Genomic DNA, 72,089 nt, shown 5'->3' with positions numbered 1-72,089 from the left:
GGTATATGGAAATCAGGGAAAGATTGAGTGGTTATTCGTAAAGGATGTAGAGTTCATGGAGTAGAAATTTTCTTGGTTGCTTAGAGGTGTGAATTACTTCTTAGGGTGTTGGTGTGCAAATGGGGCACAGGTCGTGTGGTCCGTTTGGATGGTGCGACTGAGATTTGAGTAGAGTGGATGACTCTTGAGAATGGTTCTAATGAATTCAAGATTTATATGTGGCAATTGAGAATTTTTGTGGGTTTGTATATGGGTAGAATCGGAGGGTTACATTGGATGGAGTCGGGACTCTCGATATTTCTTATGGCTTCTACATTTCAGTATTAGGAAGGTGAAAGACTATCTTGAAATTCGCAGGAGGTCTCTTTAGAGTGAGTATCTCGGTACTGGTATTTTGGGGTGCTTAAGAGAGCATTCGGTGGCTTATGAGCTTTAGGGCAGTGAGGTTTTATGTTAGGGTCTCGGGTGGTGAGTCTTGGTTGATGATTGTGGTATTATGGCAAGGAGAAGTATCAATTTGAAGGTAAATCAGAATAAACTTGGAGAAATAGGACAGTTTGGTAGTATGTTGGATCGGCATGGTAATGGATATGATCGGTTCTTTGGGTGCTTTATGGTGTGGTGGGCTTCTATAGGTGTTTCGTGGCAATGCCCTTGGGTTTTTTGTAACCTGCGTAGCTGGGTTGAGTTAGAGTGATTCAGACCTAACTGTTGGTTTTTTTCAAATGGGATTTGAAGAGTTCTTGATGGTTTCTACCTCGATTAGAGATGTATATTTCCTACTAGTGTGGGGATCATGTGATGTATAATGATTTTCTTCTAGAGGGGATCAAGTGGAAAGTTCTTGGCTAATTAAGTATGCAGTTGCTTCTGACTCGGAGTGGATTGCGAAGTTCTCGTTTTTTTCGTATGATGCCATAGTATATGTGGTGTGTTGCGTAGGATTGAGATTTGCATGTGTAAGGTCACGGTTCAGTTTCAAAGGGGAAGGTCATGAGTCCTTAGGCAGCATGGACAGTTTCAGATGACTAGGTAAATGTCATTACTATTTGGTATGGCTTGACGAGAGTATACATTTCAGAAAGGGAGATGTGTTTTGATTTATGGATACTTCATCGGTATTGTAGCGCTCTCCTAGTTGATCGACTACTAATGTTCAAATTTTGCTTTGTGGCACAGAAGAATTATAGAAGTATTCCTTGTGGGATGATCGCGTATTGGAGAAGTGTTAGGCATTCAGGCGATGGGATTGAGATCAGATATGGTGATATGTGTGTTCTATGGATTTGGAGATTGGGAGTTCTCATGAGTAGATAGTTTCATAGTTATGGACTGTGAAATGTAGCCAAGGTTAGTCAGAAGATAGTATGTGCTGTGATTCATTTATTGTGGACTTTCAGAGGGTTATTTATCTATTGTGGGTGACCAGAATTGATTTGGGTTTCATTGGTAGGCTCAATATGCATGTGTGTTCCGCACCAGGTTGGATTTTTTGACTCCGGGCTGCTATTGTTGAGGGATGTGCCATTTAGTTGTTGTTGAACTTATTCGTGTTCTAAAATGATCTGTGAGTTACTCTGCTATGTACAACGAGTTGTGATTACTTGGTTATACGCACATATGGTGTGGTACTATTTGAGCTTTATAACGAAATTTGAGCGAGATGAGTATTTGGAGTATTGCATGATTGACTATGCGTTGGCTATATTCTTTCCATATTATGGTATTGTGTTATTTGCTCTCTGTGGTTACAGTAATGCACTTTGGGTACTTGATGTCGAATTTCGCGTGGTTATTGATTTTGAGCAAGGCAGCTCAAGGTATATAATAGGACCGACATTTGAATGGGGTCAGGCATTACAGCGAAGTTATGTTGAGATATAATCCTTTGTGTTGGATTCGTGTGTTTTGGTTCTAAGGTGTGTGCTAGGATCTTAGCACGGTATTGTGATGGTACTTGTTAAGCTGGCGGGACAGTTCTCTCGTTTGAGGCATTTTCAGGATTGAGTATATTGGAATGTTGCTATTTGGTGCACGGGTTGCTCAAGTTGTGACTTAAGCTGTATTGATGCATCATGTCACTAGAGTGATTATGTTAGATGGGATGAGGTCACCGTACCTAGAATGGGGGATATCGAATTTGATTGTGGTATATTTGGAATGATATTGATGTTGATCGGCTTAGAAATTTGCTATAGTTCTTATTGAAGGATATGGAGTTCCACAACTTATTGATCTGGCGTATGGTTATGAGCTCCTGTGTGTTTCTTTCATCATTGGCAGTGTATGAAGGTGTTAGAATGAGGCATTGTTTGATAAGAGGTTTATTACCGCTATTGGGTTGTTCTGAACAACTACTGTGATTATCAATTATCTCTATGAGTGTTTGAGTTATGTGGTATATCATGTGATTTCATCTTGAGTTATGGTTGTAGTTGGATACAGCTTGTTCAGACTTATATAGTGTGTAGATGCGAGATTCGGATCTTATAGAAAATTTCGGATGTGGAAATTGGATTCTAAGGCTTATGGGCTAGGTTGGATTAAGAAATTTCAGTCATGATTGTGTTATCAGACCTATATGGGATAAGGTGGCTTGGTATCACCCCCGGGTATGTTCATGATAAGGTTACTCGACATTTGATGGCTTTTGGAACAACTCCGGGGACGTTCGAGGACGACCATATGTTTAAGTAGGGGATGATGTAACGACCCGACCGGACGTTTTAAGCATTTACTCTTCGCTCGGTTGTTTGAGGGCATGAGTAGCTCCGTGTGATGTATTATGACTTATGTGAATCATAGGTTTTAGTTTTCAAGTTATTCGGAATTAATTTAGAAGAATGATTCACAGCTAGGAGTTTCAAATTGGAAAGGTTTGACCAAGTTTGAGTTTTTAGTATTTGACCTTGGATTGAATTTCTGATGGTTCTGTTAGCTCCGTTGGATGATTTTGGAATTCGGTTCGCATCCAGATTGTGATTTGGAGGTCCGTAGTGGAATTTGGCTTGAAATGGCGAAAGTTGGAATTTTGACCGGGAGTAAAATTTTTTGATATTGTGGTCGGATTCTAATTTCGGAAGTTGGAGCAGGTCCGTAATGTCAAATGTGACTTACATGAAAAATTTGAGGTCAATCGGGCGTGATTTGATAGGTTTCGGCATCGGTTGTGGAAGTTGAAGCTTCAAAGTTCAATGATTTCAAATTGAGGTATGATTTTCGATGTTGTTATGTGTGTTTTGAGGCCTCGCATAGGTCCGTGTTATGTTATGGACTTGTTGGTATATCTGGTCGGGGTCCCTAGTGGCTCGAGTGAGTTTCAAACGAGGTTCGGATCATTTTCATTTCATGTTGCATTGCTGAAGATTTATGGTTCTGTTATGACCGCACCTGCGGCTAGTTTGCGCAACTATGTTGGCCGCAGATGTGAGCCAAGCGTCGTAGAAGTGAATTTTCATTGATAGTGAAGGTCCTCGGGTGTGGAGATATTTGCACATAAATGCGACTGCAAATGCGCTCATGGCCATCGCAGAAGAGGCTTGTCTCGCAAATGCGAGCCCTTTTTCGCAAAAGCGAAGGTCGCAGATGTAAGGCCCCATGGAAATTTCTACTCAAAAACCCGAATCTTGTATTTCCAAGTTAGGGTCATGTGTCAGAAATTCATAAACGGTTCGATCCCTTTGGATTTGTGTGTGTATTAAAAAGTTAAGGAACTATGTTTTCTAGAAAAGTGCGTTTCTGCGGTGGCGGAAGTGAAAGAGAAGCAATTCAACGATCCATTGTTAGCACAACTGATAGAGGGGATTCATAAACACAAGACCACAACTTTTTCCTTTGGCATGGATGATGGTACCCTACGGTACCAAGGCCGCCTATGTGTTCCGGATATATGGTCTTCGGGAAAGGATCATGGCAGAATCTCACACTTCCAGGTATTCCGTGCACCTAGGATCTACCAAAATGTATCATGATCTCAAGGAAGTTTATTGGTGGAACAACATGAAAAATGATGTGGCGGACTTTGTGGCAAAATGTACGAACTCTCAGCAAGGAAAGGCCGAACATCAAAGGCCCGGTGGATTGGCCCAAAGCATAGAAATTCCAATGTGGAAATGGGAGATGATTAACATGGATTTTGTGGGAGGGTTACCGCGTACTCCGCGCAAGTTTGACTCAATTTGGGTAATCATGGATCGACTCACGAAATCAACGCACTTCTTGCCAGTTAAATCTAATAACATAGCGGAACAGTATGCTCAGTTGTATATCACAGAAATAATTAGATTGCATGGCACTCCAGTCTCAATCATTTCAGATCGAGGGGCTCAGTTCACAACCAACTTTTGGAAGAAATTTCAGCAAGGTTTGGGTATGCAAGTAAATCTTAGCACAACTTTTCATCCTCAAACCGACGGACAAGCAGAGCGGACTATTCAGAAACTTGAGGACATGTTGCGTGCTTGTACTCTTGATTTCAAAGGTAGCTGGGATGACCATTTGCCACTCATAGAATTTGCTTATAACAACAGCTTCCATGCTAGTATCCAAATGGCACCATTCGAGGCATTGTATGGTAGGAGATGTAGGTCTCCCATTGGGTGGTTCGAGGTTGGAGAAACAGAATTGATAGGGCCGGACCTTGTGCATCAGGCCATGGAGAAAGTTAAAATAATTAAGGAGAGGTTAAAAACTGCTCACAGTTGCCACAAGTCGTATTCGGACGTTCGTCGTAGAGATTTGGAGTTCAAAAAAGATGATTGGGTATTTTTGAAGGTTTCCTCCATGAAGGGTATCATGCGGTTTGGAAAGAAAGGGAAATTGAGTTCGAGGTATATCGGACCATACATAATCATTCAGAGGATTGGTTAGGTGGCATACAAGCTCGAGCTACCACCCGAGATGTCATTGGTACACCCAGTTTCCATGTGTCTATGTTGAAGAAGGTAGTGGGAGATCCGTCTACTATTGTGCCAGTTAAAACTATCGAGGTTAATGAAGAACTGTCATATGAAGAAGTTCCAGTTGCCATTCTTGATAGACAAGTCCGAAAATTGAGAAATAAGGAAATTGCCTCCGTAAAAGTGTTATGGCGGAACCAGCAAGTTGAGGAAGCCACTTGGGAAGCCGAGGAAGAAATGCGAAAGAAGTATCCACATCTGTTTGTATAGCAATGTAATAGTTTTTTTTACATTTGATTCCTATGAACTCTTATCTTTTGATTTGATCTATGTAAAACTGTTCTGTCTTGGTTATATGTTGCCTATGCGGTCGTGGCTAGTGTTAAACAAGTTATGTTATGTCTATGGAACATGTATATGGTGTTAAGATATGTTTTTGGGGCCCTCTGAAAGGTGGATAGGCCTAGTTATAAAGGAAACTCTGGCAAAATTTTTGGAAAATGTAGGGAGTTAGCCAAATTTGGGGGACTATTAGTATGTTCCATGTTGTGACAAGCAGAGGATTGCATAAAGATCGCTAATAAGTGAACCTTGATCCTCATTCGAGGACGAATGATCTTAAGTGGGGGAGGATGTAGGGCCCCGTGAAAATTTCTACTCAAAAACCCGAATCTCATAGTGCCAAGTTAGGATCATGTGTTAGAAATTCATAAACCCTTTGGATTGATCTATGCATTTAAAAGTTAAGGAACTGTGTTTTGCAGAAAAGTGCATTTCTGTGGTCCATTATGCGGTTGCATAATAGATATGCGGACCACATAGTCACCGCAGAGCCAGACAGTTTGATGGTTAATTTGAGGTCAACCATGCGGCCAATTATGATATTGCATAATCAATATGCGGGCCACATAGTCATCGCATAATCCCCTTGGAATTTTTGTGAGAAGAAGTTCTGTGGTGCATTATGCGACCGCAGAACAGGTATGCAGACCGCATTTATATTGCATACCCAGATAGTTTGTTCAGGTTTTAGGACCATTTTTGCGGTCTGTTTCGTGGGCCGCATGTCCATTATGCGATCGCAGATTTCGTCGGGGCTCCTATTTTCTAACTTTTAAAACCCGACCCCATCCCATTAAAAACACCCCATTAGACCCCTTTAAAGCTATTTTACTGCAAAAAGAGTGAGAGAGGAAGTTCTAGAGAGAGAGGGTGATCTTCAACAATTCCCCACTCAATCCTTGCCTAAGCCCTTGAAGATTATCAAGAAAAGCTGCTAGGCCTTCACCCCAAGAGGTAAGAACTTGAGCCCTAATCTATAATTTCGAAATTTCTATTAAAATAATTGATTAACAAGTGGGTTCATGGGTATAAGGATTAATTATCTTGCATGCATGAGTGATAATGGGGTATGGGAAGATTGTGAGTTAAAAGGATAGCAATTGGAGTATAAGGTGATGAAAATCTCTCATAAAAGGGTCCTAAAATCACAATGCACACTTAGTGCTTGATAACATACTTAAATGAGCTAGAATCTTAAGCATGTCTCTAATTCTTGGTTCAATTTTTAATTTTTATAAAATAGATTGAAGTTGCTAAGAGTCTCGGAATTTTTGTAAGAATTTAAGGAAAGCTCTATTGAGGTATGTATTGCTAAAACCCCCTCTTATTAGAAATTGAGCTCCGTTGGTATGTGTATGTGCAAATGTGTAAGACTGAAAACTTGATTGATGTATTGATTGTTATTTTACATGAATTGGTTTTGGAATTGTATATTTAAGCATGAAAGGTGTGCCTCAATGTGTGCAAAGTACTATCAAAGATATTTGAAGATATGCAAAGAATATGAACCATGTGTTGAAATTGCCTAGACTTCACATCAAGATTTAAAACTGAGATTGTCATGCTAATCATGTGAAATCTTACCTACGCTTATAACTTGAATTGCTTTTGTATGTGCCTATGATAATAAATCGCAAGGTTGACATTGGAAGTGGAAATGATGTGATAATTGTAGCGCTAAGTGCCAATGAATTGATATAATATATTTGAAATAAAGATTCAAATGAGATGATTTATGAGAAAGGAACAATGCCTAGGTAAGGCGGCCTAGCCGATCGGGCCGTGATCGGATACCATGCCGCACACATGGTGGTAATGTGTTGATATTGAATTCCAGAAAAAGGAGAATGAGATTGTGATTGAGGTATATGTCTTAAATGAGGCAACCTAGCCGATCGGGTCATTATCGAACTCCGCTCAAGATAGCGGTGGTATGTGGATAATGATGAACAGTATGAAATGCCCCAAACTAAAGCTATGGAAATGATGTGAAATTTATATGATTCTTTTGTATGATGATGTGGTGCTCGGTTAAAGCTTTTGATTGTCTCTTATGATTTCCTTGTTCTGTATGATAGTTCTTTCTAATAAGATGGTGTTTAGTTATACATACTAGTACTATTCCATGGTACTAACGCCCCTTTTACCGGGGGCGCTACATTTTTAAATGAATGTAGGTGGCTCCATAGTAGACAGTGCTGACCACGCGTAGCAGAGTATCCTCCTCTCATAGTCTTGGTGAACCCCTTTCTCCTTCAAGGGGTTATATTGCACATCTTTTTTGTGGACTTCCACTTTTGAGGTATAGCCGGAGCCTTATTGTCGGCGTTATCATAATTAACTTTTGTATCCTTAGAGGCTCCGTAGATGTTTGTTTGGGTTATGTACGGGTGTTGGACGGTTCTATGCACTATGTTGTAATTCTAACTCTTGTTTCTCTAAATAGTAACTGTATGGAAATCTTGGAACTTAACTACAGTTTAAGGTTGTGATATAAAATGAACTAATAATGTTGAATGTACAGCCTTTCCTATTGTCTAAATAAACGGAAGCATGGTTTCCTTAATCATATAGAGCTGGGTAGAAAGTGTTTGATAAGGCTTGCTCAGTTGGGTTCACTCGATTGTGTGCCAGTTGCACCTCCCGAGGTTGGGGCATGACAGCAGATGCGACCAATTATCCACAGATCGAAAGTGCAGGGCAAAGTTATAAAAAATCGAGGGTTTTGTTCTTTCTTCATATTTTGAGATGTGGGACTCGGATTGAGGACATTTTGGAGCAAATTTCATCACAAGGGTTGGGGCAAGTGTTCTCTACTCAGTTTTTATTATATTTCATAAATCCATCTTCATTTTTAGCAATTGGTTGTTGAATTGAAAGAGGAAAATGGGGGTTTTGGCCTAAAGTTTCATGATATAAATTTTTGAGTTTTGAACACCGATTTGGTGTCGGATTTGAGTGAAACTAGTATGGTTGGACTCGTAATTGAATAGGTTGTCAGATTTGGTGAGTTTTGTCGAGTTTCGAGGTGTGGGCCCGGGTGTAATTTTGGCCGAATTTGGGATTTAATGTAAAATTCGATCTTTATCATTTGTAATTGCTTCCTTGGGCTTTATCTGATGTATTTGAGTTGCTTTTGGCTACTTTTGAGCCGTTCGAAGGTCGCTACGTGCGTGATGGCATCCTTGGAGCGTCACTTGGCTTGCCCGGTGTTGGAATTGGCTTGTTTATGATAAGTAACTCTTCTAAACTTAGTGTTGTGGGTATGAAACCTCGAATTACATGCTATGTGATTGATAATGAGGTGACGCACATGCTAGGTGATGGGTGTGTGGTCGTGCACCCTGTGAATGGTGGCTTCGTTGCCTTCATGTCACTATGTAGTGGCCCTACTTTATTGATATCTATGTTTCCATCATGTGATTAATTAATTGAGCTGTCAATCATGCTAGATATCATGTTTAGGCTTTATGTTGATATTGTCAGGACCCATAGTGGTTGTTTCTTGCTATCACCTTACTAATTTAATTGAAATTTCGTACTCAGTCATATTCATGCATTCATATCATATCTCAGTCTCAGTTGTTATTTATTGACACATCATATCATTGTTGTTGGGCTAGTTTCATGATATTGAGAGCCTGAGAGACTGGAGATATTGATGACTGACTGAGGCCGAGGGCCTGATTGTGAGGATATATATGGGATCGGGCTGCATGCCGCAACATGTTTCGTTGACTTATGCCATGATTGGCTTGTTATAGCGCTTGAACTGAAGGAGCCCTTCCGGAGTCTGCACATACCTCCAGTGAGCGCCGGTACCTACTGAATGTGAGTACCGAGTGATTGGGAGGATTGAGTGACTGTGAGGACTGAGCGGTTGTGAGGACTAAGTGACTATGAGGACTGAGTGACTGGGAGAACTGAGTGAAATGATACTCTGAGAGTATGCATATGGTTTTATTAATGAGTCGCATCACATTTGACATGCACATGACATACATGCATAGAGATACATTTTCCTCATGATGTATGGTATCACGTCATTCATGACTTTTTACACACATTGATATGTGGTTATAGAGAGGTATTTCACATATGCTATCTGGAAAGAAAATGGAACATCATATTTACGGTTGAAAGGATTTTTGGGAAAAGTTACAATTTTCAAACTTACTCATATTTTTTACCATTTCGGTAAAAGATTTGGGCTTTCATTAGTATACTTGAGAAGCGGAACTATTTTCAGAAAAGCTATGAAAAGGCTGAGCACTTTATCGCTGAGCTATTTCTTTATTTATTTGCTTTACAATGTTATGAACTACCATTGGTTATTGGTGTTGGACCCGATCTGTGTTCCAGCTCGTCACTGCTTCAACCTTAGTTTAGGTTTGTTAAATATTGAGCACATGGAGCCGGTTATACTCATATTACACTTCCTGCACATTGCGTGCAGATTTCGGATGTCGATGTTGCTGTGTTTGACGGAAGTTGGATTGGAAGATGTACCTGTGTCCCGATTATAGCTGCCTTTTGTTCATGGTAGCCTTAGATTATATAACTCTATTTATGTACTTTTTAAACATAAGATGTATTTATTTCCTATCAGTTTTGAAATCTCTAGTTTTAGAATCTCATGATTTGTACTACCAGTCCTTGGGAAATGTATAAGATTTAGATAATTCCTTTGTTTAGTTGTTTTATTAAGTTAAATGGAAATGGTTAATTTTTAATTGGCTTACCTAGAGGGTTGGGTTAGGTACAATCATGACTAGTGGATTTTGGGTCGTGACAGGTACCGAGACGTCTGTACTTATCTTCGGGAGGCTATGGAATTGTTAGGAAAATTCCACTTCATTTGATTCCTTGTCGAGCGAAATTATTGACTTTTAAATTCTAAACTTCTGTCTTCTATTCTCTCATAGATGGTGTGGACATGTGCTACGGGAGATGACCAGGCACTCGCGCCCCCTACTAGAGATGCCCGAGGCTGGGGATGGGGTAGAGGTCGAGGACGTACGTGTGGTGCAGCTAGAGCACCCCCGCGAGCTGCTACAGAGGAGCCACCAGTGCTCCAGACGGAGCACAGGCACCTGATACGCCTACTACTACTACTCCAGCTCTTCAGGAGACCATTGCAAAGTTCCTGAGCATGTACAACACTCTAGCTTAGGCAGGGTTGATTCCCCTTGCTGCAGCCATATCTTAGAGCAACGGGTTCAGGTTGATCAGATTCCAGAGGTTATATCGGTACCACTTGTAGCCCTAGTTCAGCCCGAGGGTAGGGCAGCAGCTTCAGAGGAGGAACAGCATAGGCTTGAGAGGTATAAGAAGTATGACCATCATACATTAAGTGGTCTAGCATCAGAGGATGCTCAGGGATTTTTGGAGGAGTGCCATCATATCCTCGGCACTATGGGCATAGTAGAGTTGAGTGGGGTTTCTTTCACCGCCTTTCAGCTCCGAAGAGCAGTCTATCAATAGTGGCGTGCTTATGATTTAGACAGTCCATATGAGGCATCTTCCCTTATATGGACATAGTTATCGGACATGTTATTGAGAGAGTATGTCCCTTAGAGCCTTACGGACGCATGACATGCGAAGTTTGAGCAGTTGCACCAGGGTGATATGACTATTTCAAAGTATGCAGTCTGTTTCAGTGACTTGGCTAGACATGCACCGGCCTTGGTTTCTACAGTTCGAGAGAGGGTCCGTCGGTTTATTGAGGGGCTCATTCCCAGTATCAGGACTAGCATGGCCCGGGAGTTAGAGATGGATATCGTGTATCAACAGGTGGTGAGTATTGCTAGGAAAGTGGAGGGCATGTTTGCTCAGGATAGGGAAGAGAGAGAGGCCAAGAGGTCTCGAGAGTTGGGCCATTATTTTGGTGCTCATGCCCCAGCTGCAGTTCGTCATGGTAGGGGTTATGTGAGTCACCCCGTTCATTCAGCTCTTCTAGCCGCCAGTGGTATTCTAGCTCCTCCTAGACCTTAGGAGCCTTATTATGCACCTCCAGTATCTAGTGTGCCTCCTGCACGAAGTGCTATCAACGGTTAGTCCAGCCGACCTGGCCCGAGCCATTTATAGCCACCACGCCCTCCTAGATCTTATTTTTAGTGTGGCTACACTCATCATATGGTGAGGGATTTCCCCAGATTTAAGAGGGGTGCACCTTCGCAGACTTCTCAGCCACAACGTGCTCTATAAGGTTCCCAGGCTATGATTACGACACCATTTCGAGGTGGAGGTCAGGGAGGTAGAGGTCACCCTAGAGAGGGAGGCCAGGCCCGATACTATGCTCTTCCGGCTCGTACAGAGGTAGTTGCTTCTGATTCTGTCATTACAGGTATTGCTCCAGTCTATCATAGAGATGTGTCGGTATTACTTCGGTCCAGGCTCCACTTATTCATAAGTGTCCTCTTATTTTGCCCCGCATTTTGGTGTATCTCGGGATTCTTTGAGTTCCCCTATTTATGTGTCTACTCCTCTGGGAGATTCTCTTATTGTGGACCACGTGTATCGATCGTGTTTAATTACTCTTAGTGGTTTTGAGACCAGAGTCGATTTATTATTGCTCAGTATGGTAGATTTTGATGTTATCTTGGGCATAGACTGGTTGTAGCCCCATTATGCTATTCTTGATTGTCATATCAAAACCATGACTCTAGCTATGCCAGGTTTACCGCGATTAGAGTGGAGGGGTACCTTAGATTACACTCTCAGCAGAGTTGTTTCATTTCCTAAAGCTCAACGAATGGTTGAGAAGGGTTGTGATGCGTATTTAGATTATGTGAGAGATGTTAGTATTGATACCCCTATAGTTGAGCCTGTCCCAGTAGTGAGAGATTTCCCTGATGTGTTTCCAGCTGATCTTTCGGGCATGCCACCCGATAGAGATATTGAATTTGGCATTGATTTGTTGTGGGGCACTCAGCCTATCTCTATTCCCCCTTACCATATGGCCCTTCCTGAGTTGAAGGAGTTGAAGGAACAGTTATAGGAACTTGATAAGGGTTTTGTTTGGCCAGCGTGTCACCTTGGGGTGCTCCTGTCTTGTTTGTGAGGAAAAAGGATGGTTGCATGTGTATGTGTATTGATTATCATCAGTTGAACAAAGTTACAGTGAAGAACCGGTATCCTTTGCCTTGTATTTATGACTTATTTGATCAGCTACAGGGTGCTCGATTGTTTTCCAAGATTGATTTGCATTCAGGTTATTATCAATTGAAGATTCGGGAGCCAGATATCCCGAATACTACTTTCAGGACTCGGTATGGTCATTACAAGTTCCTCATTATGTCATTTGGGCTGACCAACGCCCCAACAACATTTGATGCATAATGTATTTCGGCCTATTCTTGATTCGTTTGTCATTGTATTTATTGATGATATTATGGTGTACTCCCGGAGTGGGGAAGGTCAGAGAAACATCTGAGGACTGTACTTCAGACTTGAGAGAGAAGAAATTATATGCAAAGTTCTCAAAATGTGAGTTCTGGTTGGATTCAGTGGCATTTTTGGGTCACGTAGTATTGAGTGAAGAGATTAAAGTGGATCCGAAGAAGGTGGAACCAGTGCAAAGTTGGCGCATGCCATCCTCAGCTATAGAGATCCGGAGCTTTCTTGGTCTCGCAGGCTATAACTATTGATTTGTTGAGGGATTTTCATTTATTGCAGCACCCATGACTAGGCTGACCTGGAAAGGTGCTCCATTCAGGTGGACAAAAGAGTGTGAGGAGATATTTTAGAAGCTCAAGCAGCTCTGACAACAGTCCCAGTATTGGTATTGCCTTCAGGTTCAGGGTCTTATACAGTTTATTGTGATGCGTCACGAGTTGGCCTCAGTGCAGTGTTGATATAGGACCGTATGGTGATTGCCTACGCATCCAGACAACTGAAGGTGCATGAAAAGAACTATCCTATCCACAACCTTGAGCTAGCAGTAATTGTTCATGCCTTGAAGATTTGGAGGCACTAGTTGTACGATGTCCCTTGTGAGATCTATACTGATCACAGGAGTTTGCAGCATGTATTCAAGCTGAAGGATCTTAATTTGCATCAGAGGAGGTGGTTAGAGCTGCTTAAGGATTATGATATCACTATTTTGTACCACTCGGGGAAGGTCAATGTGGTGGTCGATGCTTTGAGTAGCTGGGCAGAGAGTTTGGGGAGTTTATCTTATCTACCAACAGTAGAGAGGCCCATGGCATTAGATGTTCAGGCCTTAGCCAACCAGTTTGTGAGATTGGATATTTCTGAGCCTAGTCGAATATTGGCTTGTGTGGTCTCTCGGTCTTCTCTTTATGATTGTATCAGGGAACGTTAGTATGATGACCCCTATCTGTTTGTCCTTAAGGACACGGTCCAGCACTGTGATGCTAAGGAGGTCACCATTGGGAATGATGGTGCATTGAGGATGTAGGGCAGGCTATGTGTGCCTAATGTAGATGGTTTGCATGAGTTGATTCTTCAGGAGGCTCATAGCTCGTGGTACTCTATTCATCCGGGTGTCACAAAGATGTACCAGGACTTGAGGCAGCATTATTGGTGGCGTAGGATGAAGAAGGACATAGTGAAGTATGTTTTTCGGTGCCTAAACTGTCAGCAAGTGAAATACGAACATCAACGGGCGGGTGGATTGCTTCAGAAGTTAGAGATTTCTGAGTGGAAGTGGGAGAGGATCACTATGGATTTCGTTGTTGGACTCCCATGGACTCAGCAAAAGTTTGATGCAGTTTGGGTATTTTAGATCATGTTTTAATGATGCAAATAATATATATGTGCAGGAAATCAAGTTCAAGAAGTAAAGAAGACTGCTGGAATGGTTCATGATGTACAAGGAAAGAAATCAATCAGCATGTGATCAGCAAATCTGGATTGGTCTCATAAATCTGGGCGCAATCTAATCAATGAATCAATAACAATGATTAGCCGAGCTGGAAAAAATCAAATAAGCCTTAGACAAAGGCACAAATCATGGGCAGAATCACGGAAGACTAAAGGATACGAGGAGATCTGGTAAGCGACCTCATTTGGAAGATACAACAATCAAGGAGAAATCAAGTGAATCAATCCTCTGCTGAAGAAAAAGAATCAAGAGAAGCAACAACTCATTCCTTATTCTTGGAAAGAATCAATTCTTTCTAAGGATCAAATCTCTTGGGTTGTCAAGCCTCTACCATCCATCAAAGTATTTATACACCCTTGTAAAACCTAGCTTAGACATACTTTGATCAAACCATATCACTCTTTTTTTTACTGTAAACAAGCATTGTAGTTCACTAAGATCTATTGTGTAACAAGTCAGGGATAGAAAGAGAGCACACAACTGGTGAGGCATTGTATCAAAAACGAGTGCTAGAGAAACTGAGCGATATACACCACATCTGTACTCGGAGGAAACTCATTTACTAAAGAGAACTCCCTTGCAACCCAAGGGGACTGGATTAGGATTCACATTAAATCCGAACCAGTATAAAAATCCCGGTGTTTTTAATTTCTGCAATTATTTTTTGCATTTTACCTTCCGTTACCATATCTACTAAATTATCATATTCAGTCGACTACTCAAGTTATAAGTCAACTTATAAGCAATTAATTTTAAGTATTTACATGTACTTTCAATTGGTATCAGAGCAAGGCTCACATTTTACCTTTTGCTTAACAGTTTGTGAGAAAAGATCATGGCAAATCAAATTATCATAGGAGCTCTCTTTCAGGAAGGAACTTCACAAGTTAGACCACCATACTTCAATGGACAACATTTCTCTCACTGGAAAGTACGAATGGAAATCTTTTCTAAAGCATACGATGTCAAAGTCTGGAGAGTCATTAAAAAGGGAAACTATCCCCTACCTGCTAGCACTCCACCACTTGCTGATCCTGATGATATAGATTCATACTCAAAGGAGCAACTGGAAGCGGTACAAGTGAATAACAAGGCAAGAAATCTGCTTCACAATGCTATAAGTGGTGAAGAATACGAGAAAATATCGAGTTGTGATACAGCCAAAGAGATGTGGGATAAACTTGAGGTCACTTATGAAGGAACCAGCAAAGTAAAGGAAACTCACATCAACATGCTAGTTCATGACTACGAACTCTTCTCAAGGAAAGAAGGAGAATCCATTAAAGAAATGTTTGCCAGGTTTAGTAAAATAATTAGTGACTTAAAGGTATTTGGCAAGCCCTACACCAGTGGTGATCAAGTCAGAAAAATTCTCAGAAGTCTGCCAATCACTTGGCAGACCAAAGTAGTCACACTGAAATCTCAAGACCTAAACAAATTGTCCTATGATGAACTGCGAGGAGAACTCATTGCTTTCGAAAGGACGCATTTGAAAAAGACAAATCAAGAGGAGAAAAAGAAAATAGTTGCATTCAAAATCTCTACTGAAATGGCTGAAAATGAAATTGATGATCCTGAAGCTCTACAAGAAGAGATTGCTATGATGTCTAGAAATATGGATGGGCTGATGAGAAGATACAGAAACATAAAGAAAGGAAGATTCCCACCAAGATGATCCAGCCAATACAATGAACAGGATAAGAACGATGGAAAATGCTACGAATGTGGAAAATTTGGGCATATTCAAGCTGAATGCCAAGAACTGAAAAGGAAGATCTCTGGAGGCTTCAACAAGAACAAATCCTTTAGAAGCTGGAGCGATGAGGACGACTCAGACCACGAAGAAATAGAAAATCTTTGTTTCATGACAATTCTGGAAAATGAAATAAACAAAACCTCAGGATGTTGGACAGATGAAGATGATTCAGATGACGAGAACTGTTTCATGGCACGGGGTGAAACTAGTGAGGTAAGTCTTATGACTGCGAAAGATGTAATGAATTGCAGGATATTCTTGATTCCATCTTAAAAGAGTCTCAAAGAATGATGAATGAACTTAAGAGACTCACTATGGAGGTTAAAGACTAGAAACTCAAACATGAAGTATGTGAAATCGAAAAAAAGTACTTCAAGAAGAGTTTGAGGAGTTGCAAATGCAGCTTAATAGCTTGGGCAAATCCACTAGTCATAGTTCTGTTAGGTCAAACCAGACGACTTACAATTAAACTGGAAAGGAACCAATCAAAACCAAGTCGATTAGTCGGTCAGACTAGATGACTTACAAGTCAACTGGGAAAGAACCAGCTAAATCTAAGTCGGCTAGTTCTAACACTTATGAAAACAGGTCTGAGCTAAATGTCATTACTGTAATAAAAGTGGGCATAAATATTCTGGTTGTTGCTTTCGTAAATCAAATGTGTCAGGATGGGTTTGGAAACCAAAAAATGCTGAACCTAGCAACACTAACCCACTAGGACCCAGGCAAGCTTGGGTACCAAAAAGAAAGTGATCATCTTGCCTTGCAGGAACACCACAGAGTATGCCGCAAAGGAAAATGGTATCTAGATAGTGCATGTTCCAGTCATATGACAGGTGACAAAAACCTGTTCAAGGAAGTTACAAAGATCGATGGAGGAAGTGTAAAATTCGGAGACGATTCAAGGGGCAAAATAGTTGGCGCTAGAACAATTCCTTTCAATAACAATTGTGACATTACTGAAGTATATCTCGTTGATGGCCTAAACTACAATCTCTTGAGCATAAGTCAACTCTGTGACTCAGGATATGAGGTAAAGTTTAAGAGAACAGGGTGTGCTATTGAAGACGAATCAGGTAAGATAATTCTTCCTGGAAAAAGGTATGGAAATATTTATATACTTGATGGTTTTGAAAAGATAGATGGCCACATTTGCTTATCCTCTATGTCTGATGATCCATGGTTATGAAATAGAAGACTTGGCCATGCTAGCATGCATTTGATTGAAAAACTATCCAAACATGATTTAGTTATTGATTTGCCTAAACTGAATTTCTCTAAAACTCATATTTGTGATGCATCTCAAATGGGTAAGCAAACCAGAATTCCTTCAAAAATAAAGATATAGTATTTACTTCAAAACCTTTGCAATTGCTTCATATGGATTTATTTGGGCCTACTAGAACTGCTAGCATATGAGGTAAGAGGTATGCTTTTCTTATTGTTGATGACTTTTCACGTTTCACTTAGGTAATCTTCTTGACTTATAAGGATGAAGCCTTAAGAAATTTTAAAGTTTTCTACAAAAAGGTTGAAAGATAAAAGGGATATCTGATCTCAAAAAATTCAGAGTGACCATGGAGGAGAATTTGAAAGCAGAGCTTTTGAAGACTTCTGCAATGATCAAGGATACACTTACAATTTTTCTGCACCACGCTCACCACAGCAAAATGGGGTTGTGGAAAGGAAGAACATAACTCTCCAAGACATGGCAAGAACCATGCTACAAGAACATTCATTACCAAACCATTTCTGGGCAGAAGGCATAAATACTGCTTATCACATCCTCAACCGTTGCCTCGTAAGGCCAATTCTAAAGAAGACCGCTTATGAACTCTGGAAAGGAAAACGTCCAAATATCAGTTACTTCCATCCCTTTGGAAGCAAGTGTTTTATTTACAATAATGGTAAAGATAATCTTAGAAAGTTTGACCCAAGAAGTGACGAAGGTATTTTTCTTGGTTACTCATTAAATAGTAGATCTTTTAGAGTCTACAATAAACGTACTTTATGTGTAGAAGAATCTGTACATGTTATATTCGATGAAAATAATCCCTTGGTCAAGAAAGGAACTACTGCAGGAGATGAAGATCAAACTCAAGAAGCTCAGGACAAAGGAAAATCACAGGAGTTGACTAGCATATTTAGGGTGATCGAGTCAACTGGAGAAAATAGCAGCAATACTCCAGACCCATAAGTCAAGTCGACTACAAATATAATTCGACCAAATGAATGGAAAAGCGAACCCAAATATCCTCAGAAATTTATTATAGGGGATCCAAACGAAGGAATGATAACTAGGGCTACCCTAAAAAAGAAAGCAAATATTGCATTTATTTCTCAAATTGATCCAAAAAAGGTAGAGGAAGCACTGAAGGATTCAAGCTGGGTGCAAGCCATGCTGGAGGAATTAGATCAGTTCAGCAAGAATCAAGTGTGGAAACTAATACCTAAACCTGATAATGTACTTGTGATCAGAACAAAATGGGTATTTAGAAACAAACTAAACGAGGATGGAAAGGTCATAAGAAATAAAGCGAGACTGATTGCTCAGGGCTATTCACAGCAAGAAGGAGTCGACTATGATGAGACTTTCGCCCCAGTAGCTTGTTTGGAGTCTATAGGAATTCTTCTGGCATACACATCCTTTAAAGGATTCAGGCTATTTCAAATGGATGTTAAAAGCGCCTTTTTGAATGGATTTATCGAGGAAGAAGTTTTTGTAAAGCAGCCTCCAGGCTTTGAGGATTCAAAATTTCCATACCATGTATACAAGCTTACCAAAGCACTGTATGGGTTGAAACAAACTCCACGTGCCTGGTATGATAGGCTGAGTACTTTTCTTATTGATCATGGCTTTACCAGAGGTGAAATAGACACTACTTTGTTTATTAAACGATCATCAGAAGGTAATCTCATTATTCAAATTTATGTTGATGATATTATATTTGGTAGTGCTAACCCTCTTATGTGCAAGGAATTTTCAAATCTTATGCAAAGCGAGTTTGAAATGAGCATGATGGGTGAACTCACGTTCTTCCTTGGGCTACAAATCCAACAAACCGAAGAAGGAATTTTTATTTGTCAGACCAAATATACAAAAGAGCTGATTCAAAAATTTGGTATTAACAATGCAAAATCAATTGGCACTCCTATGAGCCCCGCTACAAATCTAGACAAAGATGAAACCGGCACGCTAGTTGATGAAACCAAATACAGGGTTATGACTGGATCACCGCTATATCTGACAGCAAGTCGACCAGATATTATGTTCAGCGTATGTAAATGTGCCAGGTTTCAGTCAGCTCCCAAGGATCATATTTGACTGCTGTAAAGAGAATCATTTGATATCTCATTGGAACTGTATCTCATGGATTGTGGTATCCTCACTCTAACTCTTTTAAATTAGAAGGTTTTTCAGATGCTGATCTTGCAGGTGATAAAGAAGATAGAAAGAGCACTAGCGGCACTTGTCAAATACTAGGAAAGGCATTAATATCCTGGAACAGTAAAAAGCAAGCATCAGTCGACTTTTCCACTACTGAAGCTGAATACATTGCTATTGGATAGTGTTGTGCACAACTACTATGGATGTCTCATCAATTGGGTGACTATGAGCTTTCGTTTAAACCTATACAAATTTTTTGTGATAATTCTAGTGTTATTTGTCTTTCAAAAAATCTTGTGCATCATTCTAGAGCAAAGCATATAGATATTAAACATCATTTTATTAGAGATCATGTTCTTAAGGGAGATATAGAAATAGCCTTTGTTGGCACCTCTGCTCAATTAGCTAATATCTTTACTAAGCCTTTGTTAGAAGAAAGATTTTGTACTTTGAGAAAATTACTTGGCATTATTTGGTTTTCTAATAACTCTTAGGACCTATGTGCTCAATTACTTTTAAAGTGATATAATTGTCCTTTTCCCACGCATTTATTATGCCTCCGATTTTTTTCCCTATTTTTTCACTTCGTTCACATCAGTTCGCAGTTCGAAAATGGAAAGCCAATCATCACGTCTTCTCAACTAACAACTTTTCCTTTTCTGTATTCAACCGTCAAAACCCTCTTCTTAAGTTAGAAAACCCTTTCAGTCACTCTTATCTCCATATTCTCTCCAAAACCTCGAGCAAATCCCCTCTTCTACAATGGTGAAACACTCCAAGAATCCCTCTGCCTCCACCAGAAAAAGTACCCGCTCTAAGGTGAAACCCCCTTCTGCGCCTCCTGAGCAAGTAGACCTAGGGTCTGATCACTCTGAAGGCTTTGCCTCATCTCAGGGTGATTTCTCAGAACACTCCCAACTTCTAGGAGAAAAAGCCTTGGGCAAACAACCCATGGAAGATCCTCCCATTTCATCCACCCCAAAGAAATCAAAGGTTGATTTCTCTGCCTCACTCGAGTCGGACCTAAATTTCTGGGATACCCCAAATAGGGATCTTTTCATTACTCTTAAGGACAAGCCCATCGCCCATGGAAGGGTCGTGGATCTTGATAATATGGAAGACCTCAACTGTAAGGTTAAAGAACTCTTTGTTTATCAAGGGTGGGAAAAATTCCTCTCTATTCCTCCGCCTAAGGTATATGAACCCCTGGTCAAAAAATTTTATACAAATCTTCGCTCTAGTAAACCATATAAGCTAGAATATCTAGTGCTAGGTAAGCACATTGTTCTTGATTGTGCCTTGTTTGACTCTCTTTTCCAATATCGTTGCTCTGGTTTCCCTACTCTTTTTAAAAATGTGTGGCCTGAGGATTTTGAAATTTCTTTTTACCAAGCAAAACAGTGCATTGTTGAGTGTCCCTCTGAAATTCTTCCAAACCAATTGGGCCCTAGTGATATAAGTTTTGAAATTCGGGTTCTGGCCCATATTGTGGCAACCACCCTGCTTCCTCGTACTGGTTCCTTTTCAACTTTCTCTCAAAGGGATACATTCTTTGTCTACTGCCTCATCACCAAACTCAAACTCAAGCTTTCCTCCTGGGTCATCAATTTCATGATAGAAAGTGCTGAAGACCCCACTAGTTTACCCTATGGCATGGCAATCACTCATATTCTGGAAGCCCATCAAATTTCTCTATCCAACTATCCCTTCATTACTGTCTCCAAGTCCTATAATTCTAGAGCTTTTGCTACTATGGGCTATGTGAGTATCAAGGGCTCCTGGGTTAAGAAACGTGAGACTGAAGCAAAACAGGCCCCTATGGAAACCAAACCTTCATCAGCTGTTCCTCCTACTACTCTTGTCAGTTCTGAGCTTAGTGAGAAGCTTAGCTCTATTGACTCCAAACTCTCTGACATCAAGAATCTTCTTTCCGCCACTCTGTCCACTATGAGTGATATTCATGCTATTTCAAAGGAAACAGGGTCTGACGTGTCAAAAGTCAGAGTTGCTATTCTCAAAGTAAGGGAGAATGTTGTCAAAGCCTTCAAGGAGGTTCATGACAGGCTGGATGGTCTAAGTGTTGCTGCAAATACTAGCTTCGAACAGTTAAAGGAAGCCATCTGCAACACTCTTAATTATTTTCTCTGCCACTAGTGTGGATGTTTTTCAAAACTATGTTTTTTTGACATCTTGTTTTGGTGGTATTGTGGGTTGCGGTTTAAGCCCTTGGATAATTCTATTTTTTTTGCTACTGTGGGCTGTTTCACCAGCCGCTAGATAATCTCTTTACCTTTTCTGCTTTACTATTATCTATGTTTCCAATCCCTCTTTGCTGATGACAAAAAAGGGGAGAAAAAGCCTATGTTATTTTGCTTATGTTATGTGTATGTGTATAGGTACAAGTCGACTATGCATCTATCTGTGTATGTGTACAGGTCGACTGCACACATTTTATATGTGTATAGCTAGCATATATTGTATACTGTACAGGTACAAGTTGGTACAAGTCGACTGCACACATTGAGGGGGAGAGTCATGGACAGGTCAAGTCGATTGCATACATTGAGGGAGAGTCAAGTCAACTAGTAAAACACAGGGAAGTCGACTGGTGTTTACTTCTTTACCTTATTATATTATTTTGCCATCATCAAAAAGGGGGAGATTGTTAGATCATGTTTTAATGATGCAAATAATATACATATGCATGAAATCAAGTTCAAGAAGTAAAGAAGACTGCTGGAATGGTTCATGATGTAGAAGGAAAGAAATCAATCAGCATGTGATCAGCAAATCTGGATTGGTCTCATAAATCTAGGCGCAATCTAATCAACAAATCAATCAGCGATAACAATGATTAGCTGAGCTGGAAAAAATCGAATAAGCCTTGGACAAAGGCACAAATCATGGGCAGAATCACAGAAGACTAAAGGATACGAGAAGATCTGGGAAGCGACCTCATTTGGAAGATACAACAATCAAGGAGAAATCAAGTGAAGCAATCCTCTGCTGAAGGAAAGCAATCAAGAGAAGCAACGACTCATTCCTTATTCTTGGAAAGAATCAATTCTTTCCAAGGATCAAATCTCTTTGGTTGTCAAGCCTCTACCATCCATCAAAGTATTTATACACCCTTGTAAAACCTAGATTAGACATACTTTGATCAAACCAAATCACTCTCTTCATTTTACTGCAAACAAGCATTGTAGTTCACTAAGATCTGTTGTGTAACAAGTCAGGGATAGAAAGAGAGCACACAACTGGTGAGCCATTGTATCAAAAATGAGTGCTAGAGAAACTGAGTGATATACACCACATCTGTACTCGGAGGAAACTCATTTACTAAAGAGAACTCCCTTGCAACCCAAGGGGACTGGATTAGGATTCACATTAAATCCGAACCAGTATAAAAATCCCGGTGTTTTTAATTCCTGCAATTATTTTCTGCATTTTACCTTCTTTTACCATATCTGCTAAATTATCATATTCAGTCGACTACTCAAGTTATAAGTCAACTTATAAGTAATTAATTTTAAGTATTTGCAATTCACCCCCCCTGTACTTTCAGGGTAATTGTGGATAGGCTAACCAAGTCAGCTCATTTCCTTCTTGTGATGACTACCTATTCTTCCGAGCAGCTGACTCGAGTTTATATCCATGAGATTGTCAGACTTCATGGCGTGCTAGTATCTATCATCTCTGACCAGGGTATGGAGTTTACATCACAGTTCTGGAGAGCCGTACAACAGGAGTTGGGTACTCGGGTGGAACTGAGCACAACATTTCAACCTCAGATGGACGGGCAGTCCGAGTGCACTATTCAGATTCTTGAGGATATGCTCTGTGCGTACGTGATGGAGTTTGGAGGTTCTTAGGATCAGTTCTTGCCACTTGTGGAGTTTGCCTACAACAACAGTTATCAGTCCAAGATTCATATGGCACTGTATGACGCTCTGTATGGTAGGCGGTGTCGGCCCTTAGTGGGTTGGTTCGAGCCGGGCAACGCCAGATTATTGGGTACGGACTTGGTTCAAGATGCTCTGGAGAAGGTTAAGGTGATTCAAGATAGACTTCGCACAGCCCATTCAAGATACAAGAGTTATATGAACCAGAAGGTTCGCGATGTTTCATTTATGGTTGGAGAGTGGGTCTTGCTTCGGGTTTTGCCTATGAAGGGCATTATGAGGTTTGGAAAGAGGGGCAAGCTGAGCCCAAGGTTCATTGGTCCCTTTGAGGTGTTGCAGCGAGTTGGGGAGGCTGCTTATGAGGTTGTCTTACCTCCTAGCCTAGCAGGAGTCCATCCGGTATTTCATGTTTCGATGCTCTGAAGGTATCACGGCGATTGATCTCACGTGTTGGATATTAGCTCAGTACAGTTGGACAAAGATCTATCTTATATTAAGGAGCCAGTGGCTATTTTGTACAGGCAGGTTTGAAAGCTTAGGTCAAAGAACATTACATTAGTAAAGGTTTAGCAGCGGGGTCATCTGGTCGAGGAGGCCACTTGGGAGACCGAGCAGGATATGCGCAACAATTATCCTATTCTTTTCACCACTCTAGGTATGTCTCTATGCTCGTACAAGGATGGACGACTGTTTTAAAAGGGGGAGGATGTAACGAACCGGCCAGTCATTTTGAGAGTTAGAGACCTAATCTCCTTCTTTTTACGCTATTATGACTTGCCTAGAAGATTCATTTTGGTTTTTGAAGTGTTTTGGGACACTTAGTCCCTAAATGGGGGTTTAAGCCTAAAGATTTAGACCGTAGTTGGAACAGTATGAAAATGGCTCCGAATGGAATTTTGTCGATTCTGTTAGCTCTATTGGTTGATTTTAGGCTTAGGGGCGTGTCCGGATTGCGTTTTAGAGGTCCGTAGCTCATTTAGGCTTGAAATGGCGAAAGTCGAATTTTTGGAGTTTTGGATCGGTAGTGGAATTTTTATATCGAGGTCGGATTCTGATTCCGAAAGTTGGAGTAGGTCTGTAGTGTTTAATATGACTTGTGTGAAAAATTTGGGGTCAATCGAACGTGGTTTGATTGAAGTTTCAAGTTCTTTAAGTTTGAATTGGAGGGTGATTCATGAATTTAGCATTATTTGATGTGATTTGAGGGCCCGGCTAAGTTTGTAGGGTGTTTTAGGACTTGTTGGTATGTTTGGTTGAGGTACCGGGAGCCTTGGGTGAGTTTCGGGTGCTTAACGGATCATTTTGGACTTTGGAAGTTGGCAGATTTTCTGGTATTTTGTTACAGAGTTTTTCTTTATCGCGCTCGCGATGGAGTTCTTGCGCTCGCATAAGGCATCTAGGAAGGGCAGCTGGATTGTTCTTCACGTTCGCGAAGTGGTTCCCACATTCGCGAAGCTATGGGATACTAAGGCTATGCATTCGTGACCAGGACCTCGCATTCGCGTAGAGTCAATGGTCAAATGGAGTTTCAGGTATTAAGCCTACGCGTTCGCGAAGAGGATTCCGTGTTCGCGTAGGGTTAGCCAGTGTAAGGTTCGCATTCGCAAAGGAGGAATTTATGGTCAACATCTTTTTGTTCAACGCAAACGCGAGGCGTTGGCGTTCGTGAAGGAGGAATTTATGGTCAACATCTTTTTGTTCAACGCGAACGCGAGGCGTTGACCACTTTCGCGAAGAAGAGAACACCTGGGCAGATATAAACTTTTAAAAAACGAGGGTTAGCCATTTTTTATGAAATCTTGAGTTTGGGAGCTCGGATCTGGACGAGATTTTGAGGTATTTTAAGAGATATCAATTGGATAACAATTCTTAACTTGATTTTGGTTATATATCCCACTAATCTATTATTAATTTATTATTTAATTTTGAATTTTGGATGAAAAATTAGAGAAATTTGAGAAAAGTTCTTAGGCCGAAATTTGGGGCTTTGATCGAGATTTTGGTATTGAATTTGAGTAAATTTGGTATGGTTATACTTGTGAGCGAATGGGTGTTCGTATTTTGTGACTTTTACCCGATTCAGAGACGCTATCCCAGAGAGGCTTTTTGGGCGTTTTTCGAATTTCTTGCCTTAGCTTTGATTTCGTTAGCTTGATTAGTTTCTTATAGCTATATTTATATTATGTAATTGATTTTGGTTAGATTTAGGCCACTCGGAGCCGGATATTCATGAAAAGAGCATTATTACGAATTGATTTGGCTTGGTTCGAGGTAAGTGGCTTGTCTAACCTTGTGTGGGGGAACTCCCCTTATGATTTGGTACTGACTGATATATGAGCGCCATATATGTGAGGTGACGAGTACGTACACGGACTATTTGTTGTAAAACTCTATTTTTTCACTAAATTATAACATGTTTTCTCCTTGTTTAAATTACACTAGCATATGTACCATCCTGTTTAGACTAGAAAAGCATGCCTACATGTTTTAACTGCCTATTTGAACTTTGTGCAACATGTTTAGTAAAATTACCTGATTTTCTTTGATTTGAACTTAATCTAAACTGTAGATTTTCTTGTTGTGGCTGTTATTTATATTGGTTGAGCTGCATATTTACTTTGGGATTACGGAACGATATTCCGAGATAACACCTTGTACTGCATATTTACTTTGGGACTACAGAACGGTATTCCGAGAGATCCTCCAATACTGTATATTTACTTTGGGACTACGGAACGGTATTCTGGGAGATCCCCCTGCACATTTACGTTTGGGACTACATGATTGTATCCCGGGAGATCCCCTGTTGCTATTACTGTGTTCTGAGCTGTTGACTTTCATTGAATTCTATTCCTGTTAGATTTCTGTATTTATTTTATTGTAATATTTCTTTCTGTCTTATTTCATTATATTTATACCAGTAGGGCCCTGACCTGATCTCGTGACTACTCGATAGAGGTTATGCTTGGCACTTACTGGTTACCGTTGTGGTGTACTCATGCCCTTTCCTGCACATATTTTTCGTGTGCAGATCTAGGTACTAGTTATCAACCTCGAGTCTAGCTGTGTAGTTGTTGCCTCATGAGACTTCAAGGTACAACTTCCCGTGTCCGCAGACTTCAGAGTCCCCTTCTATACCCTTGTGTTAATTTTTCCCTTGTTTTCTTCAGTCATGAATGTATAGAGCAGTTAGAAACGCTTAGAAGCTTGTGACATTGCGACATTTCGGGTTTTGGGAAAGATGATTATTGTATATGCCGAGTGGCACTGCTTCCGCTTATTAATTATATCTGTTAGTTGTTATCTTTGTGATTTCATTTTATTTTCGCAATATTAGGCTTACCTAGTCGTAGAGACTAGGCGCCGTCACGACAGTTCACGGCGGGAGAAATTGGATCGTGGCAGGACTACCTATAAAATTTTATTGAAGTTTTATGGGTTATTAAGGGGTAGTTGGATAAGAGATCTGGCTGGGGTTGAGAAAAAATGTGAAGAAAGAGAAAGACAAAATAGTAGCTACTGTTGCCAATTTTTTTTGGCCTACATGTATCAATGCTAATTATCTATAGAAATCAATATCCCAACATTTAATTGCTTACTTCCTAAAGTTTACTTTCATATTGGCTTCAGAAAGATGAGTAAATACTGTCATATAACATGTGTGGGACTTTATAATCAAGAAACTCCATTAACAATCTCTCACACATACTTTTAAATAAAATCAGTTACAAATCTTAATTAAAAATATAAAAGAAACCACACCAAATGCTATGAATTACAAAAATCAGATTGTATATATATTACACAGATCAGAGTGTATAAATTGCACAAATCAGTTACAAATTAATATGGTCATGAATTACATGAATTAAATTATATATGTTAGTCTACCGATTCCTCATTGATATATTTACTCCAAATTGTGGTAATTCTTAAGAATTATCTTGGATCATTAATGTAGTAAATGCATGTAGATGTAGTTTTTTTCTTTGATACCACTGATATTTGGGCTAATTTGTGCAATTCTATTGAATATATATTATTTCTCACCAGTACAATTGACTAATAACTTTATTTATCGAGGCTTAGAAAGAGGAAAAGAAATAATTTAACTTTATTATTTGTTGCAATAACAACAACAAACTCAATATAATCTCATAAGTAGAATTGAAGAAAGTAGTGTATACGCTAATTTTATCCGACCTTTTTTGTCTGTTGCGCTTGCTAGAATTTGAATCCAACCTCCTTTTTGATATATATCCCACTTCTTTTGCATAAAGAAGTAATTTATTGTAATATATATATAACTTAAATCCTAAGTCAAATTGAATGTCATTACAATATTTTTTTTTTTGTGTTATTATTATATGGATTACAATTGCTTCGATTCCTTTTTTTTATATATTGCAAATCAATTCAAAAAATGAAGATTAAGGTAATCTACATTGGTTCATTCTATACTTTTCCTTGATTTGGTGGTACAGTTCTGATTATACATAATTATACTCACCTCCCTCTCTAACTTTAAAATTATACTGACCTTCCCTTTCTTTTAAGTTTATTACAAGGATCCACTCACTAGAAAATAATTTATTGCAAAATGACACATATACCTTTGAATTAATCACAACTTTTATTATGTATAACCTTTCTTAAAGAGATTCAAGGTAGTTGATCGTCATTTATATTGATATAGAACGATAGAATTATTGTAAGTAATTTCATAAAAGAGAAGAGATAAATTTATCTTTATCAAATTATGGGAGATGCTTTTGTAAATAGTAAAACTTGAATCGGTCAATGAATAAATTCCAGAATTGAAAAAGGGTTATGATGGAATAGTGCATAGGAAACCATTTCCTCCTATAAATTTGCATGTTTGGCTCGAGCATGTACTCATTTTAATTTAAGTTACCAAACACTAAATTGTGTCTTTCCTTCTTCTCCTGTTGTAATCATGGAAAGAAATAGTTCTCAAATAAGAAAGAATGTTGAGAGGGACTTTGTCAGAGATAAACGTGCTGAAGTGGTTGCAATCTCCAATATGCAAAAAGCATTATGCAAAAAAGCAAAGGAGATTTCTATCTTATGCGGCATCGAGATTGCCATTCTTATCTTTTCAATCATAGGTCAACCATTTTTATTCGGAAGTCCGAATGTTGAATCGGTTGTTCGACGATTTTTGAAGGCAAAGCAGCCAATTGCATCTCCCTTAAGTGGTTACATATCATATGAAAGAATTAGCGGTCGCAAAAGAAAGGAGGAAATGGACAAAAAGAAAAAGAAGGTAGAAGAAAACAAGGACAAAGAAAAAGCTCTGGAAAGTATTTTCACATACTGTCCATCAGAAGATTTCAATCTGACTGATTTGGAAAAGTTTGAAAAATTAGATCAAAATATCAAGAAACTTTCAAATTATTTGATTGAGGAAATTGCTCAGTTGCAGTTTGTGAATGACGCAGAAGATCCAAACTTAGCACTTGAAATGAATGTGACTAGTTCTTCGACTTTACCATCTAATTGGTTAAGTCTCTAACTGGAAACTTCAATGTAGTAGATCTAAATGAAGTCTATGGAGTATGTTATTTCCTAATAATGATCTATAATATGGAATAAATTTTTCAAAGAGTAAATGATTATTGTTGTTTATTGTTTACATTTTTCCCCTCCCATTACATATTATCCCCTAAGCATATATTTCTTTGCACAAATTTTTAACTCTTTTTTGTTTTTTTTAGGATTGTTTGCATTTTCGATCTTTCAAAGAAATGCACGTGCGATATATATCCTTCTTGAGTTTTGCTCTACATGGTTCATCTTTATATTGATTTAATAAGGCTAAATTACTAGATAGTTCCTTAAACTTGACATGAACTATCAGATAGACACTTCCACTTTCGTAGTGATTATTTAGTATCGCATGAACACATTGGTTTGGCACTTGCTCTCTCATCCCTCCCACAACCTTTTCCTATATCTAAAATTTCTATTTAGTCCGGCTGTAGTTTTATAGATTTACATGTGAATTTCGTTAGATCGATCATACAATTATGACCAATCAAGTAGAGATTCATTAGCCTACTAGAAAATTAACATTAGAAGGTTGACAAAAATAGTTGATATTGATGTGTTCAGTGAACAAATAAAATCCTAAGACCTGTAAATTTAAAAAATAATACATGTAATTAGAAAATAAAAAGAAGAAAAAATATAAGAAAATAAATATTTCCTTCCCCTTCATCCCCTTCATCCCCTTCCCCTCCTACCCGACAACATAACTTCCCTCACCCCTTACCGTTCTTCTTTCCCACCGAGGTAGTTTCAGGATTGGGCTTTTAACACATTTGGTTGGTCAGTCAAATAATTACAAACACACGATATATCTACAAAATATATACAATAATTTACTAGGTTACTCATCTATTCATGATTTGAACTTAATTCCACCTTATTCTTTCTAATTTACTAGGTTCAAAATCATTACTTCTACTTACGCTTATCTAACGATTTTTCATACAACAACAACAACATACCCATTATAATTTCACAAGTGAAGCCTGAAGAGAGTAGTGTGTATGCAGACCTTACCCCTACCTGGCGAGGCGATTTTTCATACATATATAAAATTTAAGCCAATACTGAATTTGGATGAACCTATAGTTTTTTCACTAGATCTTCCCCCGCATTCGCATTTCTCATTCTAATAGAAAATATCCATCCCTCGTTACTCATCATCAACAATGACAACAATAGTCTGGGGAGGATAGTGTGTAGGCAGACATTGCCCTTTTTTTACAACGATTTACCAAGGACTTTATTCGTCACCTTGCCCCTACCTTAAAGGTAAAGAGATTGTTTCCGATATTCTTCCCCCCTCCCCCAGCTGAAAATTTGAGAAATATCAAAATAATTCCCCATCCCTACTGTCACGACCCGAATTTCCCACCCTCGGGAGTCATGATGACGCCTACTTGTGAAAGCTAGGCAAGCCGCGTAATATAGAATCCCTAACTCTTTTATTTAGCCCTTTTAACAATTTAAACTAACATGTGATTAACAGAGAAATATTAACGATAAATAGATACAAACGGAAGACTTAATCTGATAAATTGACCATAAACAGTACGACAATGCCAACATACATCTCTACCCGAAACCCGGTGTCACAATATCAGGACTGTCTATGAATACTACATACAAATGTCTGAAAAGAAAGTACAATCTGTCTCGGAAGCAAATAAAAACAGAATATACATAAAGATAGAAGAGAACGCCGGGCCTGCGGACGCCTGCAGGACTACCTCGGGATCTCTAACTAGACTGAAGGCAGCCACACAATGCTACGGTCCAAAAGCTGCTTCTCCGGGATCTGCACATAGTGCAGAGTGTAGTATCAGCACAACTGACCCCATGTGCTGGTAAGTGTCTGGCCTAACCCCGGCGAAGTAGTGACGAGGCTAGGACCAGACTACCAAATAAACCTGTGTAATTATATAATATGCAGCGGAAAATAAAACAGAAATAAACAAGTAAAGATGGGAGGGGGTACATGCTGTGGGAAAATATCAGTACCAACAGTAAATTAAGAGAAAAACATAAGAACAATTTAGAATTTACAGCAAAACAATAAAGAACCCATAACCAATCTATGAACACTTCAAATTATCAATTGTTGCAGCGCGCAACCCGATCACAAAACATAATAACTCTGTTGTGGCGTGCAACCCGATCCATATCATTTATCACTGTTGCGGCGTGCAACCCGATCCAATTATATTATTGTTGCGGCGTGCAACCCGATCCAAATATAATAGTATTGCGGCGTGCAACCCGATCCAAATATAATAGTATTGCGGCGTGCAACCCGATCCAAATATAATATTATTGTGGCGTGCAACCCGATCCAAATATAATATTGTTGCAACGTGCAACCCGATTAAAATATAATATTATTGTGGCCCGCAACCCGATCCAAATATACAGTTCAACACCAATCACAATGAGAGTCCCAGCAAGGGATCAATAAAGAACCAACACTATCTCGGTAAGGGAATCGACGGTATAAGTAAATACGTCCCGGCAAGGGAAAATCAGCTATAACCAAACTTGTTCCAACATCTAACTACCTTGATTAGCACCAATTCTCAATCATAAGTAATTTCCACGAGGATAATCATAATCCTTGTTCAACTCAGAGAATCAACAACTTAGGCATTCATAGTATTTATTCAGAACACAACAATTTCAATTTAAGACTCACGGGGTCATGCTTGATACCAACGTATAAATACTCGCCAACATGCATATACGTCGTACTCATCAAGTAACATGTAGAAAATAGGACTCAACTCCTAATCCCTCAAGCTAAGGTTAGACCAAACACTTACCTCGATGCCACGAACACAATTCAAACCTCTACTATCTCTTTACCTCTTGATTCCACCACCAATTTGCTCGTATCTAGCCACAAGTTACTTAATTACATCAATAAATGCTAAATGAATCAATTCTAATACATGAAAATGAGTTTTGTAAAGTTTTACCCAAAAAGTCAAAAATCGCCCCCGGGCCTACATGGTCAAAACCCGAGGTTCGAATCAAAACCCGATTACCCATTCCCCCACGAACCCAAATATATAATTTGTTTTGAAATTGGACCTCAAATCGAGGTCCAAATCCCCAATTTTTGAATAAACCTGGTTCTACCCGAAACACCCAATCCCCCCCATGAAAATCATTGATTTTGAGTTGAAATCATGTGAAAAGATGTTAATAATTGAAGAAAACGAGTTAAATTGACTTACAATCGATTTGGAAGAAGAGTTGTCTTTGAAAAATTGTCCAAGAGTGTTTTGGTTTTGAAAGAGTGTGAAAATGAAAGATTTTCGGCTAAGTTATAAAATTGCAGGTTGCAGATGTCGCATTTGCGACCAGGGTTCGCAATTGCGAACCCAGACTTCTACTAAGTTCGCATTTGCGAAGAAGTTCTCGCATTTGCAAGTTGGGAATTGCGAACAACTTGTCGCATTTGCGACGACTGGCTGAAACTAGGGGGATCACATTTGCGATAGAACCCTCGCAATTGCGAGGTAGGTTGGCCTGGGCTACATTTCGCATTTGCGACATGACCCTCGCATTTGCGAACTCGCATTTGCGAGCCAGGCTTCGCAAATGCGAAGCCTACGGGCCTGCACTGAAACAGCTGAAAACCTGCAATTCTCCAAGTCCAAAATCCACCCGTGGCCTATCCAAAACTCACCCGAGCCCTCGGGGCTCCAAACCAAATATGCACACCAACCTAAAAATATCATATAGACTCGCTCGTGCATTCCAATCACTAAAATAACATCAACAACTATGAATTTAGCATCAAAATCATGAAATTTCTTAAGAACTTCAAATTTTCCAATTTTTCTCAAAAATGATCCGATTCACGTCGTTTCAAGTCCGTTTCTTACCAAATTTCACAGATTTATCTTAAATCACATATAAGACCTGTACCAGGCGCCGGAACTAAAATACGAGCCCGATACCATCAAATTTTAAACACTTTTCATTTCCAAAACTCATAAACAATTCCAGAAAATAATTTTCTTTAAAAATTTATTTCTCGGGCTTGGGACCTCGGAATTTGATTCCGGGCATATGCCCAACTCCCATATTTTCCTACGGACCCTCCGAGACCGTCAAATTACGGGTCCGGGTCCGTTTACCCAAAATATTGACCGAAGTCAACTTAAATCCATTTTAAAGGTAAAATTCATCATTTTTCAAAGATTTTCACAAAATGGCTTTCCGGCTACGCGTCCGGACTGCGCACGCAAATCAAGGTGATACCGAAAGAGTTTTTTAAGGCCTCGGAATGCAGAATTTACATTTAAAACAAGTGATGACCTTTTGGGTACCCCAGAGATTATTGGTAATAACTTTCAGTTCCATTACTTGTTCAAATCCACTTCATATAATCTAAGCATGACAATTGGATGCAGTGATTATTTATAAAGAGCATAAAGTGTGGACGCACAATTTTTTCAAGGCATTTAGCATTGTAAAAATTGCACGGACTAGCCAGTTTTCGGACTGGTCATTCAAAAATAGCCAGCGTTTGCAAAGTCATTGAAAAAAGCCACTATTTTGCTACAACACGAAAAGTTCCAGCATAATATACTGGAGATCGGTACACATATGTGTTTAACTTCCAGCATATTATGCTAGATCTCCAATACGGGAAAAGTTCCAATATAATATACTGGAGATTGGAGCACCGGTGCTCCAATCTTCAGTATATTATGTTGGACCGGCATATTATACTGGAACTCCAGTATATTATACTAGAGTATTTTTCCGGATTTTGAACAATATTTTTGTTCAGATTTATCTTTACATGAAAAATGGCTAAATTTCAATTACTTTTGAAATTGTGGCTATTTTTGTATGACCACTTGTAAATCTGGCTATTTTTGAATTTCTCCCTTTAGCATTGGTTGCTATTAGCTTGAAAATATTTAGCTCTCCAGAAACTATTTATTTTTGATAGCTGAAAAAGTGTATAAAACTTGCATACTCGAGTATATATATATATATATACAAACACACACACACAAACGTATCGTACCAAACTCAAAAGCAGTTATACAATATCATTTTTCCAGCTATAAACAAGTCAAAATTACTGCACTTAGCACAACTTTGATATAGAATATTTTCACTCATCCTCCCAAATATTTTACGTGACACGCAGCGGCAACACCAGAAGTTTTAACAAGGGAAATTTTGAAAAAGGCAAAAAATACTAGTACATTAGAATTTGAACTTGCGACCTAGAGAAATTGTACCCTTGTGACTAAAGCCATGACAATTTAGTATCAAAAGATAAAAGGGAGGAAATGATATTTTCATTGGGATGAAATTTTCGAAGCATGTATGCAAATATAGTCCCTAAGAAAGATACCAAAAAATTGTTGAGTTTCCTTCTTAAATAGATCACTATATACAAGCCAATGGTATGGACAGTTTGCCCCTTCACAATCTTTGCCAAAATCCCAAACTTCCTTTAATTGCAAAGTACTTATCTCTCCCTCAAATCTATTAGTAGCTATCTTCATATTCCAATGTTTATGCAACTATCACAAAATATATCTTGTCTTCTTTTGATTGATATCTTTCTCATCATATACATTCTGTTCATTCTTCTATAATTGATAGGCTGCTCTGCGAGTCGAGAGAGAGTGAGCGCGTATTTCATCCTGCTAATTCTTTGTAATCCTTGCGGATGCTCCATAGAATCTCAGCACACTTCCTCATAGTAGGCCGGTTGTGTCGATGAGGAGCCAAACATTGCAAAGCTAGTTCATAAATTTTTTCCATGGCCAAACTATTTGCAGCAGATCTTTCTAGCCTTGGATCTAAAGTTAAGATTGCATCTCCATTTGTGAACTTCTTCATTGCCTGTTTATTAACCAGCTTTTGTCAAACACTTCATTGGTGAACAAATGGTGTAAAAACCTACTTTATCAACCTATCTAGCTAAAAGAAAATACAGTTAAAAAGGGTCATAAGAGATTTTTACTATAAGATATAACTTGTGATTTCACCTATCAATCCAAAATTGCATGAGATAAGAATTGGGATGATTTAACCAAAGATACAATGCTAGCATCTTCCCCAAGGAGTTGTGGGTTGTTTTATGCCAATTTGGGTCTACCTTCACCTTTAAAAACAGATGATCAATCACCCGTGACAAGTCCTCCCCTTAATTTAGCCCCCCAAAAAAAAGAAGTGGGTTAACCTCCGCTCCAAACTATTCTAGGCCAATTCTAGTGAGTGAGTCAATCAATCTTGTCCAAGAAAACTAGCGCCCGCTCTCGCACATATGTGTAGGAGGGAGTACAAATGAAAGTGAACATTTATTGTTTTGTTTCCTTTTTTCTTCGAAGTGATTAGAAGGAAGGCACTGGATTGATCATCTGCTTCTCACATTCCATAAATAGCAGGGACACTGAGAAATATCCAGAAAGACATTTCGGGAATCGGCCAGATTCTATCCGTTTTCATTCGTTCGAAGAAAGGAAGGCCCCAAAAGAATCAAAAGTAGATAGGTGTAAACTACTCTTTCGAGGAAAAAAGAAATGATAGTGGATCAACATAAGCATACGGCAATTCATATCCATTACAATTTCATTCAACTAACAATTACGAATTATCATAAAAGCTAGAAAAACTTCTTTTTTTGCAGTGAAATTGGGAAAAAAACATACCCATCTTGCAGTAATTCGCTCTTTGATTTCCCTTTTTGGCTCGATAGGCCGCCTTCCAGTAACAAGTTCCACAAGTAAAACACCAAATGAATAGACATCACTCTTCTCAGTAAGTTGATAGGTACTGAGGTATTCAGGATCTAGATAACCGGCAGTCCCTTTAACTTGGGTAGAGACATGCGTGGCTCCGGATTCAGTGTCAGCTGCTAGCCTTGCAAAGCCAAAGTCAGCCACCTTAGCTCGAAGGTTTTCAGTGAGCAGAATATTAGAAGACTTGATATCTCGATGGATAATAGGGTGATCTGCATCCAAAGCGACCTTTCTTTTATGATATACTGGAAGAATAAGAAATCCTAGACAAATAAGCCAAGAATTCAAGAAAACCTGAAAGCTCATAACACAAATTTACCAGTATACATATGCAAATATGTAATTGCATGTCCAACATCTATTCCAATGTCTAGTCTTGATGCAAAATCAAGAACATTTCCAGGACCACCTGCAGCATTAAATGTCATCACTATAAAGGATAAGTATCAAAATTCCAGAGCCAAACATTGATGGAATTGAGAATTGCAGAAGTAAGACGAAGAACTCACAGTCCAAGTGTTCTCTAAGAGTTCCATTAGGAACATACTCAACCACGATAATCCTTTCTTCTCCACGCTCCAAGAATCCATAAAACTTTACTAGATTCAGATGTTCTATTTTTTCCAAAGTTCGAACCTCGCTTTGAAATTCAACCCCCAAATGTTTATCATGTATAGTCTGCAAATACAAGGCAGTTAAGTAGTCTTGATAATATTCAAGCTCTTGAACATATACAGGAACAAGCTTGCAATTAATAGTAAGCTCACATTTTTGGCACGTTTGATTGCGACAACCGTTCCATCCTCAAGGCGACCCTTGTAAACTATCCCAAAACCACCTTGACCAATTTTAAGGCTTGGGGAAAAGTTCCTTGTGGCCTTGTAGATTTCTCCCATGGTGAATTTAACACTCCCTGCCTCTTTTGCGTGGATTGAATTACTTTCACTAGCATAGATGCTTCGACCTCTACTGCGTCTCTTCTCACTTCCGCCATCAGATGCAACTGATCAATTTGCAGCCAAGTAAATTTGTTAAGCATCTGTTTAAGTATTTACTGAACTTTCTTTCTCTATTGAAAAAAAAAAAAGAATTTAAGTGGAGTTTCAGCTGTATGGAATAGCAAAAATCACAATGCAAGAATTATTGTCAATGGGATAAGAAGGATTGCAGCAATAGAGAATTTTAGGCCTTAATCTCTGTAACATTTAGCATGAGGCTAAAAGAACTTCGGGAGCAATAATCTAGCTGAAATGCAAATATAAAAGGGAAGGGCAAAAGGTTTAATCGCATAGTGCCTGCACATGAAGTTTTGAAATTGATTGTTTCTACTCTTCCTGTTTCAAATGGCCATCGGAGAATGAGAATAGCCGGCAAATCAGTAGACGAAAGTCAAATGATTTCTTGTGGAAAATTATAGCCGCCAATAAATTACACCAATCATGCCTAAGAACCTTAATAAATTGTTGGCTAAATATTTCCAAGTCATCTACATTAGTTCGGCTTCATATTTGTCTGCTTTAACTCAAAGGGTCATACAGGTCCCCTACTAAGTTTAGTGCAGCTCAAACTCCTCTCCAATAGCAGAAATCATGCCTGAGAATCTCTATTAATTGTTAAATTTTTTATCCCACGGCTCATCTGCAGCGGTTCACTAATCCTTACAGTTGCAAGGTGTATATTGTCTACTTTGATCCAATAAACCTCACAGTTGTCGGCTAGTTTTTACACTGCTCACTACACATATTCTACAATTCAATTATCAAGACAATCTTTTCTCGGACCCCAACATAAACAACTCATCTATGATAGTTGTAAAACACTATGCAATTCGGCCCCATGGCCCTTAGCAGAAGCTAGTCCAAAATTTAAGCCAGCAGGGTGTCAGGTATTATCGCACCAAATATTCTCTCTGACTATGAGTTTAGTATAAATTTATGAACTAAAAGTTTTGAACTGCATCTGAGGATGTGCGTTCACTCTGTCAAATCCTTGGCGTTAAGTTTTATTAAAAGGCTAGCATGATTTTAATTTCTTACTAGTCTTAGGGTACGGGTACGCGCTTTGCGCGTGTACCCTGTATCAATGAGTATGTAATCTTAAAATATTTCGTCTATATAACTTCTCATATTTTGTTTCTTTCTTAATTATTTTGCTTTATTTTTTTATTACACTTAACTATGGTATTATTCTAATTTTTTCACAAAATTATACCTCGTAAGTTTTGAAAGAATAAGTCATCCACAAACTTGACTTATAATGAGTGATGTCATTAAAGTTGAACTTTATTATTGGATCAGGTTATATGCAAACTTAACTACGTTAAAATGATAGATTACTTTTTTAATATTTAAATAATATTCTCATTTTCCAATCTTTATTTTTGTGATTCCATGTAGTCGCTCATATTTTTTATTTTATTTTCTTCATTTAGCATAATTGTGCTATTATTCTAGTTATGAAACTACTCCTCCTAATATTAAAAATAATGAATCATGAATAAACTTAGCATATAATGAGTGATGTCATTAAAGTAGAATCATTGTTGAATGAGGTTATAGACTTATGTTTTCCTTTTCTTTCGAATTATATTTACTTATATTATGTTAAAACTTATTTTATTATGTTTTAATTTTATATAAGAGTATTATGTTATTTTTTTTTTGATTTTGAATTTATGTTATATTTTCACTTACATTTTATTTGCTTTAGTATTTACTTATTAATTCAGATTGCATGCCATTCTTTTCAGTTAGAATTGATAAATTATTTTTTTCGTAAAATATTTGAGCAATGTTATGATATTATATTTATAAATATTAATTGTTTTATCAATCATGTAGTCCATGACGTTCTTACAAAATATGTACTTTTAAATTTTATAATTGATTAAAATAAAATATTATTAATTTAATATATATATATATGAATTATTTTAAAAATATTAGTTATAAATATATGATTATCATTAATATATTTTCAAGAAATAATATTTATCTTAAATGTCAAATTTAATATTATTTATAAATGCATATATTTGTTAAATATAGCTTTCAATTTTTGATAATTAACTTTATATTTAAAATTTAATCTAACTATGTAATTACGCTTGTGCAACCAAACAATACACTTGTAATTATACAGTAATTACACTATGACAAACAAACAGGTCTCGTAATTACAATATTGTATAATTACTACCCTAGTAATTACACCAATTTTGATTATCTGGTGGCTTTCCAAACAAACCCTAAATATTTCCTAGTTGATCTTAATCCTAAAAGGTATAGTATTGGACAAGTTATTCCACTCCTAACAAGATTAATAAGATGATTCTATTTTAATTCTACCTTATAGATTGACAAACTATAATTACTTTGTGCATTGTATATAACGAAATAATTTTTACAAACAAATTCTTACTCAGTTTTAAAATTTTAAATATTAGAAGTTCTTACATAGTTTAGATAAAAAGATTTATTAATATTTTTTAAAATTTTAAAGTCTTAACATTAAAAAATAATTAAATGACAAATATTTTATTAATTTCAAAGTTCTAAAGTTTCCTTGTTGAACTTTGCATGTAAATAATAACTGCATATAAATTATGAGAAATGCACGTGCAAATTGTTGCCCAAGTTAAGCCAAAAGATAGCAGACAATATTAGGAAAAGTCTTACTCCCTCTGTTCCAGTTTATGTGAACCTATTTTCTTTTTGGTCCGTTTCAAAAAGAATGAACCCTTTTTAAATTTGGTAACAATTTAGCTTAAAGTTACAACTCTACCCTTAATGTGAAGCTTTTATAACCATACAAATACTCTGGGCCCCATTTGGACTTGTTTAGGACCACAAATTCCAAAAGTCTTCATTTTTTTCTTAAACTCCGTGCCCAGTCAAACATGTTCACATAAATTGGAACGGAGAGAGTAGTTAACATTAAAAAAATAATTAAATGACAAATATTTTATTAATTTCAAAGTTCTACAGTTTCCTTGTTGAACTTTGCATGTAAATAATAACTGCATACAAATTATGAGAAATGCACGTGCAGATTGTTGCCCAAGTTAAGCCAAAAGATAGCGGACAATATTAGGAAAAGTCTTAGTTGATGTTTTAAATATTAAGCCTTCCTACACGGCTTAATAAGAATTTTTTTTATTGTTATTATTTTGCCTTTACAAATATGTTATATGATAAATTTAAATAAGGAAGGATTCAATATATAAATTTAGTTGATTTTAAAATCTTAAATATTAGGAAAACAATTAAATGACTATTCCTAAATTTAAGGAAAATAACTAAATGACGATTTTGTCTAGAGTGAAAGCTATTTTTAAAAGGGTAAAAAAGACGAACGATATTTCGCTAAAGGCCTTCGCGCTTTTAATATAATATAGATAGATAGATATAGATAACCTCATTAAGCCCTCAAGCCTCCTCCTCAACCCTCAAGTAATTGGCTTAATTTTTCTTCCATTATAAACTACGCATCCAATTTCTAGTTTTGGTTGGTTTTTCACTTCCGTTAGAAAAAAAGATTTAACATGTGTCATGCAAAAGGTTACATGAATCTCACTTCTTCAGTTCTCACAATAGTAAAATACCATTTGTCTGGCTCTGATCTGAGTTTTACACTTCTTCGTGAGGAGTTAAAATTTAACCAATAAATTTGATTACAAGTTAAATTTAAGTTGCACTCTTGTTACATATAGGAAAACATCCATACAACCAACCTATGTGGAATAGAACTTGGTATCAAACAACTTTTAAATTGAGTATTACGAAGTTAAATTTTGTACCTATGGCTTGTTCTGATCTCACTTCTGTACTTCTCATACAGAGTTAATATCAACCTTTAAATTTTGTATTCTTTGTTATGAAATCATCTAAACTCTGCATAACCAACCAATGTGGAATTGAACTTGGAAATCAAACACATTCATGTAAAATCCGTCTCAAACTACTGTAATACTATTAATATTAATCAATGAGAATGACTCAAATATATGAAATGCATCATTTTCCTTTCCACTCAAACACAGCCTCGGGATCCAAATCCTAAAAACCTAATGTGTGTTGTACCCAAGATTTATGCATATATACATGATATATAGTGAAATTTTTCTATGCACATTGTTTATTTCAAGGGCAAAATAATGGATGCACCTGCACGGCTGCACCTATTGTTTTTGAGATCTATCTTTGCAAAGGCGTATCTAGTATTTTAATAGTATGAGTGCACTATACTACCGTCTAGTTTGACTCTATCAAAATTTGTGTGACAACAACTTATCAAGCAAACCGTAGTTAATACTATTATTACAAGGAAATATCATATAAAGGGAAACAGAAGAGCTGGACTATGAAAGGGGCACACAGCCACCAATGAACCAAAGTGGCATCTTGTGCATGGGTTCACCCAGATCTAATTAAGTATTATACCAGAAGAATTAGAGTGCTATATGCAGTCTAGGGACAGGAGCATGGGTCACGTGAACCCACTGTATCTTTGCTCATGGGCAAATCCAAATGCTAAGATGATGAATTTACTAGATTAATCAATCTTAAAAGCCCCTGCTGACTCTCCTAGTTCTCATGTTCTTGATTTAATCAACCCTGTCACTTTTGCTTCTAAAATATCAGTGTATTTTACAATAATAGCACACTATCGATCTCATTTTCCAAGTTATTATGGCTAATTAGACCTTTACCTCCAATTATCTAGCCTAATTGCGTAAAAACTCTTTTACACTAGCGATGCATTTTAACCTGTTGTGGCTGGTTAATTGTTTCATTTTCCAGGTTATTATGGACAAGAACATTGGACGGTAACGTAATTATTTCTTAGGTGAGCCGATTATGGAAAATATAATTTTTTATATTGTAAGTGCATAAAAATCATAATATCATGAATTGACGGTGTAAAAAATATTTACTAAATCAGGATTACTTAAAAGGTACTGCAAGTAACTCTACTTAACCGCATAGATTAATAACAGGGCCGACCAGAGTAGGGTTGTGCATAATTTGGTAAATACTCCCTCCGGTCCAAAATAAGTAATTTTTTGGTCTTTTTCTTGTGGTCCAAAATAAGTGATTTTTCCAGATTTTAAGAATGAATTAATTATTTTTTTCCTATATTGTCCTTGGAGTAAATAATGTTGGAATATGTGTTAGGAGTATTTATGTGAGATAATAAAGGTTAATATGGTCAATTCCATTGCTAATTAATGCTAAAAGGTGGATTTCTTAATCTGTGTGAAAACATCCAAAAAATCACTTATTTTGAACCGGAGGGAGTACCGAACTACCGTACCGTAACCGAAAATTTTGGTATTTGGTATTTGATATTTTGGTATTCCGTATGGTATTTGGTTTAATTTTTTTTTAAAAAAAATTGGTATTAGGTATGGTATTTGGTATTTTAAAATGAAATACCAAAATACCAATAATGTACGGAAATATATATTACTCCCTCCGTTTCAATTTATGTGAACCCATTTGACTGGGTACGGAGTTTAAGAAAAGAGAGAAGACTTTTGAATTTGTGATGTAAAATGAGGCACATATATTTTGTGTGGTTATATCATTGCATAAAGGCAAATTGTTTCCAAATAAGGAAATGGGTCATTTTTTTGGCACGGATCAAAAAGGAAATATATTCACATAAATTGAAACAGAGGGAGTGTATTGTACAATATACATATTATTACTTATAACATAAATATAAAAAATCTAAAACTTTGTTTTCCTTTATTCTCTAAGTTCATCAATTAACTCTAAGTAAGTAACAAGACGTTTCTAATGATCAATTTTATTCTTTTATGTACTGTTTTCTCTCTCTAGGTTGATATTTACTAGTTTTGGACAAAACTTTTGTCAACAAACGTTTTTAGTTTTGTACTTTTGAGTACTTTAATGAAGAATATTACAGTGTATGACTTTATGCATTAGTTAGTATTCAAACCGAATAAACCGAAGTTACCGAACCGAATAAACCGAAACTGAAAGGAGAAAAACCGAACCATACCAAATTTAATTAGGTACGGTATTGGTATAGCATTTTAAGAAACCGAATACCGAAAATAGCGAACCAAAATGCTTAAATACCGTACCGTACTGTACCAACCGACGAACACCGCTAGGCCAGAAGGGAGGCCACTAAGGCCTTTGCTTTAGGAACTTCACCCCATTTCCTAATAATAGTATATGTATATGTTGCTTTTTCATTAAAAATTAATAAATACTATGGTACAAAAACTAAAAAAAAATATAAAAAAGGAAAGTAAACTTTTGAAAGAGTGCTTAATATTTAGAAATAACTTCGGTAACAGCAATAACTCGTTTAGATTCTCGCCTTCCTCTGAATATAAATTATTCTATTTACGTCTAATTTTGGAATAAATGACCAAATTATGCTTCTCATTTTTCACTTCTTACGAGAGACATGTACTTCTATTTTTTTCCCCCCTTTGTCCAAGTATGCTATTAAATTCTGTCAAATACAAGGCATGTAGTGCATTGCACATTTTTAATTACATGTTCTATTTCACTATTTGAAGCATTGCAACAAGCAAATTAACGTAGTGCAACTCTATTTTGAAATAATTAAAGTTATCAAAGTCAAGAATCAAGTTCAATTATTCTAATTTTATTCTATTGCCTCTTTTTTTAATCTAAAATTTGATATTTTTATATTTTTCTTACCTTAGATAAATAAACGTGCCAAGAAATATTAAATGGATTGCCCCGTATAATATCACATAAAAAAATTATTAAAAGAAATTGATTAGTAAAAGAATAATTAATAACTTTGCAACTCATAGGGCTGTTCATGGTTTGACGAAAAACCGATCCAAACCGAAAACCGAACCAAACCGATTTAGTAAACCGATATTTTTCTTGGTTTGAATTGGTTTTAGTTTTAAATTTTAAAAATAGATAATATTTGGTTTGGTTTTGGTTCTATTATAAAAAACTGAAAAATAAACCAAACCGATAAATTATATATAAAATTTAATAATTATTTATATAAAGTATCACATCTTTTTGCAAATAATTTTAATTATTATATATAGATTTTGGTTTATACTATTTATATCTTAAAAGATTGCTTAAGCCCAAAGTCATAGGAATTGACCAATTTCTTTTCCTTAAGAGACTCAAATTCTATAACCCTAGTCTCTCGGTATCTACTTTTGCTAACAGTAGACTAAGAGTTACAAAAAGTTCTACCACAAAAGTCAAAAAAAGCAATTCAAATTGCAAGACTACGAGCTATAGTTTGAGAAGATTTTTATGAACGTAAAAATCTAATTTCAGTAATTTATTACAATGATTACTTTATCATTGATTCAACAAAGTGATGTTAGGCATTACATTTTAAATTAATTTTTCTTTGTTACCCACTTGACCTTTTATTGATTCAACAAAGTGATGTTAATCAATATTTATTCTTGGCATCTGATAAAATGGGTCCTAATTTATTTCAGATGAAAAGGACCGAGGTTGAAGATTTGGAGGTCACCTTAAAAAATACTACTCCAGCTACACCAACATCTGCGGCAACTCAAGCACATGGTAACACTCCTGATATTTCTACTATGCGCAATCCTCCTAAAAAGCAAAAAAGAACAACTCTGTGTGATCGAGACCCTAGGCCTGGGGGAATGGTCGGGAAAAATCTAAAATTTGGCCACACTTCACAAAGTTTACTGATAAAAGAGGCGATCTAAGATCAAAATGCAATTACTGTCCGAAAGATTTTGCTTGTCCTAGTAGGAATGGAACTTCTAACCTTTGGGCACATTTAACCAACAAGTGTGATAAATCCGCTTTCAAGGTAATTGATAGGAAGCAACCAACACTCAAACTTATACCTATAAAAGGAGGGGAACAAGGAAGTTTAGAAAGGGTTGTTTATAATATTGCTGAGGTTAGGAGGGCAATTGCCGAGTTTGTTATAATTGATGAACAACCATTTAAAGTTGTTGAGGGGGAAGGGTTTAAGAGATTAATGTTGGTTATTTTGCCTAATTATGAGTTACTTCTCACATTACTGTTGTTAGGCAATGTTTGAAAATTTATCATGAGGAGAAACAAAAGCTTAAAAGACTTATTAGAGATCAGCGTATATGTATTACTAGTGATACATGGACATCAATTCAAAATTTGACTTATATGGTCATTACTGCCCATTGGATCGATGATGAATGAAATTTGCAAAAAAAAATTCTCAACTTTTTTCAAACTCTAGATCATAAGGGTGAGACAATTGCTAAGGGTATTGAGGCTTGTTTATTAGATTGGGGGATTGAAAAACCATTCATATTGACACTAGATAATGCGACAACTAATGATGCTGCAATCAAATACTTGAAAGGGAGAATTAATGATTGGAAAGGTGTCATCTTGGAAAATGAATTTTTGCATGTTAGGTGTAATGCACATATCCTAAATTTAATTGTAAAAGAAGGATTAAGTGAGCAACATGAGTCTATTTTTCAAGTGAGGATGGCTGTGAAATATGTGAAGTCTTCTCCTGCAAGATCTGCTTCCTTTAAGTCACATGTTGAGAAGGTCAAACTAGACACTCATGGTCTTTTGAGTTTAGATGTTGAGACAAGGTGGAACTCTACATATTTGATATTAGATACTGCAGTAAAATTTGAAAAATCCTTTTCAAAAATGTATATTGATGATCATAAGTACTTTAACTATTGTTTAGAATTGAGTAGAACGGCAGGGCATCCATCTTCAGAAGATTGACAGAATGTGAAAGCCTTTCTCAAGTTTCTTGAAATTTTTTACCAAACCACTTTGAAATTTTCAGGAACTTCACATATTACTTCTAATTCTTTCTTTCATGAGCTTTTTAATCTTCAAAGCTTAATTGTCCAATATTCTGATAGTGTTGATTCTATCTTGACTAATATGTCTAAGAAGATGAAACTTAAGTTTGATAAATGTTGGGCTAATTTTGAGGATATGAATATGTTGTTATTTGTTGCTGTTGTGCTGGATCCTCGGTACAAAATGAAGTATGTGAAGTTCCTTTTTAGCAAATTTTATAGTTCTTTGGAGGGAAAGGGAAAGTCTACCAAAGTGATGGATACTTTATCTCGCTTGTATAATCACTATAAGGATTCTATTTCTGGGGCTTCTAATGAAAATATTGGAGATCAAACTAGTGTGAGTCAAACTGATACAATGCATAGTTGTGATGTGTGGCAATCGCAATGGGAGAAATTTCTTGAAGATGAGATTAATATTAGTAATACGAGTGAGCTTGAGAAGTATTTGATGGATGATGTGGAGAAGAATAAGGATTTAAATGTCTTAGCTTGGTGTAAAGCTTCATCTGAAAGATATCCAGTTGTCTCTATGATTGCAAGAGACGTGCTTGCTATTCCTACGTCTATTGTTGCCTCGGAATCAGCTTTTAGCACTGGTGATCGGATTCTTGATTGTTATCGAAGTTCTTTATCAACAAAGACAGTCGAAGCTCTTGTTTATGTCAACAATGGTTGCGGTCATCATCTAAAGAATGCAAGCTTCAAGATCTTTTAGAAGAAATTCAAAAACTTGAAATCGTCGAAAAAGGTAATTTCCTCTAATACAAAATTTAATTTATTCGTTTTGATTTGGTTTATTCCCTCCACTGCTAACACTGTTGAAAATGCCCAGAAACCTCTTACAATGTGTAGAAGAGTTTAAATGAAGAGTAATGCTTATATGATAATTCTTTTTTCAGAATAGACACTGCTTTGAGCATTGACTAGTTTGGAGCTTAAGCTAAGGACGATGATGGAAGCAGCTGCGAAAGTGATCCTTATGAAGAAAAAAAGTAGAAGTGAATATGATATTACAGATTCTCTCATTCTTTTTATAGTTTAAATACATAATTTTTACTTTTAAATGGACAAAGTTGTCTGTAATTTGGAACTTTTATTTTGGCTGGTTTCTTTGATTCTATCATGTACTCCAACTTAGTTCACCCGGCACAGTTTTCTATTTTATCATTTATAATAACATCGACGGTATTAAAAAATTCATAACTCAAGTGCTTTTTCAACATACCTGAAGGAGCTTTAAATGAATCAGAAGAATCACCAAAGTTGTTACTCGAAGGTTTAGGCTCAGGCGGAGTGAAACATGAAACGAAAGCTTCAGCGACGGTTTTGGCGGCGATTTTGACCGGATTTTTACCTGGAGTTGACTTGTTTGAAGATGTAGTAGTGGAGGAGTAGGTGGATGTACTAGGTGAATGGGTCATGAAGCTGGAGGAGATAGATCCGGTGCCGGAACTAGATCTCCGGCGATCGGAAAATAGAGAATTTGGACTTTTCATGGCAAATGAAGAGGTGGAAATGGCGGGTAAGCAGTAGTAGTTGGGATATTTCAACTGTATATGAAAATAATGGGGTTTGATTTTTCTCGTATGGTAGTTGTGGGGCTAACGTGGGGTTGACGCCTAGTTGCTAACTAAGTCAATAAATACATGAAAAGGATATTTTCTTAATTAATACTCTAAACCTTATATATTAGATTTTTTTTCCTTTTCTTTTTTCATTTAGCTGCAGAATTTACAAGAAAGAAATTGTTTCAAATCAAATAAGGAAACGTCACCTGTTCTAAGGTATCAGAAGTTTACTCTTACTTTTTTTATAAAATTTTTGTAAAACGAAGAATTAAAAAATCAGATAGAAAAAAATATCAAATTAAGACTAACATTATCTTCCTAAGCTGCTAATGAACTATAATATTGTACTAAATTTTTAAACACGCACATTGCCTTAAAAAATTTAACATTCTTATGTATACTTCAATTAAAGTTATAAGATTGTATAGTCATTGACTATCAAAAAGTCCTACACTGAAAGTTAACAATTTAATTGAGTACAACAATGGGGCCGAAGATTATCACTAACTAATTAACATAACCAAAACAATCAGTACATTTAACTCTAATTTACGTAATTAAATATGTACTTCAACAATCATAAGTTAGATCAAACTACCAAATGCATGCCACCATACAAGAACAGACGTGACAGGATATGGTCCATTCTCTTTATTGTGTTGAATAACAGCCTAGCAGTCATCAAATTCCAGACTATGAAAATTTGGAAGATATATATTCCTGCAGTCCAAATTTGACTTTTCAGAGCTGATTCAATATAACCATATTATTCTTTTATTTTTGTCAAACGGCAACTAATATAAAATGTCGCAGGCGCAGAGGCGCTATTAACGTTTTAGCATATATAGTAGAAAGAATATCAACATAAAAAACTAGGAATAAACATGTATTTTGATAGGATTTCAGGGCTGAATGAGGCAGTGAGCGTACGATGAAGTTATTTTTCATGAAAAAAATATTCCTCCAAAAATACCTTCGGTGTTTAGTTGGTAGATGAAAACTATTTTTCACTAAAAAATATATATATTTAAGAGTAATAATATTATTAGTGAATCGCGAAGTATTGGCCGTCATCGTCACGTTCTAAATTTTGATAAGAATTAGATCTAAAATCAAGCTACAAATGGTTGATTTGAGTATACTTTTAGAGAATTCGAAAAGTCTTTGTATGCGTAATTAGTATCTATTACTCAAATGGTCACTCAACTATCCAAAATTACCTACTAAAGTTATTTTTCTTTCGTTTGTAACAAAGTCACTTAACTATGCCTATAACACTTAGAAAGTCGTTCAACTAGATTTCTCAAACTTTTGATTATTAAATGCCTATTTTATCCACTAAATTATCAACTTTGTCTCTCTCTCTCTCTCTCTTTTTTTAATACTTTTTAATATTATATTTTTCTCTTTTTAGTTTATTTTATGGACTTACATATAGAATAAACAAAACATTTTATAAAGTAAAAAAAAATAAAAATAGTGTTGATACCCAATTTTTTCCTCATAAAAATAGTGTTGATACCCATTTTATAAGCCTACACAAATATTTTTTATAATTTTTAAAGACTTTAAACCAATTTATTCCTTGTATTTTATTATATAAATATCCAATAATTATCTTCCGAATTATTTTTATGATGATTTAATCATATAATTTTTCATTTATACCAACATGAGGTTTTAAATATTTTCAGTGCATTTCTTATAATTACATTTGCATTTTAAGGCTAATTGCATATTTTTGTAATAATAGCTAATATGCATGTATAATTACATTATTTAGGCAGAAAATGACTTTTTACATTTTTAAAATATTAAGTAGTTATTTTTAATCATTTTAATGCACAAATGATATTTTTATTATTTATAAACTACTCTTATAAATTATTTATTTATTAAATATTGGGTATTTAAAAACTAGCCTAAAACCACTTATTTTCGGACCTAACTACCCAGTCCCCCCAACAAATCTCAAGCCCAAACCAAATAACCCCCAGCCCAATCAACTAAAGCAACCCGACCCAAGACCCCAGCTAATCATGGCTATTGATCTCTGAGATCAACGGCCCACATTATTCCCTCCCTTTTAATTACCCTAATACCCCTAACCCTAAATCATTCTCACCACCCACCGCCCCTAAACCTTCTCTACTCTCTCCCCTCTGAAGAACTCTAACCCGCCACCTCACGAAACTCCTCTCCTAATCCCTTTTCTAATTGGATTTCCTTCTCACTCACTTACCATATCTGTGTATTTCCGCTATTGGTTGATTCTCCATGGTATTACCTATTACTTGCCTAAACATTGTTGATACCCAATTTTTCTCTTATTTTTAAATATATTTGTATATACTTTCAAAATAGTGCATATACAACATCATTTTGATTTATGAGCACACACAAGTATTTTTATAATTTTTTATAATTTTTAAAGGCTTTAAATCAATTTATTTCTATATTTTATTATATAAATATTTAATAATTACCCTCCAAATTATCTTTATGATGATTAATCATCTAAATATATCATTTATATCAATATAAGATTTTAAATATTTTCAGTGCCTCTCCTATAATTGCAATTGTATTTTTGGCTAAATTGCATATTTTTTGCAATAATAATCCATATACATACATAATTATATGATTTTTGCAAAATTAACTTTTCTTATTTTTATAATGTTAAGTAATTATTTTAAATCGTTTTAGTTCACAAATAATATTTTTATTATTTATTAATTGCTTTTATAAATTATTTATTTTAAATATTGGGTATTTAAATAATAGCTCAAATTTTACCCCAATTTCGGACCTAAAACTACCCTTACACTAACCTAATTACCCCTGGCCCAATACCGATTAGCCCAACCCCATACCCGTTTAAACCACCCGACTCAGAACTCTTTTAAATCGTGGCAATTGATCTCTGAGATCAACGGTCCACGTTACACCCTCCTCTTTAACTACACCTAGGCCCCAACCCTAATCATTCTTCACCACCCACTGCCCTGAAACCCTCTCATCTTTCATCTCTCACGAACCCTAAGCCCCCGTCTCTCTTAACCCCTCCAAATCCGGCCTCAAAATGGAATCCACCATGGATTCTCTTGCCTTATTTACCTCCCCTCACTACTGGTTCGTCTGTGGTGTTACCTAGTTTGCTTGCCTAAACATGGAAAACAAATGTTTTAGAAATCGAACCAAATATGGTTCAATTCCTTGTCCTTTTCCGTTTGTGTTCGTTCTTGTTCTTTTATGGTATGAATCTTTATGAATCTCTGTTCATCTTTGAGATTCTTACTTACCCCAAAACTAGGGTTTTTAGATTTTTTTTATTCGAACCAAAGTTGGTTCAAGCCTTTGATTTTAAGTATTATCTCGTCTATATTCGCCTATTATGTGTAGATTTGTTACTTTTTGCTGATTTTTACTTACCCTAAATTAGGGTTGCAAATTCTTTTAAATCAAACCAAATCTGGCTCGATTCTTTGGTTTTGAATAGTATTTCTATCTATGTTCATCTTATTCTATGCAACATGTGATTTTTACTTTTTATTTCTGTCGATTTGTGTACTCTGCCTAAAATTAGGGTTCCGAAATTTCCACTTTTCCTTACTGATTTCGATTGCTTTCCTTTCTAGTGTTTGATTGATGATTTTCCATGTTTATGTGTTAATTTCTACCACTATATAAACTCCTTCCCCGCATTCTCTTAGGACAAACTTTGAATCACTATAACTTCACTAGCTCTAAAACTTTACTCTGTTATTTCGTTCTATACTTTGGTTTTGGCCGGCTGAAAGCCAAGGCCATTAAATTCTAGGTTTTGCTTCTCATTGACATTCAGAACATTGTGGGTCTTGTTCTTTCTTGCATTCTTCGTTTAACAGGTGAGTTACTTGACTTTTACAATTTTATCCTTATATGCCTATAATCTGTATGTGTTCTTACATCTGAAACCCTGGCTTAATACGTTCCTGGTTTACTTTTAAACATCACTCTGTTAACTTCTACATTTAATTACTCTTAATGGAACTAGTTCTGAGATTATCTAGGCCTAATTGGGTAATCTGAATCTTCTTCAGGGCATATTCAGTTAGTGTATTGACTCTTGAATGCCTAATGAACATGTTTATTCACCTACCCCCTGAATCCCTGTAGTAATCTGTGTTAAGACTTTCAATGTTAGTAATGATTTGTCTCTCTATCATTATGTAATTCAGTATGCTCACTTGATCCCATACCCCTTTAGTATTTGCTTGTGATTTAGAAAAGTTATCTCAGCATGTTTTGAATTGTTACTTTGAGGTGTTAGGCTAAACCTATGGTACCAGCTGGATTATCTTCTGTTAATTAGACCTCTATAACAATGCTTGAATGCCCAAATTTCCTACTTGACATGAGTTACCTTTCATTCTATCCAGAATCTTTGTAGAGATGTTCTGACATACGTTATGTGTCTGTGACTTGCCCCTTTGCTAACACGATGCCCGGTTCTTTCTTTGATTACTTAGCTTATCACAATGCTACCTTGTTTCTTGTATATTTAGCATAATTTCCAACCATGTTTCAACTTGTCTAGTAATGTGCATCTATATATTGTCAATCCTACAAACATGTTCTTTCAGTATGTGATTGCTTCTATGCTAAGTGTTGAACTTGTTTTCCTCAGTTTGCATTAAGCTTGTTTTGTGATTTAATTAACTGTCTGCCTGATTTGCTCAGTCTGGTTGTGTCTGCTAAAACCTTTCAATGCCTGTCCCTCAACCTTAGTCCTTTCTTTTTTCACCTGTTGCTTGGGTTTTTTGAGTTCTCATTCTTAGCCGGCTAAAAGCCAAGGCTATTGAGGTTCTATCATCTGACCTCCCTAGTTTGAGCACTGCTCGGGGTCTGATTGAGTCTCTTGTAAACTCTGACACACTAGGACTTGGTCCCTAGTCCCTCCTTTGAATTATCTCCGTTAACCTCCCTAGTGTGAGCACTGCCCTGGGTTCTTGAATCCCTTGGGATCTATGACACACTAGGGTCTTGGTTCTATATGCTCAGCTCTGTTTTAAGACTACTGTGTGAATCTCTCAAGTCTTGGTTGCCTTATGTCTATGAATATGTAATTTTAAGGCTGTTGTGAATTATAAGAATGAAGGCCTGGCCTGGCCAAGTGCACTTTTGGGCATGCTGTAGGCTCCCTATAGCTATTCTACTTTGTATTTTTTCTAATCATTCTGGGTCTGTAATAATTTTTGTAATAACATTTTGGGGTATTAGTGAAATCGGGAAAGGGACTTTTATTTTATACTTGCATTGAAATGGATAGAAATCTTGCCTATAGGTTCATTACTTAATTAAAATATGCTATTATGTTCAAACATGTTCAGCTATCATGTGTTAGAAATCATGCCTATAGGTATTTTGTCTTTGCCTACAACGTGTTATTTTCCAGTCATTATAGAAATCCTGCCAATATGTTCTTCCTTTTGGTTCAAATATGCTCTATGTCTGATTGTTAGAAATCATGCCTATAGGATCCAAAAACCAGTTTTAATTATAGAAATCATGGCTATAGGAGCTAAAAATCAGTTTTAGAGATCATGCCTATAGGATCTAAAAATCGGTTTTAATTGTAGAGATCATGCCTATATGATTTGAATCAGTTAATTAATTGTTCTACTCATTTCTTTAATAGTTCTCAACGTTGTGTTAACTATTGTCACTAGAAACCATGCCTATAGGACTCAATTAACCAATTCTGAACCTAATCTTGTGATCACCATTATTAGTTACTGCATAAAATGCCTAGATATCATGCTTAGTCTTAATCTCTTACACCTATTATTAGTAGGCAACTTCGTAGGTTTCAGAGATTGTAAATTGCACACTCATTAAATCCAGATTCATATAGAGTTCCTGCCTATAGGTTTCTGCAACCTCAACTTGTTAAAATCAACAATTGTCTTTGTTAATCTGACTTGCGTGCATTCGTTGTCTAAATTTGGAGGCCAACTTGGGCCATTATTTGCTTAAAAGTGAAAGTCCAAAATGTTTTATATGTCGTCTAGTATTTTTCATTTTTGAGCAGCCTAAGTTAAGGTCTAGAACCACCCTGAGATAGAGGTCCAAATGCCTCCTGGACCATAGGTATGGGATGGGTAGTGCACGCGTAGGATACGACTTAGAATTGATTAATGCGCTTTAGGTAAACAACTCAAAGATATTAATTGGGTAGTAGAATATGATAGTTTGTGCCCGCTAAATAATATGAGTAACACCCCATCTCGAGGGAGTTACGAAGTATTATTTATGTTGCACGGGGTGATCCTTTAGCCTAAAAAATTTAGGACCCCCACCTTGCCTTTCAATCAATTATTTATGTTTAATAATGAACTCCCCAAATCCCTTTATTTTCTTGTCTTTGATCACATAGACTAATTCATATAATTGAGTTTGGCTGGGACACACAGTTGTGGACCTCGAAGAGTACCTAACACCTTCTCTTCGAGGTAATTTCGAGCCCCTAACAGATCTTTGGTGACACAAACTAGTCAAACAGAGTTATTTCCAAATAGGTGCCCTAATGCACCTTAATCCGTTAGGTGGCGACTCTCTATTTTAAAATCCTTTCTTAAAAGAGTTGTCACGTGTCGAAACCCGATTTCGCGAGAAAAAGCGGCACGACAGCATGGCGGCTCTGCTGGGAATATTTTTTAGGCTCTTACCATTGCGAACTTGATCTCTTGAATTAGTCTCTCTCGATAAGCATGTTTTTGTTACTTGAATATCCGCTCCCATTTTCCCATTTTATTGCTACATGCACATCCTCTTCCCTATTTCCCTTTTATATGAACTCATATGCAACTCCTCGTTAATCTGATTACAACTTGTATTTCCCCTTATTTTCTAATCATGTTCGCTTGCACTAAACCTTTTAATTTTGTTATATCATGTCTTTCCCCAATCCCTACCCCTTTATTTACTTTATTACAATTCTTTCATTACGCGAACTAACTTTTTTCCTTGTTTTCCTTTCTTTTATGTCTTTATGTTTCATTCAATACCGTATTTACTGCTTTCAACATGCAAAAATACTTGACAACGTGTTATTTTATCTTTGCATAAAGCATGCTCCACATCTTATTCCATTCGTGCGTATTAATACCATAGCGGCACTTGATGAGTGTCCGCGCTCTTCCTAAATCACCCTTTAAATTTGAAAAGGCTTATTCGTGGTAAAACTAGTTGATAAGCGGTACAATTGACGGTTCTATGCCTTTCCCTCTCAAGTTGTCTGCTTGAGGGTACCAGTTTAAACTCTTCTAGAAACCCCATTCTAAAAAAATAACTGTGCATGCATCATGTCTAAACCTAGTATGAGTTAGAATGTTGTCCGCGCAATAACTCGCTAAGACAAGCCTTGTCCAAAGTCCGCCTGGATTTCTATGATCCCAATGGACACAATCACGATCTGTGCATTATTTGGAGAAAACAGCCTGTTTATATGCTAATCATTAATGTGTAAATAATCGAATCTTGAGGGGGAAACGACTAAGTTTATCTGTTTTGCAGAAATGAGGCACGAGGTCCCCAAGTTCGGCATGGTTTGGAATATCCCACCTTTGCTACTATATTGGTGGGAAAATATTGCACCAAGTGACAAAAACCATGTGAAAAGAGTTTTTGGGAATTTACCTTCTTTGCTAGACATTCAGCAAAACAATGTATTGATCGAGGCTGGTACTATGTTCTGGGATGAAAAGAGGGTTGTTTTCCGTTTTGGTGATATAGAAATGACTCTCCTTCTAGAGAAAATAGGGGGCTTTACCGAACTTCCTTGGGATAGCCCTAGTCTATTGGTATTGGAAAACCACACTTCTCGGGGGTTTCTGAAAATGATGGTTTTTAGAAAGAATGATGAGTTAGTCTGCCTGAAGAAGTCTTATATACCCTTCAACTTCCTTTATGAACGTTATGGGCACAACAAATCCTACTGCCTTTACCATGATTAGTTTGCCATTACTTCTTTGGTTTGGACCCACCGCCAGGTTTTTGTTTATTATTTATTTTCTGGGAATGCTGGTATTCCCTATACAAGGAGACATGATTCACACTCGTTTAGCTATGGTTACCAAAAACCTAATGGAAGGGATTGAGGGATAGACCTACACTATTGTCCCAATGATTGTAGCAGAGATATACCGAGCTTTGGACCGCTGCATGAAAAAATATAGGCATTTTGAGGGTTGTAATTTGCTACTACAAATATAGCTGTTGGAGCATCTTCAAAGGGGACAATACCGGCAAGAAATTCCGCGGCGACCATGGAATGACCACATAGCTTTTTACCACTCAAAAAGAATGACTTTTATCCCGGCTAGGTTTGCACAACCAGTAAACGCTGTGGGTTGGGTACACTTATTTAGCAATTTGACTGACGACAAGGTCCATTGGATGTTCGAGTTGTTCCCTACTAGCGAGTTCATCATCAGGTCAAGAGATATTCCTTATCTAGTGCTAATCAGATTAAAGGGAATCTATCCTTATGCTCCTATCAGAGTCATGAGGCAAGCTGGGAGGAAACAAGTTATACCCCGAGTTTCCAAGATGGTTCACTACAAAGAAGATTTCTAAGGTGATGCTATTCCATTCAAGTATGAGGCACAACACACGTGGCATCTAAAAGTCATTGTGGAAAAGGATACCATCGAGCCAGATCGGTATCATGCTGGCCATGTGTGTTTCAACCCATCATGGTTGGTCAATGACATAGCAGTAGAAGTCAAGTCGGGGATTGATTTGGGAAACAGGGTCATAGACGACGCTGCCAAGGCATAAGTCAAAATAGGAGGTTACACAAAAGGATTTTTGAATCTGAGTCAAGACATTTGGAACAACATAAAGTAGACATGGAAGCAATTAATGAATAGAGAGGAATCACTACTAAATCAACAGAGAGGTTGGAATATTTAGAGCAGGGGTTGATGAGCTGGAAGGGAAGATGAGAAATAGGGTTACAGGCTGTCAAAACATGGATGGTAATGATGGAGGGCTCTTGGCAAGGGCGTATCTCCTGCTGGACATGCGTGACCTAGGGAACTTGATCGATGGAACAAAGAAGGCCAAGCATGAAGAATGTCCCTCTGAGACCAAATAGATTAGGAATTATGTTTTACTTGCTTTCTAGACTCGTTTTAGGCTTTGGTTGTAATAAGACACATGCCACTAGTGACTCTTTATCATTATTGTCGTTTTAGTAGAGATTCAGTTTATTAATCATATAAATGAAATGACGCAATTATTGGCATCGATTTTCTCCAAATGCATGTGTCGCCTAGGCCTACCTCGAGCACAATGAGGTCCCTAAATTAGGACGCAAATTTATAATTCTGCAATATGTGTTTAAATACCGCAAACATCCTTTTAATACTCCTCGCTGACTTGTTTACCTTTTCTTTTCTTTTCTTTATTTGATTATTCCCATCCCCTAAGGTTTGTTCGTACACACTGGCATCATCAGCATATCATACTAGATTTAGAGGTCCTCCACCTCCTCCTCTTCCAAGTGATCCTAAAAGCAAAGGAAAATCCAGAATGGATAACACAAGTAATATCATGCGACGACCCAAAGGGCCATCACCTGTTTTAATTGAATTCTGTGCCTCCGAGGCCCTGGAAACCTCATTTAGAGTAGTCTCGATTTGTTTGCACAGTCCGGAAACGTAGCCGGAAAGCTTAAATATGAAATTCTGTGAAAAATGTTAAGTTTTGACTTGAAAATGAGTTAATTTGACTTCGGTCAACCTTTTGGGAAAACGGACCCAGATCCGTGATTCGATGGTCCCGAAGGGTCCGTAGGAAAATATTGAACTTGGGCATATGCCCGGAATCAAATTCCGAGGTCTCGAGCCCGAGAAATAAAATTTTTTAAGTGAAATTGTTTTTTTTGAAATTGTTTAAGGAAATTTGAAATGAAAACTGATTAGAAAGCAATGGTATCGGGCCCGTATTTTGGTTACGGCGCCCGATATAGGTCTTATATATGACTTGAGTCATTCCTGTGAAATTTGGTTAAAAACGGATGTCGTTTGACGTGATCCGGACTTTAATTGAGAAATTTGATGTTTAAAAGAGTTTTGAGAAATTTTATTGATCTCGAGGTTTAATTCGATGCTCGTGATGTTGTTTTGGTAATTTTATTATACGAATATGTCCGTAGGATATTTTTGAGGTTGTGTGTATACTTGGGTTGGAGTTTCGAGGGTTCGGGTGAGTTTCGAGTGGGTTCCGGAATGCCTTAGGCTTAGAAAGTCAGATGTTGCAGGTTCAGGAAGTTGCAGTCTCTGAACCCTCTAGTGGGATCTGCGAGAAATCGCATGCGACCGCGGAGGGGCCAGAGCGGCCGAGGTAGCCTTTGTGCGGTCCGCGGAGGAGGCTGTGCGGCCGCAGTCGCCTTTGTGCGGTCTGTACAGGGTGCTGAACTGCAGGTCTTCAGGGAGGCCTGTGCGACCGCGGTCCATTTGATGCGGTCTACACAGGGGGTCTGAGAGAGGTATAAATAAATGGGAATTTTAGTTATGTTTCACTTTTCAAAACCCCAAAAAACATAAGAGGTGATTTTTCAAATAACCTTTCTTCTCCAAAAACATTGGTAAGTGATTTCTAACTCATTTTCTTCACTCCTTAACATCTTTTAACATGATTTCAACTTCAAATCAAAGATTTTCATGGGGGGAATTGGGTGTTATGGGTAGAACCTAGGTTTTTCTAAAATTGGGGATTTGGACCTCAATTTGAGGTCCGATTTCAAAACAAATTATATATTTGGATTCGTGGGGGAATGGGTAATCGGGTTTTGGTTTGAACCTCAGATTTCGACCACATAGGCCCGGGGGGTGATTTTTGACTTTTGGGTAAAACTTTGGAAAACTCATTTTCATGCATTGGGGTTAATTCATTTAGCACTTATTGATGTAATTAAGTAACTTGTGACTAGATTCGAGCGGATTGGTGGTGGAATCAAGGGGTAAAGCTATATTTGAGACTTGAGTGGTGTTCAAGGCATCGAGGTAAGTGTTTGGTCTAACCCTAGCTTGAGGGATTAAGAGTTGAGTTATATTTCCTACTTGCTTCTTGTTGAGTACGACGTATAGGCATGGTGACGAGTATCTATACGTTGGTTTCAAGCATGACCGTAGGTCTTAAATTGAAATTTGTTGTGTTCTTGCATGACACCTTGTATGCTTTAATTAATGATCTTCTATGATTGAGCATTTCCATTAATTGGACTGAGTACCAGCTAAGTGAGATTGGTTATAGCTGATTCTCCCTTGCCGGAATGACTATTTCAATATTGTTGTTCCCTTGTCAGAAAAATTATTACATTGTTGTGTTCCCTTGCCGGGAAGTTATTATATTGATTATTTTCCCTTGCCGGGGTTCCTTGAAATTGTGAGATATTATGAAATAGGAGCAGGTGGTATGCCTACCATAAGATATTTTGAAATGGGAGCGGGTGGTACGCCTACCACAAGATATTAAGAAATGGGAGCGGGTGGTACGCCTACCACAAGATAATGAAATGGGAGCAGGTGGTACGCCTACCAGAAGATATTATAAAATGGGAGCGGGTGGTACGCCTACCACAAGATATTATGAAATGGGAGCGGGTGGTATGCCTACCACAAGATATTATGAAATGGGAGCGGGTGGTATGCGTACCACAAGATATTATGAAATGGGAGCGGGTGGTACGCCTATTGTGAGATATTACGAAATGGGAGCGGGTGGTACGCCGATCACAAGATATGAGAAATGGGATCGGGTTGCACGCCTGCAACAAGATGGAAACTGAAAGTGAAAGTTGTCTTTACTTTTCCTTATCTGTGTTAGAAGTTATATTGTCAGCTTCCTTATTTATTCCTTGCTATTTTGCTTTATCAGCTATCCCCGAGGCATGTTCCCCTTCCCCAGCTTTAATTGCTTATTATCTGTTTACTTTTCCGTCATATATTATAGTACCGCACAAGTTTATCTAGAGTCTGGTCCTAGCCTCATCACCACCTCGCCGATGTTAGGCCAGGCACTTACCAGCACATGGGGTCGGTTGTGCTAATACTACACTCTGCACTGTGTGCAGATTTCAGAGCAACTTTCGGACAGTAGTTGGAGGGATTCCTTTAGTCCAATCGGAGACCCAAGGTAGACTTGTAGGCGTCCACAGGCCCTGGCGTCTCCCTCTATCTCTATTTCTTGTTTCATTTCCTTTGTTCAGAAACAGTGTATTGCATTTCTTCAGACCTTGTATGTAGAAACTCTTAGACAGTCTGTGATACTATGACACCAGGTTTTGGGGTATTTGAGGTTTTAAAAGTTGTAATAGACATAGCCTTCAGACATTTCATGGTTATCTTCCGCTTAATTATTTAAAGAATTGTTAAAGGGAAGTAATTTGGTAAGGAATTAGATAGTTAAGGGTTGACTTGCCTAACTCTCATTAGTAGGCGCCATCACGACTCCCGAGGGTGGGAAATCTGGGTCGTGACAAGTTGTTATCAGAGCACTAGGTTACATGGGTCTCACAGTTCACAGACAAACTTAGTAGAGTTTGAGGGTTCGGTACGGAGACGTCTGTATTTATCATCCAGAGGCTACAAAGTTAGGAAAACTTCACATTTGTTCTTTCTTGTCATGCGGTTCTGTTTCCTAATACTGATTGAATTTCTATTCCGTTCTTTCGCAGATGGCGAGAACACGCACTTCCTACATCTACCGCTCAACAGCCCGATCCCCCAGCAACAACTTCCACTAGGGGCAGAGGGCGAGGCCGATGCCGTGCTAGAGGCCGAGGTAGGGGAAGAGTTCAGCCCCGAGCTGCAGCACCAGTGGCAGAGCCTCAGGCTGATTTTGAGGAGGAGGTTCTGGCCCCAGCAGTTTTGGTGGGCCCAGCTCAGGTCCTAGAGGGGTTTATTGCTACCCTTATTCTTCAGGATGCTTTGGTCCGATTGGTGGGCCTCATAGAGAGTGTCACCCGAGCAAGTTTGCTTCCTATAGCACCAGCCACTTCTCAGGCTGGAGGAAGGGATCAGACTCCTGCTACACGCACTCTGGAGTAAGTAGCTCCCCACATTCAAACTCTAGCATTTCAGCCAGTTGGAGCAGTTCAGCCGAGTGCCATAGCTCAAACCGGCGATGGAGCGTCTATGTCTGTCGATGCTTTATAGAGGCTAGATAGGTTCACCAAGCTCTTCACTACTACTTTCAGCGGTACTTCTTCAGAGGATCCCTAGGATTTCCTAAATAGCTGTCATGAGGTTCTCAAGAACATGGGTATTGTTGAGACCAATGGGGTCGATTTTGCAACATTCCGCTTGTTTTGATCCGCCAAGATTTGGTGGAGGGATTATTGCTTAGCTAGGCCAGCCAGGTTGCCATCTTTGACTTGGGAGAAGTTTACAGTGTTGTTTCTGGAGAAGTTCCTCCTCGTGACTCAGAGAGAGGCCTATCGAAGGCAGTTTGAGCGCCTCCAGCAGGGTTCCATGACGGTCACCCAGTATGAGACCAGGTTCATCGATTTAGCTTACCATGCTCTTGTCATACTCCCTACCGAGAGAGAGAGAGTGAGGAGGTTTATCGACGGTCTTATTCAGCCAATTCGTCTTCAGATGGCCAAGGAGGTCGGGAGTGAGATTATTTTTCAGGAGGCGGCCAATGTGGCCCGTAGAGTTTAGATGGTTTTGTCACATGGAGGTGGTCATGGGTCGGATAAGAGGCCCTGTCATTCAGGAAGATTCAGTGGTACCTCGTCTGGAGGTAGAGATTCATATGGTAGAACCCATCTTCCTAGGCTCTTTCAGTCAGCTCTTCAGGTTTCTCATAGTGCTTCAGGTGGCCGTGGTCCTCCAATTCAGTATTCTGATCAGCAGTCCTTCAGTGCACCACCAGCACCTATCAGTGCACCACTGCTTCAGAGTTTTTAGGTCGTCAGCCCCAGTAGCTGAGAGCTTGTTTTACTTGTGGCGACTCGAGGCACATTGTAGGTATTGCCCTCGAGCTTCGAGCAGTTCTCCGCATCAGGGTTCTCATGCTATGGTTCAGGCACCAGATGTTCCACAAACTACCCAGCCAGCTAGAGGTGGGGGTAGAGGTGCTAGAGGTGGAGGTAAAGGTCCTAAAGGTGGAGCTCAGGCCGCTGGAGGTGGAGGCTATCCAACAGTAGGCCATCCTAGAGAGGTAGTCCAGGGTGGTGGGGCTTAGCCCCGATGTTATGCCCTTCCAGCCAGGCCCGAGGCTGAGTCTTTAGATGCAGTGATCATAGGTACGGTTCTAGTTTGTGATAGATATGCTTCAGTGTTATTTGATCTAGGGTCTACATACTCGTATGTGTCATCTTATTTTGCATCGTATATGGTCATGCCTAGTGATTTTTTGAGTGCTCTTGTTTATGTGTCTACATCGGTGGATGATTCTGTTGTGGTAGATCGAGTCCATCACTCTTGTGTAGTTGTGATTGGGGGTCTTGAGACTCGTGTGGATTTGTTGCTTCTAGACATGGTCGACTTCGATGTTATATTGGGGATGGACTAGTTATCACCTTACCATGCTATTTTGGACTATCATGCCAAGACTGTAACCTTAGCTTTGCCGGGTATGCCTCGTTTAGAGTGGAGAGGAACTCCTAGTCATTGTACTCGTAGCGTTATCTCTTATGTGAAGGCTCGGCGTATGGTCGAGAAGGGGTGTTTGACCTATTTGGCTTACGTTTGTGATTCCAGTGCTGAGGTTCCTTCTATTGATTTTGTGCCCGTGGTTCGTGAGTTTCCTGAGGTATTCCCTTTAGACCTACCAGGTATGCCGCCCGACAGGGAAAACTTTTGCATTGATTTGGCTCCGGGCACTCAGCCCATTTCTATTCTGCCATATCGTATGGCCCCGCCAGAGTTGAAGGAGTTGAAGGAGATGTTGTAGGACTTGCTTGAGAAGGGTTTCATTAGACCCAGCATGTCACCTTAGGGTGCGCCGATTTTGTTTGTTAAGAAAAAGGATGGTTCAATAAGAATATGCATTGATCACCGACAGTTGAACAAGGTCACCATCAAGAATAAGTATCCACTGCCGAGGATTGACGATTTGTTCGATCAGCTTCAGGGTGCCAAGGTATTTTCAAAGATCGACTTGAGATCTGGCTACCATCAGTTGAGGATTAGGGCATCCGATGTCCCTAAGACAGCTTTCCGCACTTGGTACGAGCATTTTGAGTTCTTGGTCATGTCATTTAGGTTGACAAATGCCCCAGCAGCATTTATGGATTTGATGAAACTAGTGTTCAGGCCTTTTTTGGACTCGTCCGTGATAGTCTTCATTGATGATATTTTGATATATTCCCGCAGCCAGGAGGAGCACGAGCAGCATCTCAGAGTGGTTCTTCAGACTCTGAAGGATAGTCAGTTATATGCTAAGTTCTCGAAGTATGAGTTCTGGTTGAGTTCAGTTGCATTTCTGGGTCATGTTGTATCAGTAGAGGGTATTCAGGTTGATCCAAAGAAGTTTGAGGCAGTCAAGAACTGGCCTAGACTAGCATCAGCTACAGAGATTCAGAGTTTCTTGGGATTGGCAGGCTACTATCGTCGGTTTGTGGAGGGGTTCTCATCTATTGCAGCCCCAATGACAAGGTTGACCCAGAAGGGTGCCAGTTCAGATGGTCGAACGAGTGTGAGGCAAGCTTTCAGAAGCTCAAGACAACTCTGACTACCGTACCGGTGTTGGTTTTGTCCACAGGTTCAGGGCCTTACACAGTTTATTGCGATGCTTCCCGTATTGGGCTTGGTGCAGTGTTGATGTAGTATGGAAAGGTCATTGCCTATGCTTCGAGGCAATTGAAGATTCATGAGAAAAACTATCAGGTCCATGATTTAGAGTTGGCAGCCATTGTTCACGCATTGAAGATTTGGAGGCATTATCTGTATGGCGTGGCATGTGAGGTGTTCACTATTCACAAGAGTCTTCAGTATTTGTTCAAGCAAAAAGAGTTGAATTTGAGGCAGAGGAGATGGTTGGATTTGTTGAAGGATTATGATATCACTATCTTATATCACCTGGGAAAGGCCAATGTGGTGGCTGATGGTCTGAGTAGAAAGTCAGCCAGCATGGGCAGTCTTGCTTATATTCCGGTCGGTGAGAGGCCGCTTGCGTTGGATGTTTAGGCTTTGTCCAATCGATTTGTGAGATTGGATATCTCTGAGCCTAGACGAGTATTAGCTTGCACGGTCGCTCGATCTTCATTATTGGAGCATATCCGTGATCGACAGTTTGATGATCCCCATTTGTGTATCCTTAGAGACACGGTGCAGCGTGGAGGTGCCAAGCAGGTTACCTTAGGTGATGATGGAGTTTTGAGATTGCAGGGGAAATTTTGTGTGCCTAATGTGGATGGGCTTTGAGAGTTGATTTTAGAGGAGGCCCATAGTTCCTGGTACTCTATTCATCTAGGCGCTGCGAAGATGTATCAGGATTTGCAGCAGCATTATTGGTGGCGTAGCATGAAGAACGATATTGTTGCATATGTGGCTCGATGTTTGAATTGTCAGCAGGTTAAGTATGAGCATTATAGGCCTGGTGGATTGTTTCATAGGATTGAGCTTCCCAAGTGGAAGTGGGAGCGGATCACTATGGACTTCGTTACTAGACTTTCGTTGACATAGAAGAAGTTCGACGCAGTTTGGCTCATTGTTGATAGGCTGACCAAGTCAGCAAATTTCATTCATGTGGCAGTCTCCTATTCATCCGAGAGGTTAGCTGAGATCTATATCCGAGAAATTGTTTGTCTTCATGGGATGCATGTCACTATCATTTCGGACCGAGGTACACAGTTTACCTCGCGTTTCCAGAGAGCAGTTCAGCGAGAGTTAGGCACTCAAATTGAGTTGAGTACAACATTTCATCCTCAGACGGACGGGCAGTCCGAGTAGACTATTCAGATTTTGGAAGATATGCTTCGAGCCTGTGTCATTGACTTTGGAGGCTTGTGGGATCAGTTTTTGCCTTTATCAGAGTTTGCCTACAACAATAGCTACCAGTCGAGTAACCAGATGGATCCTTATGAGGCTTTGTATGGTAGGCGAAATCGATCTCCGGTTGGATGGTTTGAGCCGGGGGATGCTCGGTTGTTGGGTACGGATCTGGTTTAGGAGGCCTTGGACAAGGTCAGGATCATTCTGGAGAGGCATCATACGGCTCAGTCCAGGAAAAAGAATTATGCAGACGCAAAGTTCGAGATGTGGCTTTTATGTTTGGTGAGCGGGTATTGCTCCGAGTGTCGCCTATGAAGGGCGTGATGAGATTTGGGAAGAAGGGCAAGCTTAGCCCTAGGTTCATTGGTCCATTTGAGATTCTTGATCGAGTGGGAGAGGTGGCTTATAGACTTGCATTGCCACCGAGCTTATCAGCCGTGCATCCAGTATTTCATGTGTCCATGCTTCGGAAGTATCACGACGATCCATCCCACGTGTTAGATTTCAGTACTTTCCAGTTGGACAAGGACTTGTCTTATGAGGAGGAGCCGGTGGCTATTCTAGACCAGCAGGTTCGTCAGTTGAGATCGAAGAGTTTTCCTTCGGTTCGTGTTCAGTGGAGAGGTCAGCCTCCTAAGGCATTGACCTGGGAGTCCGAGTATGACATGCGTAGCCGTTATCCTCCTAAGGCATTTTAGAGGTGGAGAATGTGACGACCCAAAGGGCCATCACCTGTTTTTAATTGAATTCTGTGCATCCGAGGCCTTAGAAACCTCATTAGAGTAGCCTCGATTTGCGTGCACAGTCCGGGCGCGTAGCCGGAAAGCTTAAATATGAAATTCTGTGAAAAATGTTAAGTCTTGACTTTAAAATGAGTTAATTTAACTTCGTTCAACCTTTTGGGTAAACGGACCCGGATCCGTGATTCGACAATCCCGGAGGGTCCGTAGGAAAATATGAGACTTGGGCGTATGCCCGGAATCGAATTCCGAGGTCCCAAGCCCGAGAAATAAATATTTTTAAGTGAAATTGTTTTTTTTGAAATTGTTTAAGGAAATTTGAAATGAAAACTGATTAGAAAGCAATGGTATTGGGCCCGTATTTTGGTTCCGGCGCCCGGTACAAGTCTTATATATGACTTGAGTCATTCCTATGAAATTTGGTTATAAACGGACGTCGTTTGACGTGATCCGGACTTTAATTGAGAAATTTGATATTTAAAAGAGTTTTGAGAAATTTTATTGATCTCGAGGTTTAATTCGATGCCCGTGATGTTGTTTTGGTAATTTGATTACACGAATATGTTCGTAGGATGTTTTTGAGGTTGTGTGTATACTTGGGTTGGCGTTTCGAGGGCTCGGGTGAGTTTCAAGTGGGTCCGGGATGCCTTAGGCTTATAAAGTCAGATGTTGCAAGTTCAGGAAGTTGCAGTCTCTGAACCCTCTAGTGCAATCCGCGAGAAATCGTGTGCGATCGAGGAGGGGCCAGCGCGGCCGCAGTCGCCTTTGTCCGGTCCACGGTGGAGTCTGTGCGGCCGCAGTTGCCTTTGTGCGGTCCGCACAGGGTGCTGAACTGCAAGTCTTCAGGGAGGCCTGTGCGGCCGCGGTCCATTTGATGCGGTCCATTTGATCCGGTCCGCACAGGGGTCTGAGAGGGGTATAAATAAATGGGAATTTCAGTTATTTTTCACTTTTCAAAACCCCAAAAACATAAGAGGCGATTTTTCAAACAACCTTTCTTCTCCAAAAATGTTGGTAAGTGATTTCTAACTCATTTTCTTCACTCCTTAACATCTTTTAACATGATTTCAACTTCAAATCAAAGATTTTCATGGGGGAAATTGGGTGTTTTGGGTAGAACCTAGGTTTTTTCTAAAATTGGGGGTTTGGACCTTAATTTGAGGTCCGATTTCAAAACAAATTATATATTTGGATTCGTGGGGGAATGGATAATCGGGTTTTGGTCCGAACCTCGGATTTCGACCACGTGGGCCCGGGGGTGATTTTTGACTTTTGGGTAAAACTTTGGAAAACTCATTTTCATGCATTGGGGTTGATTCATTTAGCACTTATTGATTTTTAAGTAACTTATGACTAGATTCAAGCGGATTGGTGGTGGAATCAAGGGGTAAAGCTATAATTGAGACTTGAGTGGTGTTCAAGGCATCGAGGTAAGTGTTTGGTCTAACCCTAGCTTGAGGAATTAGGAGTTTAGTCATATTTGTTACTTACTTCTTGTTGAGTACGACGTATAGGCATGGTGACGAGTATCTATATGTTGGTGTCAAGCATGACCGTGGGTCTTAAATTGAAAGTTGTTGTGTTCTTGAATAACACCTTGTATGCTTTAATTAATGATCTTCTATGATTGAGCATTTCCATTAATTGAACTGAGTACCAGCTAAGTGAGATTGGTTATAGCTGATTCTCCCTTTCCGGAATGACTATTTCAATATTGTGGTTCCCTTGCCGGGAAAATTATTACATTGTTGTGTTCCCTTGCCGAGAAGTTATTATATTGATTATTTTCCCTTGCCGAGGTTCCTTGAAATTGTGAGATATTATGAAATGGGAGTGGGTGGTACGCCTACCACATGATATTATGAAATGGGAGCGGGTGGTACGCCTACCACAAGATAATGATATGGGAGCGGGTGGTACGCCTACCACAAGATATTATGAAATGGGAGCGGGTGGTACGCCTACCACAAGATAATGAAATGGGAGCGGGTGGTACGCCTACCACAAGATATTATGAAACGGGAGCGGGTGGTACGCCTACCACAAAATATTATGAAATGGGAGCGGATGGTACGCCTATCACAAGATATTATGAAATGGGAGGGGGTGGTACGCCTTTCACAAGATATTATAAAATGGGAGCGGGTGGTACGCCTACCACAAGATATGAGAAATGGGATCGGGTTGCACGCCTGCAACAAGATGGAAACTGAAAGTTAAAGTTGTCTTTACTTTTCCTTAGTTGTGTTAGAAGTTATATTGTCAGCTTCCTTATTTATTCCTTGCTATTTTGCTTTATCAGCTATCCCCGAGGCATGTTCCCCTTTCCTAGCTTTAATTGCTTATTATCTGTTTACTTTTCCGCCATATATTATAGAATTGCATAGGTTTATTTGGAGTCTGGTCCTAGCCTCGTCACTACCTCGCCGAGGTTAGGCCAGGCACTTACCAGAACATGGGGTCAGTTATGCTGATACTACACTCTGCACTGTGTGCAGATCCTGGAGCAGCTTTCGGACAGTAGTTGGAGAGCTTCCTTCAGTCCACTCGGAGACCCAAGGTAGACCTGTAGGCGTCCGCAGGCCCTGGCATATCCCTCTATCTCTATTTCCTATTTCATTTCCTTTGTTCAGAAATAGTGTATTGCATTTCTTCAGACCTTGTATGTAGAAACTCTTAGACAGTCTTTGATACTATGACACCAGGTTTTGGGGTATTTGAGGTTTTAAAAGTTGTAATAGACGTAGCCTTCAGACATTTCATGGTTATCTTCCGCTTAATTATTTAAAGTTCTGCTATTTTTATGTTATTGCTCGTAATGGTTAAAAGGAAGTAATTTTGTAAGGAATTAGATAGTTAAGGGTTGGCTTGCCTAACTCTCATTAGTAGGCGCCATCACGACTCCCCAGGGTGGGAAATCCGGGTCGTGACATATCAGGAAGGACAATGCTACGCATGAAGAGAATGTCGAAACTTCAGATGGTCGAAGCACTCCGGCACAGAATGACTTGGTTTTGCATTTGGAACAGAAGATACTGGAGTTACAAGGGGAACTTGAGCAGGTCCGAAACTTGGCAAACCTTTCCCTTACCCTTAACGTCCCCGACGTCAACCAACAAAACATCAAAAACCCAGTACCTCCCTAGAACACACAAAACCAACAAAATCCTCCCCTACCTCACCAATACACCACACCGCCTCAAAATCCCAATCCTCCACCAGTACCGACTCCTCCACAGCATCATCATCAGCCAACCCAGTATCCATAAACCACTACCTATCACACTCCTCATAACGCACCACAACCCACCCCCGATCCTCAAAACTCAACCAATGACCACCACTATACCCAAATTCCTGGAGTCCATCAAAGCAACCCCATATATGTGGAAACCTTACCCCACACTTCTCAACAAACCTTATACATACCCGAATCCACCGAGAAGGACCTACTCATCAATAATATGGCATAGGAGCTCAAGAAGCTTACTAGTCAAGTCCAGGTTGTTAAAGGCGGTAAAGGCATCAAAGGTCTAAATTATGAAGATTTATGTATTCAGCCGGACGTTAAACTACTAGAGGGTTACAAAACTCCTAAGTTCGAGATGTTCGATGGAACAGGTGACCTAAAGGTACATCTAAGGACATATTGCGACAAGCTCATAGGAGTTAATAAGGATGAAAGAATCCGCATGAAGTTGTTCATGAGGAGCCTTACAGGAGATGCCCTGTCCTGGTACATCAGTCAAAACCCGAAGAAATGAGTTAATTGGGCAAGCATGGTGTCAGATTTTATGGATCAGTTCAGATTCAATACAGAAAATGCACCAGATGTCTTCTATATTAATAATCTTAAGAAAAATCCAACAGAGAATTTCTGTGAGTATGCTACACGGTGGAGATCAGAAGCTGCAAAGGTAAGGCTAGCACATGAAGAAGAACAGATGAATAAGTTCTTCGTCAGAGCTCAGGATCCACAATACTATGAGAGGTTGATGGTTATTGAAAACCACAAATTTTCTGACATCATCAAATTAGGAGAAAGAATAGAAGAGGGAATTAAAAGCGGAATGGTGACAAACTTTGAGGCACTCCAAGCTACAAACAAGGCCTTGCAGTAAGGAGGCATATCCAAGAAGAATGAAGTAGGAGTCGTGATGGTAGCCCAAGGCCCGAAATCTCCTCTCACATATCAAACACCTCTACCCACATATCATCCTTCACCTCCCAGGTACCAACAACCTGCCGCCACCTACTATACTTATAACACACAACCTGTATATCACCACTCACCACCACCGGCCCGCCCAAATACCAGAAACCCAGACCAAATTTCAATCGCAGACCACCCAGACAATACACTCCTATTGCTGAACCTATCGATCATTTGTATGAAAGACTGAAGGTTGCCGGTTATGTCACCCCATTCCCGCTGTTACTATGGAAAACTCTTCCCAGTGGGTTAATCCAAACAAGCATGTGTTTATCACTCGGGCATGAAGGGACATATTGATGAATGTCGCCTTTTGAAGGATAAGATCCAAACATTGATTGACACCAAAGTTATACAAGCAAAAGAGGCTGCACTAAATGTCCACAGTAACCCCCTTCTAGATCACAGGAGCGAGGGAATAAATGTGATTGAAACTAATGAAGAATAGGATCCAGAAGGATTAATTGGACTCATTTGTGAAGGGGATGAACCCAAAGTACCTCCAGTCACTCTCATACCTATTATAGTGCAGATTCAGTAGCCAATTGAGGTTGCAATAGCCACGCCAACTCCGTTTGAGGTTAAAGCAACAACGCCCTCAACCGCACCAACTCCTTTTAAGGTGGACTATGCTGCAGAGGCGAGAAGGAAAGGAAAAGGGAAAATGGAAGAAATAGGTGCCGCACAAGGCATGACCAGGACCGGCAGGGCTTATACACTCGAGCATTTGGGAGGAACAAGTAAAGAAGCCTCTCCCAAGCAGCCTATCATTGAAACAGGACTAGACGATCTTTGGAGAAAGGTGCAAGCAATAGAGTACTCTGTAGTTGATCACCTTAACAGAACCCCTGCTCAGATATCCATTCTATCACTACTACAAAATTCTGAGATGCATAGGAACGCACTGATGAAAGTGTTGAATGAAGCTTACGCACCCAATAACATTACTAGTAGAGAAATGGCCAATATGGTGGGACGAGTGTTGGAAAGTGTATATGGCAAAAATCAGAGGGTCCGATTTTGTGACTGTTGAGGCACCTTATAAAGACCACCCCCAGAAGGCTCGAAGTTCAGCTCGGGGCTCGACCCTGAGGGTTCTCAATGATCGACCTCAAGGCAGTGCTAATCAGCGGCTACGATGGACTAATGGGAAGTTCCCAAGGCACGTGACTAAAGCTGACCAAGTCTATTAGGCTAGTTCAAGCCTGTACCGTGGCATTAAATAGCTGTACCAACCATATATCTTTGTAATAAATGCATTTGTACTATGTTGGGATTCTCCCTCGTATATCAAGGGGACCCTTGTCATTTTGTAACATACATAATACCACTTACAACATTCAATACAAGAATATTCCTTGCTCTCTCTTGATTCTATTATTTACATTTATTGCTTGCATTTATTATGTTCTATTAATTGTTCTTCATTTTTTGCTCATTATTGATCATAAAGAGCCTTCATCAAAGCTCTCAAACTATTAGACCTTCATCGGCCGGTCACAGCTCAGAACCTAGATAGATCTCGAGGCCCCGTATAACTTGGCTCGAGGCCCCGATTCTTAGCTACTTGGTTTGCTTAAACACACTGCTTTCGAGTTCTTATCTTATTTTCTAGTCTCACACATAGCATATGCTGCCTAAGAACTAGCATAAAATAAATCACGTATTTTTAGAACCACAAAATTAAATCTATTGTAATTATCATTTTCAAGGTAAACAGTTTGGCGCCCACCGTGGGGCTAAAAATAATAGTGATTGTTTTCTTACTGGTTTACTACATAACCAAGTCATCTTTCACGCTTTTCTTGTCCAAGAATCTTTGATTTCAGGTCAGAATGTCTAACTCAGTGAATGCATATGAAAACAACGGTCTTGAAGACCATGGAGAGAATAGTGTAGCCGTTCCAGATATTGGTGTACCACCACTAAACCCTGAGGACGCACCAAAGCCAATCTTCACGGATGTGGTCTCACGCGATGCCCAACACGTCGATGTAAGCTCCCATACTAACAGGAGCATATGCTAAGGAGACCAATAAGAAGATCAGAAAACCCCAGCTCGGGAGGAACAAGAGGTTAGCCTTCACGTTATTTTTGAGATGTTGTAGGCACAACAGCTGACAATTGCTCAACTGCAAAGCCACCAAAAAACCCCAAGTGCAGCGGCGCCGAAAATGGCCCCTCAAACCGAATAGGTACCGGAAATATCGAGTAACAAAGGGTCAGCAGCCAACCCCGCTATTATGAAAATGCTCAAGGACCTCACAAAGAGGATTTAATCAGCAAAAAAATGATGGGAGCTAACGACAAAAAGGTGGAGACCTACAATTCAAGGGTCGACCAGATCCCGGGCGCACCCGTGATCCTGAAGGGTGTTGATTCAAAGAAATTCATACAAAAGCCATTAACATCAAATGCCTCTCCAAAGCCCATCCTGAAGAAATTCAGGATGCCCGATCTTCTGAAGTACAATAGAACCTCGGACCCCAATGAGCACATCACTACTTACACTTGTGTGCAGAGGCAGATCTAGGATTTCCGGAGGATGGGTGCACTATTACTTTTTAATAAAAAACATTAAACAAAAAGGTTTGTAGGAGATTTGATCCCCTGACCTTAGGCTATTGGAAATAAGAGATCAAAACCAGTGCACCACTTGGTCTCTTTTGACCATGGGTTCCATCAAGTATATATACCTATTTTTCACCAAATTATATACATTATATCTATACTTTAACCCGAAGACTACGGGTTCACGTGAACCATGTTTTACATGGTAGATCCACCCCTGCTTGTGCAATGAAGGGCAACGACCTGAGGGACGACGAGATCAAATCCGTCCTGCTAAAAAGGTTCGGAGAAACACTTTCGAAAGGGGCCATGATGTGGTATCACAACCTAGCTCCGAATTCAATAGATTCATTTGCCATGCTGACAGACTCTTTCATAAAGGCACACACCAGTGCCATCAAGGTGGCTATAAGGAAATCCGACGTCTTCAAAATTAAACAAAGAGAAAACGAGATGCTGCGGGAGTTCGTATCTCGCTTTCAAATGGAATGAATGGAATTACCACTAGTCTCCGATGACTGGGAAGTGCAGGCCTTCACCCAAGGTTTGAATGAACGAAGCTAGGTGGCTTCGATGCAGCTAAAGCAAAATTTGGTTGAATATATCGCCGTGACCTGGTCGGATGTCCACAATCGATACCAATCAAAGATCAAGGTCGAGGACAAT

The 72,089-nt window shown here is 38.6% G+C and overlaps 2 protein-coding genes across 2 annotated transcripts; one reads left to right on the top strand and one right to left on the bottom strand.

Moving 5' to 3' along the window:
- The first annotated feature begins 28,091 nt into the window (after positions 1-28,091).
- Positions 28,092-28,670, top strand: LOC107781678 (MADS-box protein SOC1-like). The gene is made up of 2 exons (XM_075222372.1): positions 28,092-28,421; positions 28,512-28,670. Exons 1-2 carry the CDS (start codon positions 28,092-28,094, stop codon positions 28,668-28,670), a joined length of 489 nt encoding a protein of 162 aa, XP_075078473.1.
- Positions 28,671-34,026: 5,356 nt separating this feature from the next.
- Positions 34,027-46,893, bottom strand: LOC107781676 (calmodulin-binding receptor-like cytoplasmic kinase 2). Its single transcript, XM_016602413.2, has 6 exons — positions 46,560-46,893; positions 36,249-36,484; positions 35,991-36,159; positions 35,801-35,890; positions 35,392-35,693; positions 34,027-34,582 (listed from the first exon to the last, which is right to left on the bottom strand). The coding sequence occupies exons 1-6, from the start codon at positions 46,828-46,830 to the stop codon at positions 34,376-34,378; spliced, it is 1,275 nt and encodes a 424-aa protein (XP_016457899.1). The 5' UTR covers positions 46,831-46,893; the 3' UTR covers positions 34,027-34,375.
- Between the last annotated feature and the right edge of the window lie 25,196 nt (positions 46,894-72,089).

The sequence above is a fragment of the Nicotiana tabacum genome, chromosome 1 (assembly GCF_000715075.1).
Source record: "Nicotiana tabacum cultivar K326 chromosome 1, ASM71507v2, whole genome shotgun sequence".
In the NCBI taxonomy this organism is placed as follows: Eukaryota; Viridiplantae; Streptophyta; class Magnoliopsida; order Solanales; family Solanaceae; genus Nicotiana; species Nicotiana tabacum.
The sequence above is the reverse complement of the archived record's forward strand: the minus strand, read 5'-3'. Positions and strand labels throughout refer to the sequence as shown.

Excerpts from the sequence above, each read along its gene's own strand:
- LOC107781676 (XM_016602413.2), bottom strand. The coding sequence starts at position 46,830 with ATGAAAAGTCCAAATTCTCTATTTTCCGATCGCCGGAGATCTAGTTCC. Across the intron at positions 36,485-46,559 it reads TTCATTTAAAGCTCCTTCAG|TTGCATCTGATGGCGGAAGT; the intron begins GTATGTTGAAAA and ends CAAATTGATCAG. Across the intron at positions 35,694-35,800 it reads ATATTTGCATATGTATACTG|ATCACCCTATTATCCATCGA; the intron begins GTAAATTTGTGT and ends CTTTGGATGCAG.
- LOC107781678 (XM_075222372.1), top strand. The coding sequence starts at position 28,092 with ATGGAAAGAAATAGTTCTCAAATAAGAAAGAATGTTGAGAGGGACTTT. Across the intron at positions 28,422-28,511 it reads TGGACAAAAAGAAAAAGAAG|TTTGAAAAATTAGATCAAAA; the intron begins GTAGAAGAAAAC and ends GATTTGGAAAAG.